Genomic DNA, 72,089 nt, shown 5'->3' on the forward strand with positions numbered 1-72,089 from the left:
TGGTGGGAAAAAAAGGTGTAAAGGTACGGAGCCACTAAAGTCCCAAAAGTTGGTATTTTTTTTATCTTGTGCGCACAAGATAATAACTTTTTACCACATGATATTAATTATACTATAGGTTACTATATTAACTTTAGGGTCTCCATAAAAAACATAGCAAATTGACTATTCAAATGAAGCAATGAACACTGCCATGTTTCTAACATACTTGAGAAATCAACAAACTATTAAAAGATATAAATGCAACTTACCCCCGTGGTCTTCAAAGCATATAGGCCTATCATGCCTTTACTGCACGGATATTAACCTGTTCCCACAAAATAATTATCTTGTGCACACAAGATAAAAAAAATATCACCTGTTGGGACTTTAGGGGCTCCGTATAAAGGTCAGAGACATTTTCAAACAGAATTTCATATCATATACCGCTCATCTCATTCTCATGTCGGAGCCTCTGGTTGTGCTAACATTCATTACAGCCATTTAAAACTGTCTCTACCTTCTCAGCTAACAAAAGCTCATCACAGATCTAAATTGAATCTTTGAGTTGAAGTGATTTACAAATGAAAAGCTTAACCTAATGAGATTCAGTGAGGGATTTGAAAGGATTCAGATTTGATAAGTGGATTTGATATTGAATTCGGGTATAATAAAATGCTTAATCATCTGTGATGGTAAATGTTATTTTATACTGTGATACAGGTATGTTGATATTCAAAAGATGAGCATTTTTTTTATAGATTAAATCATATATGTCATATTAGTATTGGGTTGCATAGCATAATCTATCCATCCACTTTCAGCAGCTCGTCTGGGATGTTTCCACTGTAGCCTCAGTCCTTGGTAGCAGAACTGAACTGGGTCAACTGGTGTCCGCCTCAAACCAAAGCCATGAATGTGTTGGTAAATAGAGAGCATGCTCTGTTTTCAGCAATCAGTATTTCTATAGTTTGTAACTACAACTTATTACTGTGGTTTGAAATTTAGCTTCACACCACACGCTCCTGTTCATTTATTCAGATTTCCACCTTGTTTTGCTGTTTACTTGAAAGCTTTAAGCTGAACTGGAGCTGTGTTAGGTTACTGCTATTTTCTTCTGCTTCACATTAAAAGTTTTCCACTCGCAAAGTACACTTTTATTGTGAAGCAGCGATAGGAAATGCAATGAGATTGTCACCGAGTTGGTTCATCTTTGTTGTCAGTGCTATTCTTTAAAAAAAGAAATCAGCCTACATAACAAGTTATAGACATATTCGGCGCTGTCGGGTCGGTGCAGGTGTTTTTAATATTGCAAGGAGGAATGGAACATGCAGAAACAGTGGCAGTAGCTGTTAGATGAAGAGCTAAAGATGACAGGCTTTGCTGTCGTTTATGAGAACCAGGCTCACCTGGAACATGTCATGAATCCTTTTTAACTTGCTTTGCTCACAGCTCAGCTCGGCACACACATATCCCCAGTCCTATCACACAACCGACAAGTCCTCCATATTAAACAACCAAATACATCGTTTGATCATGTGACTCCAGAATGACACATGGGAGCTTTTTCTAATCTGGCGCCCTCTATCGGCAGTAATTGGCAAGACAATATCATTTGTCTGTGTTTTTCAAAAAATGTAATGTTTAAAAATAATGATGTGACAATGCAATTACAACCTTTTGTGTAATTTTTCCTTGGAAGGACAGTCTCTACAAAACATCATTTCAAGTCCCTCATAAGTACAGTAAAGCCAACATATTTGAGTGATGGTAACATGTTAGAACAAAAACAATAATAACCTTTGTCTCGGTGTATTCTCTTACTCCGTGGAATGATTTCTCCTTATCTGTGGTTGGGAATGTCAGACTCTACCCTCTCTGACGCGTCTTCCCCGACTCTCCCGATGAGTTGATTGTTCCCCCTACACCGGTGAGCGGAATCTACCTATGTGGTGGAGAGAGTCCCTGTCATCTGTGCACGCTACCCCAGGGGTGCGCCCCGGGATTCCCGTGTTGATAGCTGGGTCTCTACATCTCTCAGAATGGCGCTGCTAAATGCTCGCTCCATTGCAAACAAATCGTTTTGTCTAAGAAATTAGACTTTCTGTTCCTGACTGACACCTGGCAGAGAAACTGGTCCTCTTATCGAGCTCTGTCCGAAGGATTACACTTTTATCAGCTTGCCCAGGATTTCCGGCCGCAGTGGAGGACTTGCTGCAGCGTTCAGGAGCCACTTCGTATGTCACTTGGTGAGCACTGGGTTGTCTCTTCTTTCGAACTTCAAATGATTAAAGTTGGACGTATTAATCCTTTTTTACTGTATTTTAATCTACGGTCCACCTGGCCCAAGCGGATCGTTTTTAACTGAATTTACTGACTTTTTGTCCTCTGTCCTTCTTGTGAGTGAGTCTTTTAGTCTCACTCAGCATGTATCAGGCCCTAGAGGGCATACTCTGGACCTTGTTTTTGATCTTGGTTTGAATATTTATTCTTTATTTTCAGAACAGATCTTTTTATTACTGATCACAACTGTATTTTATTTGATTTCTCATTTAATCTTGATTCCTTACCTTGCCACTGTATCATTAGCTCTCACATCCTTTTCTGATGCAAAGTTTTCTGCCATTTTCCATTTAAACCCTGTTATGCACAGTGATGTTAACTACTCGGTGTAATCTTTTAATGAACACCGCCTTTCAGCAGTGGATAAAGTGGCTCCTATTAAAACTCGATCGGTTCCTTTGATCAAGTCCTTCCTTTGGATAAATGACAATATTCACTCTCTGAAGAGAGACGGTAGGAGAGTCACACACCTTACCAACATCTCTGTTTAAAAAATGTCATTGGCTCTATTTGTCCTGCTGTGCTCTCCATAATCAACAACTCTCTGTTATCTGGTTGTGTCCCTGCTCAATTCAAACAAGTTATTCAACCACCTCCAAAAAACTCAAACTTTGATCTTTCTCTACCCCAAAATTACAGGCCTATCTCCAAGTTGTAGCCAAAATTTTAGAAAAAGAGGTTGCTAAGCAGCTCACAACTGCAATAGATGAGCATACTATCTTTCATAAGTTTCAGTCTGGCTTCTGCCCAAACAGCTCTTCTGAGGGTCTCAAATAATATCTTTGCAGGTGAATATTCAGTGTTGGTGCACTCAGATCTCAGTGCAGCTTTTGATACTGTGGACCAGCGTATCTTGGTTGAGAGACTTGGGCAGTGGGTGGATATCTCTGCGTCAGCTCTGCAGCTGTTCTCCTCCTACCTATCTGATAGGATTTTGCAGTTTCTGTCAGCAACTGTGCCTCCTCATCTGAAACTCTGTATCGCCATGTGCCCCGAGGTTCAGTCCTTGGTCCTGTTCTGTTTGTCTTGTATATGCTTCCCCTTTGACAGATAATAAGAGACTTTAAAGGTATCTCCTATCACTGCTATGCAGATGATATTCAATTATATGTCTCATTTAAACCTCAAAATATAGCTAAATTCTCAGTTTTAAATAGCTGGCTTAACAATATAAAAACTGGATGGTAGATAATTTCTTAAAGCTAAATGCAGACAAAACAGAAATCTTTATTTCTGCCCCTCCTAGTCTCATCTCTAAGATAAGGGATGGTCTTGGGTCTCTTACCTCATCAGTTAAATCCTCCATAAGAAATCTAGGTGTCACTATGGACCAGGCTCTGATTCTGGACCAACATGTCAAGTGTCTGATTCGCTCTTGTTTTTTTCCAGCTGAGAAACATTGCAAAGCTCAAGCCCATCGTGTCTCAATCAGAGATGGAAATGTTAATTCATGCTTTTATATCGTCCTGTGTTGACTACTGTAACTCCCTTTTCACCTGCCTCAGCAAAACATCCTTGGATCATTTACAAGTGGTCCAAAATTCTGCTGCTAAACTCTTGACCAGGTCCTCCAAAAAGGTCTCATGTGACACAGATTCTGATTGCTCTTCACTGGCTTCCCTTCAAATTCAGAATCTGATTCAAAGATCTTGTGATCACCTATAGAGCTCTACATGGTCAGCCACCACGTTACATTACAGATCTACTGCAGCTCTATGGCACCAGCAGGTCGCTGAGGTCCTCTGATCAGGGTTTGATGGTTGTTCCTCGATCTAGGCTTAAAACTAAAGGATACATTTGAGGTTGTGGCTCCTAAACTTTGGAACTCTCTCCCTTTGGACTTGTGGACACCTTTTAAAAAGTATTTATTTCTGTTTTTTATTGTGTTTTACATCTGTATGTATGTTTATGCTTTATTTCCTCTGTGAAGCACTTTGTGACGTCTCTGCTCTTGAAAGGTGCTATAAAAATGAAGTTACTTACTCACTTGCTTTGATTTTTACTTCATGAAGCTGCTAGGCATACACATTCTGCACATCTTGTACAATTTTGTACACACATCAGTTTAATTGTGTGTATGTCTGTGTAGTTAAAGAGGCTGATATTCAGGCTTACCAAAGCTGCAGTGACACAGAGAGGAGAGGAAGAGGAAGGGGAGGAGGGGGAGGGGGAGGGGGAGGATGAGGAGAGTTAGTCCTTCTCAGCTTATCTCACCACTGAGCGCCGCACCTGCTGCGGTTGCCAGGTTGCAGGGAGGTTTACAAGCAGGGCAGAGTTGCGGTGTTGGAGTGATTTTAAGCAGAGGAGGTGAGTGGATTTGGACAGAGCACAGTGGAAAGAATGACGTTGCCATGTCAAGCTCTTCGGATATAAAGTGGTTCAGTTTGATGCAGGGTACAAGTTGCCAGGTTGGAGTGAGTTTTAAGCCGCTGGAGGGGAGGCATGTGGAGGCAGATGTTGTCAGGATGTTTAACAGGTGCAAAGGTTAATGGAGAACGGGGATGGTTGCTACATTGGTCTCACGTTTTTAAAGGTGTGAAGTGGACAGGGTAATTTTGGAGACACAGAGGCTCAGTTGTTGTGCTGCTTGTTTGAAGCACACTGTGCTCTAACAGGGTTGTTGTTAATCCAGTGGAAAGGTTATGGTTTGAGGATTTCATACCAGCATAAACAGGTGAGGGCGTTTTGTGGAGGTAGATATGAATTGCCAGGTTTTTAAAGCAGTGGTGCCAGTGTTTTTTAGTCTATGGTGTCTTATTTGTTTGAAGGTAGTCAGATTTTTTCAGGGCTGATTTTTAGGAGACATTTTGTCACAGCCGATGGAATGTATTGGCGAGTTGAAGGCTGTGTGTTGCTTTTATGACTTGAAGAGCAGGACTGGACAAGACTCAGCTGTCAGTTTCGGAGTGATTTCAATCCAGAAACTGAGCAAGTGTCACTTATATTTTCCTCAAACTAGGGAGGAAACCAGGTCACCTTGGTCTACCTACCTACTTTGGTCTATACGACACTTTGGGGGTTCACCACCTGGTAGTTGGGACATGGTACTACAACGTAAATGGTTCAAAATGGCTCCCAAAAATCTGTCCACTGTAGTGGACACCATGCATGAAAGGGCTAGTATTTGTACTGTAACATTATGGATGGTTTCTCTACCATGGAAGGATACAAATTGGCCCAGAAGAATGATGGTGGGGAGAGGTTTTGCTCTTTTGTTTTATATTCAGAAAGGACAGGGCATGTTGTACAGAAACTTTGGTAAAATATAGCAGAAGAAGAAAGAAGAAAAGGAGCAAAATGGACTTGTATGTTATCACCAATTTTATGATCCAGTATGTCATCTGTCTTTCTGTCAGAAGTAGATTGGATGATGTTAACCATTTATCCATATCTCTACCCATTTCTTTGGTCTGTCTGTCATATTTATCTGCTCTCTTGCTTTTTTCCTGAAAATACAGTAGCTTGTATGTCCATTTCAGGCTCTGTATTCAAGTACAGTTATTTATTCAAGGACCAGGGTAGAGACGGGCTCTTGCTGACAGACTGAATTGATGGGTTTTACAGAGAAAAATGAGCAGCCTTTGAGCCTTTGGGATGATGTTTGATTACATAGACGGTAATGTTTTGTGGTGTTAGTCTCAGGTCAGGGATGGACACAAGCTGAAAACAGCTAAATGTCCCTTTGTTGGCATAGGAGAGCAGCAGTCACAAGTCTTGCCAACAAAATATGGAGACAGAAGCAATATCAAAGATGGTTAGATGGAATAAGAGGGGGGGGGGCTTTGGTTGCCAGATGGTCGAAGACATCTGCGCTTTTAATAGTCTCAAGACAGACAAGAGATGTAGGTTTCACCAGTGCAAAGTTTCCAGTTTGGATTGATGGAAGCTTTTTCAACTCAGAGTGTGATGCGGAGAATTGGTGGTTGTATCAGACATACAGGAGGGTTATTTGTCTTGGGAAGGTGTTTGGACATGTTTTCTCTCTTCCACATAAAGCAGTTCATCAGAGTTTCAGTGTGGTGGCATCAGACAGGGAGGACAGAAGTTGGTGCCACTGATTTGAAGTTAAACAAAAATCTGATTTCTCCAATTGTGTCTTATTTCAAACTAAGTTAGAGTTTTGAAAATTAGTATCATATTGGACATTGTGTGATTTAGGATTGTTTCATTGCTTTCAGTGGGATTTGCATGTCAGAAACAGTAAGTCTGTGTTTCACTCAAATTTACTGACCAAATCTCCTGAATCTCTACCCCAGACTATATTAAAACTCTTAATTAATAATTTCCACTACAGCTTCGACAAGTCTCGGACCACAAGAGATAGACAAAAACTGCAGAATAGCCAACCAAAGAAACATAACAACCCCAGATTATTAGATGATCTGCGTGTTAGGTGAAATATGAAGGGACATTAGTGGTGAGATACACAGACAACCTTTGCAGTTATTACACATTTGGAAAGATATCCAATTTTGTTGTTCAGGGGTTGCATTGTACAAGCATCAGTGATGGAGGGAGCATTTATACAGAAATAGAGGGTAGCAATTACAGCAGCTGGGCACTGAGAGACTGAGGTATATGTTGTTAAACCACTCAACAGCCAGATAATTTCTTCACATTGTTTAGTTTGCAACACAATGTGTCGTTAATTGGTTTGGGAATACAGTTAATTATGTATGACAGCTGTTCCAGTATTGACTGTTGGAGGTTAATTCAATTTAAGCAGAAAGAAAGACAAATAGAGTAACTGATGTGTGTGACTGCTCGAATAAAAGGTTTTACTGATTTAGTTCCATGAACACTGGATCCTACTGTATACTTCAATAATCTAACTCGATAGCATCTTTCATCACACCCGCCCTGCATATCAGTGCCCAACATCTTTCAAACTCCACAACTATTTGTAATGGAGACTTTCTGTTCATTACTTGTCCACAAATATAAAACGGGATTACACTCATGACGTATACAACTGTTTTACAGGGCTGGGTAGTACTCCTCTTGAGTTGCCCTTCAAGATACACTGAATGCAAAGCAAAACTTTCCCTACACTTTTTTGTCTGAACTTTGCTGCTTCAGCGTGCAATTTGCATTTCATGTTTGTTCACCACAAACAGCAACTATAGTGGTTGTATAGAGGTTGTGAGCTTGCAAAAAAAACATACACAGAGACAACAAGTCCTCCAAATTAAATGACAAAATACATCACAGGCCCACGCACTCCAAAAAGACACATGCAGGGTCATGCCTGTGCCTTCCAAAACTGTTACAAATTGCTGTAGAAAAATAAATATGTGTCATGATGTGACAGTGCTGTGGTTAACCTCTTAACATCCACCGGGTCACCGACGACCTGCTTAAGCCAATTGTAAGCGGCTTATCGTCATGTAGTGATGAATAATAGCAACTGGCACATTTTGGCCACTTGGAGACGTTTTGGAGAGGTTCAGGGACATCAGTGACACGACAAAGTAAAAACTTGCTCCACTAAGGTTAGACCTAGAGGTCTGGAATTTTATACAGATGTGGTTGACAAGATGTGAAAGGTATGTGGTCATTTGCATAGTTCTGGCATAAAGCATGTCCTAGTTCTTGTTATTCAAGTTTGACTCATTGTAGACGAAGACCAAAAACACTTTTTTGAGCCATATTTGATCTGATGTAACTTTGGTTGTATTTTAGCCACATGCTAAAAAAAGCACATTTCAGAAACTGGAAGATCTTACTTTTCAAATAAAGCCTGATACATGCATTTTGGCCTTACAGTTCTTCTGTTATCAGCTTTTCCATTTGGGTATGCCAAATGGGCGAAAATTCCAAAATCAAGGGTGGATGTTAAGAGGCTACAGATTAGTTAGTCTTAGAAAAAGATCATGGTTTTGGTTAAAATAAGTTATCAACTTTGTTAAGGTTTGGGAAACATTGTGGTTTGGGTTAAAATGACTACTTCCTTAAGGTTAGGAGACCTTTGTTGTCATGGTCAGGGTTAAGATTAGGGTTAGGGTGGTTAGGGTTAGGGTTAGGGGTTAGGGTTAGGGTTACAATAACAACCATGGGGATTAGGTAAGGGAATGATCGTGGTCATAGTTTTCAAAAAACTGTGTTGACTCACAGCTGGAATCCGGACACAAACATTAACCTCCGGTGTTAAAGTTCGATGCTCTGTTGACCCACTCCGACCTCTACCCTATGTGGACTTTGTCGCTCTATAACAATGTCACCTGATTTGCTCATTTGCCTACCATCATAATTACTCCAACTGCTAGAAGGCCTCTGCCACTTAAACGTAAATGTAGTTTCAGGTATTTGCATAAATAACTGAAGTGTATTTCAGACTAAAACCACCAGAAACCCTAGTTCTTCCACTTATTTCAGCCCTACTGTCAGACAAGTATGAAAAAACTCTTGATTACATTTGATAACAAAGATTTTTTTTAATGTTTAATGTGAACATTTTAAAATCTATCTATCTTCAGCTCACACAGACATTTTATTGCTGGCACAGATAGAAGCATTACGGTACAAGCTGTTGATGTGATGCTTCAGAGGTGACAGATAGAGGTTGTTGTCTGTGTTTCCTCTTCAAATACAAACCACAGGAGGACTAATTTTGGTTTTCAATACAGTGTCGAGTTGCCAGGTTTGATAACTGTAACTCTTGACCCTGAAAATGTTTTTGATCCACTTGAGAAAGCAGCGACATTAGACAAATTTGAGGGTTATTTGGCTTGAGACAGGGGAAACAAGAAAGACTTTTGTTGCCAGATTGAGGGAGGGCTGCCAGGTTGGAGCAATACATAGTACATACAATACGATTTGGGTATTGATGATAGCTCTACAAGGAGGTTGTTAGATGCACGATGGCAGGGTTTGGAGAAACAGATGGAGTCATCGGGTAGAGAGGGAGGGAGGAACAGGGAGGCAGAGAAGGTTATGATCACCATGTTGGAGTAAGGTTTGCAAGTTAAAGTTAAAACTGCTTTCTGTGTTGCCCACTTCAAATACTATCAGCTGCAGAAGGAGGTTATTTCCTTCAGGAGCCTGATGAAAGGAATTATTTACACAGTGTTGAGTTGCCAGGTTGGATTGTTGTAAGTTTAACCTCTGAGATATTTGGAGCCATTTGAGAAAAAAAGGGGAGGTTGTTAACTGGACAGAGAAAAGAGGGGTTATTTGGAGCAGGAGAAATAGGTAGATATGAAAGTAACAACACAATCTAGATTTGCTTCTTTATAGGTTGCCAGGTTGGACTGAAGATTTTTGTTTTTTAAGAAAGTTGGGCTCCTTCAGCAGGCCTAGAGAGAGAGAAATTTTCACTTGCCATTATTTTCAGAAATGCACAATTCAAAAGACAAAATGTGCTCAAGAACACATCATTTATTTAATTGGTTACATGGTCACTGCTGTAGATAGTAGGGGTGTGCCCGAATACAAATTTGGCAAAGCACAAATAGTGGGTTTTTTTATGAATATTTGTTTCATACAAATATTTTTAAAATTATTTGTTTTTGGGAAGAAAAAAACAAAACATGTCAAATACCAGCGAGCAGGTCAGTTACATCTCAGTGTCTCTCCTCCTCCTGCTCCACTGTTACGTCTATCAGCAGCTCTCAATGAGGGGAGTCACATCCACCTGCTACATGACGCATATTTCTTAATCTGGACATCACTTTAATTTTCATCTTTAATATTCTAAAATTAAAAGCATAATTAAAACAAAAACAGGATTTTTAAGCCTCTTTCCACTTTTATTCGAATACAAATACAAATAATTTTGCTGCCTCAACAAATACAGATACAAATACAAATACTGGGCCCTCTGCACATCCCAAGTAGAGCATAATCAATCCCAATGTGTGTCTGAGGTCAGTATTGATATTTAAGTTTTTAAGGATTGCTTAAATTTGGTTATTAAAGAATTTTGACCCTGATATGTACTTCACAGGAAGTTTTATAGTGGAAAAATAAACCTGTAATGGAAACACTGTTTCTAAATTACCTTAAATATATCTTTGATATTTTTTTAACTGCAATTTCATGTTACTTATCAACTGAATTACAATCTCTGGCCAGGTACAATATATCTGTGACCATCTGTTTATCTGTATCACATTGGTTTTCTCATCACATTTCTGGTTTTGTATAAAATTTGTGAAAATGTATGAGCAGGATGGGTAGAATGAAACATGTCCACTATGTATTTTTAGGTATCTAAGCTTACATTTTAAACCACATCGGTATTTTCAGTATGATTATTACAAAGTCTCTTGTGTATATTTTTCCATTTTCATTCGATTTAACAGTTCAGGCATAAAGTAATTCTTGTATCCAAAAGTGTGTTGAACAGTAAGTTAACATTCATTTTTTTGCTACTGCCAAAATTTGAAGCAGCCACTAGAAGTGAGTGTGGTGATCAGAGCTCCTCCGGCCTGACACTTCATTGTGAGAAGAGTTTTCAAAATGGAAATGAAACTCAGCACCGGCAGAAAGCAATTTCTTTTTCATTGTAGCTCTGAAGATGGCTGCCTGAGCCGAACGCTGTGTGCAAAACACCTCACACATTTAACACTTTGAAGCAGAAAAGAGGTGCTTCACACAAAACACTTACCATCCTCAAGATCTGGTAATGCGTGGCATCCTACCGGGATGAGAAACACTGGCTGACAACCAAAAATTATCTCTGATCAGGAGGTGTTTTCTCAGAAACTCCACATTCAGGCTGACAAATAAGAGACATGTATTTTGTAAGTATGTGTGTTATTTTGTCATTCAGTTATGGAAAAGCCTTAGAGCAATGTTGAGATAAACAATAAAGAGGAAGATAAAACTTACAATAAAATAATAAACAAGTGCAGTTTGAGTTACAGCGTGACAATGAAATAATTAATACATTTGACATGATGGATATGTGATTAGTACTGAATTACTGTTGTAATCTACTTTTTTTATAATACTGCTACTACTACTAAAGTGATTCACAAAAGGGCAGGCATAAGGAAATAAAATAAAAGTGAAAACAGTGAAAAAGAATACAGGACAAAATAAAATACCAAATACACTTAAACAATATATATATATTAGAGGTGTGCCCGAATACAAATACATTATTCGGCAAAGTACCAATAGTGGATTTTATACAAATATTTGTTTCATACAAATATTTTAAACATTATTTGTTGGGGGTGTTCCCCAGAGATAAAGCTGAGCTACTGACACAAGGGAAGTGCTCCCAAGGGACTCTCCATAACCTGTTGTTCCCCTTCTCCTTTCCACAAAGTTAGGTTGTAAAAAATAGGCAATAAATGAAAAGTGCAAAGCAATAATCGCCTTTGAAGTTCCTCCCTACACGTTATACGCTGTGCTGTCTCTGTGCTATGGGTGTATAAATAGATAGGTCTGGCTGCAATGAGGCGATGAGTAAAGTTTTAGCTCAGTAATCAGAATAATTTCCTAAAATTAAAAGTGTAATAAAAACAAAAATAGGATTTTTAAGCCTCTTCCCACTTTTATTCGAATACAAATACAGATACAAATAATTCTGCTGCCTCAACAAATACAGATACAAATACAAATACTGGGATTTCTGCACATCCCTAATATATACACATATTCCCATATATGTATATAACATATACAGTAGATACATGTGTAGACACATAAAACACAACCTCACATGCATAAATATGTTTGCCAAATGAAAAAACAATTTTGTTCTTCCCACCTTTCCTCAACCTCAATTCAATTCAGTTTATTTCCAACGATTAAACAATCGATGGAAAGAAAAGAGGGCAAGAGTTTTTTCTCTCATTTAATTGTATTGTTTTCTGTTGAAAAACTCTCTGGACTTCCCTTTTCTGTCTGAGTGTTGAAGATCAGCCAGGAACTGACACCAAAATCTAACACTTAGTGCTGAAGTTTTTGATAGAAACTATTTTTTCTTGCTTTCACACTGAGTTGTCGCTTCAGGAAATATCTTTTGGATGTGACAGGATGTTTTCTTCCTCTGGCACATAGCCACAAGAAACAGAAAAAAATGAGTAAATAAAAAAACCTCCTAACAGTATAAGCATACTTGTAAAAATGCAAATTAAAATACCAATGTCTGTGTCTTTTCATCAGAGTTTTAGAGCAGATTTTTCCTTTAATGACCACAGAATCCTGAGGGATTAGCAGAAAGGAGGACAGTAGACAAAGCAAAGTGTGGAGACCAGTGTAGAGTTGCCCAGTTGGGCTCATTATAGTTGGAGCAGGAGGAGGACTGCCAGCATTATTTCACAGAAGTTCTAACAGTTTCCAACCAGAAAATGTGCTTAGAAAACCCAGACAATTTCCTGCAGTCACCTATTTAGTCTTTCCCTCTTCAGTCTCAATGGATCTTTTTATAACTGTGGCAACACAGTTTAGGAAGTGGGCCAAACTCATCTCCCAATATGTCTCTGTGGGAGACTGTATGTGGAGTTTCTCTGTGTGCGGATGAAGAAAGACTGGAAACTTACTGACAGAGAGAGAGAGAAAGGGATGGGTATTTAGTGAAGAAATGAAACACAGGAGAGCTGTAAATAATAAAAAGAGAGGAGAGAGAGAGATGAGATAAGATGAACAAGAAAGGGCCTCACACCTTCCTTATGTGATGTCATTCCTCCCAAAGGTTTCCAGCTTGGCCCTGTTTGTTGTTTTTTTTTATCATCACAGCTATCGGTCGTGTAGAACCTCGTCAAGCATCAGACAAGGTCAACTTTTTACCTGCAGATTGTGTGCTGTCAGCAGGGGATTATTGAAGGTGCGAGCAGATTGCGGACTAGCGAGGCTGTCTGCATCAATCTGCCGCTTGAGGGTGTGTCAGATGTCCTGCAGATTCAAGCACAGTTTTTACCTCTTGCTTTCACGGTTAATGCGGTTTGACACAGATTACTGCAAAAGTAATGCTTGATAAGATATGCATTTTAACATTTAATGGAGATTGCACTTTCACAGATGTGCAAGAGACTGATTCATAAATCAAACTAACAGACTTTTAGCTCCAAAAGCACTTGATCCTTTTTCCATAATGCAACTGCAAACTAGTTATTTGTAACACAGACTTTCTGATAAATTTGCAAGCTCAAGGTGAAATCTACAGAAATTATGCTTACATACAACTAATTTGCAACAGCACATACATTTGATAGGAAACATAGTGCAACCTGGTTTAATAGTTAACTGTAAATTATGATTATAGAGGCAACATTAGATGTTTGAACTCCTGTCTGGTCTTACTGCTGTGTTCTGTCAGGCCCCCACTCAGTCACATTTCCTCTGAGGCTTTTGTTTTTCAGTAGAACATCAGTTGTCTGTAGCTGAAGTTGTAATGGCTGCAGCTTGACACCGATTGATTAATATGTTGCGATTCTGCTGCTGTATCTCAACTATAGTCTCATTAAACTCTGAGCTCTGTCACTCCGTCACTGATGATGAGCCACAGGGAGTAATGCTGCCTCTTTTTACCTGAATCCCACTACTCCATCTCTTCTTTCTGTGTTCTCTTCTCTCTCCTCACTGATGGATGTTTTTCACTGATTAAAGAAACTTGAATCATTTTACCAGTTGATATTTTGTGCCGTTCAGCTGCTTTATTGTCCTCTCACTGCATCTGTCCTTACATCCTCCTCCTTTTGTGTCTCTCTCTGCAGGCAATCTTGGCAAACCGGCTGAGCTGATGATAAACTTTTGAGGACTTTTAACGTACATCTGCAGGGTCCTCCGGTCAAACCTACATGGGCGTGGGGGCCACGAGGACGTGCATGTGAACCCGGATGAGCACCAGCGTCGCTTCGTGCCCTGCGAGAAGAGGACGGCCCCCTTCCCTGATAAAGAGGTAGGCTGCTGTCCAATCTAACGCTGCCAACGACTCTGGTCGTAAAGTTGCTTTTAATTTGGTTCAGATAATGAGATCTGAATCTGTTCTCTCAGAGGAATAATCTAATCATCTAAACCTTGGTTCAGAGACATTAGGCTGTATACCATGGTCTTCATCTCCAGCCCTTTGGAGATGAAGACTGCCATGATTCGGCTTGCTTGTTTTTTGGTAAATCTGTAAATAAATGCAGTTCTGTTCATCATGTCCACTGGAAATATCCTGGAAGAATTACGTAAAGTGTGTGTTTTAACACTGATGCGTATAAACCAGTTACACAGTGGTTTCAACGTCCAACAGCCACAGGCGATTGTATCTGCCATGCCACATCTTTGTCTTTACACGTCTGACCAGCATGTATAATTGAAGCATGCACTACATTTTTGCAATCAACAGAAGAAAATCCAAAGCTCTTCCTCCACATTCAGTGTGACTGCTTCCCCCACAGGACAAGATGATGTAAGTGGCATACTTAAGAAATTACAAATTCAAAATAAAAAAAGAGTTATAAAACAGTTCCAGAGAGTAGAGAGACTGCAGAGTTACAGTACATCCAATGTTTTATCCAAATTTGACTTTATTTCCTCGGTTTCTTTGCCTTTCCCATGCAAATTACATCATAAATTAGCAAGAGAAAGAGTTTTTGATTGACATACATTTCATTTCTGTTTGGTACAGTCAAGAATTTGTGTACTTTCAGGATTTAGGATTTAGGAGGTTGCCAAGTGACATCAGTGTTATTGCGGTTTACTTGTCATCCAGTGTTCTGTCCTTCGTATTTACTCATCAGTCATTTGGTGTCTGCTCCTTTCTGACTGTAAACACCAGACAGTCTGTGTATGTTGATTGACATCTTAGTAAGTTGAGTCAGTTGCGGAGGACAAATCCGCCCGCAGAGAATAATAAAGAGTGACTTCACTCGTTGGTTTATATGTACATAGTTCATCATGTTGTGTTTTAAAAGTTATGGCCGTGAGTTCAGTGTTTTCCCAAACTTCCAGAGCTTCGGCCATTAATGTTCACAACCATTTTTCTCTTTTATTTCTCTCCTGTAGGGATTCATTATAACTATGAAATGAATGGACTTAAACTTACATCATATAGAAAGTCGTGAAGCATTTATAGGTGCTCTGTCAGTATTTTGGCATCATTTGTTAACATTAAGGGACACTGAGGCAGGATTGCACTTCTTACTGTTTATTTAACTGTAAAGATCTGTGAGCTGCTGCTGAATAATACAAAATTCTACCGGCAAGATTTTATGAAAATTGATGAAACGCTGCAGAAATGCTTTTTTTTTCTCGCTCTGGCATTCAGCTTTTGGTTTTATGAGTTTTTAAAAAAAAGCCCCTGAAACACATATATTATTCTCAGTTTGACTCTCATTCTGTTGTGTAAGATAAGTCATATCATTTGAATGGTTTAAATGGTTGCATCTGGGGTTTATTCTGTGTTTACATCAAAAGCAAAAAAAAAAAAAGGAGATTTAAAAAGAACGTATTGGAAGGTTAACATGCATAAATGTTTAATCTGCAGCAGGTTGTGAGCTTTAGCAGCCCGACCTCACTAACAGCTTTTACACAAACTCATACAAGAGTAGAAACAACTAGCAAATTAGAGTGTGTGTGTGTGTGTGTGTGTGTGTGTGTGTGTGTGTGTGTGTGTGTGTGTGAGGCAGTGACTTAAGCTAATGCAACCTCAATAGCCACATTAATTTCTTTGCTCCAACTGAATCATTTGAAGCAACTCCAACAAGAAAAAAGGTCCATTAGGTAGCTATAGATCTCATAAGACACACACACACACACACACACACCAAAATGCGTTCTTGGGCGCACAACCAACCTGCATACGCCTGCACACTCCATTTTCTCTCAAAGCAACACGCACAAACACAAATGTGTACTCTCAATTTTATCTTTCTGCTGTTCTCCTTTTACACACACACACACACACACACACTGAGTCATATCTTTTTCCTGTTGCCACTCCGCGTCTCATTGAAGATTTTTCTATCTGAACTAATTTGTTCATGCCGCATTCGCCGCGGCGATGACAGGAGTTTCCTAATGAGACGAAGTGCTCGCAGTAACGGCAGGTGTGGGTCCTCGAATCAGAATTACAATAATGAGATGAACAAGCCTAATGGTCACAAGCAGAATAATAAAAAGTACAGATGCCGAATAGCACCGATAATGAGAGTGAAGTCAGATGTGCAACAGAACAGGAAGTGGTTGATGCTGCACCTGTGTGGGGTTTATTCTAATGAATGAACAGAGGATGAATATTCAGCTCTGTTTGGCTGCTTTAGTCACATTTCAAGCTTTTGTAGTTAAAGTTTTTTGAGCAATAATTGCTGCCTGAATACTGACGAGGTTTCCTTCACCACCTCCCTGTTGTTTGTGTTGTTGACTAGAAAAAATGGTCTCATAAACAGTCGTCATTATTAGTGAAACTTCCTTGTTTGAATGTCTTCCTGCAGTGCTGTGGCACAGAAAGTTCTCCCTCAGTCATCATGTGTATGTGACGCTTTGTCAGTGCTATGATAAAAAATTTTTTTATAATGACAACCTTTTTTAAAAAACATTATTATGTAGACGTTTTCCACCAGGATGCGAGTTCACCTCAGTGCTGCAGAATCCCTCGTTATCTTCATGTGATGTGACCGCGGAGCCTGTGACGGCGGTTATGGAGCCCGCAGGTTTTAGGGATAAAACAGTTTTGCGGTCTTGTTCAAAATCTACAAAGTAACAGGAGATAGTAGTAAAAATAGCATGTTTGACATACAGTACTGTGCAAGTAGTGTGAGGATGCTTTCAAAAATCATGGCATGAACAGTCAGTTAACTTCATACAAAGTTGAGTAAACAGCAGAAACTTAAAGTAAATCAGTATCTGCTGTGAGCAGCTTTGCCTTTCAAACAGCAGCAGTTCTCTTCAGTGTTTCAGGTACTCGGTAGATCGGTTGTTCCTGCATCTCGGAGAAGTTGCTGCAGTTCTCTGGATTTCGGCGTCTCAGCTGCTTCTGTCTCTTCATGTATCAGGGTTTTTGCGGGGGCCAAACCGTCTGTTGCAGGTTGCAGACTTTGTTGCAGGACTCCTTGTTCTTCTCATCGCTGAAGATAGTTCTTTATGACTCTGGCTGGGTGTTTGGGCTTCGTTGTCATGCTGCAGAATACATTTGGGATGGATCAGACGCCTCCTTGATGGTGTTGCATTATGGATAAGAATCTAAATTTCTAAAGTGCCCTAAAACTTTTGCACAGTGCTGTATATTTATGGGATACCAAAGATGACAGACAGTTGTCTTTAATAGTAAGAAGTAGGCTACACAGTGATATATGTCCATCCATATCTGTCGTCTAATGATCTGGTGGGGTAGTCAAATAGTTAAATAGTCACTTTCCATTGCAGGAAATTAACATACTGTAGTACTAAATGTAGTTCCTGTCCCTGCTCAGGAGATGGTTCTTTCTAATGGTTTGCAGTGATGAACATTGCTAACTGCTAACTAACTCAAGCATCAAGGCTACTTCAACCTGTGATTAGCTTCTGAACTTGAACTGTAAAAACGCTGGTTGAAGGGATGGACGTCAAGTTTATTTTTTATTTGATTTCATGATTCATTTATTGGCATGGTTAGTCTTTATTAACAATGACAGTGTGGAGCTTGACATCAGAAACAAAGAAATGTAAGTTAGCTTCACAATTAGTCTAAAAAGCAGTTTAAAAATTGAACAAGCGAGTGAACAAGAAAGCTACTTTTTTACTACACTTTTAATATAATTACGTACCAATGCACAAAAACAACCAGAAAATAATTTTCTAGCATTTTCAGTTGTCCCTTTCACCTCCATCAACATCCATTCACACATAACAGTAAATTACAAAGAAAAAAGTACTTTAATCATTGTGTGCAAAAATCCTCAATCCATCATTGGTCTAATTTACCTCTTCAGATGAACTGGAACCACAAACGGGAAAACTTGGATCAGGGAAAAGGGATTTTTAGCTCCTGGAACTACTTGGTGGTCAAAATTCATTAATACTGAGCATCAGTGTGAGTTTCTCTGGATAACAGTGTCTTCAGAATGCCATAAAGCATAATGTTGTTGCTGTTAGATTTTGGAAACACTTTTGGAAATAGACTAGCTTGGTGTGTGTGTGTGTGTGTGTGTTGGACTCTGTTCCTCTCAGTGTAAACTCAAGGTCAGGAGACATATTACCAGCTGACAGCAGCAGTGGACTCAGCCAAAGGACCGAGTACACGGCCGGCTGCTGGCAGGCTACTCAGCCTCTCTCTCCCTCTCTCTCTCTCTCTCCCTGTGTCGCTTTATAGCTTTATTGATCTGGACAGAGCAGTGAAGCAGACAGGCCTATTACGGTACACGGTGTCGGCCACTGTGTTTCTTCTGTGGTCGTTCACCAGCAGAACCACCTAGGCTGTAAAATATATAATGTGAGACAGAAGGAGCCAGAGAGCTTTTCATTCTATTTGCATTTACCTCCAAAGTCGACTTACTATAGTTAACATATACATAGTGAGGCTAAAGGTCTCTACTAGTTGTGATGCTAATAAATTTGTTCTTTTTTTCTACAAAGTCTGATCACTAGAGGAAAAACTGAACTACAAACTGTCCAGGTGGGTCTCAAAACTCCAAAAATTGCCCGTCCATATCATCATCTTTGACCTGGAAACAGATTTTGGAGCGTTTCCATCTTGAGGACAAAATCCTTGATTGATTTCTTGTTTTAACAGAAAATTTACTGGTTTTACTGATTTTATTTTGATTATACCTGAAATATAGCATCATTAATGCTGGAAGAAAGTATTTAACTTATACATACTGTACATTTGAGAACAGTAAAACCTTTCCTAATGTGACCCAAAATATACAAAAACTGAAATATTACAACTTTTTTTTATTTCATTTTTTGCAGCTGATACATATTTTTGTACATAGAGTATTCCAGGTTAAGTTTCAGCTGTGTAATTATTCAAAAATTAGAAATCACAGTTCAAAAATGTTGTTGCATTTAGTAAAATTAATTGAAATCATTCTGGCTGTTATGTTCTCCTGTTTTTTGGTAACATAGGACCATAATATAATGTGATTTAGAATGTTTTTTTTCCATAAACAAATAGCATAAAACCTAAAAACATACTCTCTCTGCTCTCTGAAAGAAGGGGTATGAAGTAGCCTAAAACAGTACAAATACCTACAAATTGTTTCCATCTCTGGATCTATGAAACAATAATCATACATCTATAAACCTATAAACCACAGTTAATATTATGCTTCCTGCTCCTTTCCAACTTGTCATGTTATTATTTAATATCAGCAACTTCAGTGTACTTGCTGTTTATTTTCTGCTGGCTGTGCATAAAAAAAAAACTTTGGCTATGAGTTGTATTATAGAATAAAGATACAGCGTGTCAACTATAATACTGCTTCTTCAGCAATAACATACATCCAGTTTTGATGATGGAGTAGCAAATAAAGTGTCCCAAATGGCCTCTCCCTCTCACTCTCACTCTACTCCTCCCTTTATCTCCTCCTGAGGAGGCTTCCTGAGGAGAGGGAGGGGAGGAAAGTTTTCGTTCTGACCTCATTGAAGATGGAGGCAGTGTTTTTTTTTTTTTAGTTGCCTTGTGCAGCTGTAACTCTACTAGGTGTTGGATGGGGTTTAGATCAGGCCAGCAAACTGGGGAAACCATTTCTTTATAGAGCTGGCTCTGTGCATGGGGTGTAGCGTTAAGATTTCCTTTAATTTAAACTAAGCAGCCAAGCCCAGACCATGAAAAACAGCCCCAGACTGCTGTAGTATAATTGTAATTCATTCTCCACTTTCCTTTTTGGCATCATAAGTCTGGACAATTTATGTAGCGAGTACTTTAGGTGTGATTTTTGCGTGTGTGTGTTTGTGTTGAAGGAGAATAATTATACCCGCGTCACGTTCTGTAGACGCAAGGCTATTAGCATAACCGAAAAAAGTAGGAACACCTGCACACTTACTCTAAACCATAAAGTGTATTCAGTGAGGGCGATGTTATGACCCTGCTTGGATCTTTATCAGGTCAAACTGTTTGTAAAAATGGATAATACACCCATATTTATACACTTTAAACTTTGGTTTCAGTTTATCTGTATCTTCCTTTTGTTTTGTTTTTTTATCCATTCTACTGTATCATATTCATTAAGCCAGTGGGTAGTTATATATTTTCCAACAATAGTCAGAAGAATATTAAAGGTACCTTGTGGAGTGTCAGCCTGGACGGCAGAATAAAACATTGGCATTGTATGTTTCTGCAAACCACAGATACATTGAATATCTGCATTTCAACACCTGTAATACATAACATATTAACATTTCAACAATACATATCATATCAACATTTCCAAAGTGACGTAGTTCACATGAGATCTATATGAGCTGACTTTCTTATTACGAGGAGGAGTGGTCGGTGGATGGTTAGCAAGTTTGTTGGAAGGGTTAGGGTTGGTTACCCAAACCATGACCATTTCTTAACCTTAACCAAGTGGTTTTGTGCCTAAACCTAACCAGACCTTAACCATGGCATTGTCACATCATAAAACATCATTATTCAACTGATAATGACCAACATTGAAGCGTAAACATTTAACGTATCCATGATTTGTAGAAACGCACAATACCAACGTTTACTTCTGGCGATTGGGTTGAGAGTGTTTGACCTTTAATAGTGCTATGGAGCACTTTTTTTATTAGTGTGTCGGTGTCTTTTGTTTTGTTTGTCTCATGCATGTAGCAGGTGACACAGTCCCGCCAATGGTTTCACACTATTCCAATGATATACAGGTAGCAGTAATGCGCCAAGAAACACAGCAATGCGCCAGCAAATACATGGAAGAAGAGGACTGCAAGCTAAACATGAATGCAATCAATGCAGGATTTAGAGTAACTTAACAACTCCTTTAAAATCTGGTCTTTGTCGATCTCAGTCATTTAATTTGTCACCTCACTGCAGCGATGTACAGTTGTACTCCAGGACCCTCTGATATCACTGTTGGGTGTGGTTACAGGTGCAGTAAACCCAGAAATTATTTGTGGTCAGAGGTGAAACAGGCTTCAAACTTTCAACCAGCAAGGACAGTGAAACTCTGCTGTTCAGTCTGCTGTTTAAAGTTACTCTTTAAACAAATATGAGTATCTACAGACCTTGGATCTCACTCCTAGTATACCTTTGGATTCATTCATGTCTTTTAAAAAGTGAGCTCGGCAGGCAGTTTACTGCATCATGCATTGATTGATTCTATCGATTCTTATTTTTAGTAATCTGTCTGAGATGGTCGCCCACCTACAGCCTGGTTCTGCTTGAGGTTTCTACCCATTAAAGCTCGCTCATGGGGGGAATGTTGGGTCTCTGTAAATTAAATCGTACAGTCTAGACCTGCTCTATGTGAAAAGTACCCTGAAATAACTTCTGTTGTGATTTGGCACTAAATAAATAAAACTGACTTGACTTGAATTGTCTGGGGTTAGGACCTTTTTATTAATATTCTTTCAGTGTTCACATGCATTATAGTATGAACATTTTCTCAATATTTTCTCTGAGCTCAAATCCCCATCTTCAACTGTCTGTCTAATTGGTTCAGAACTTCTGGTTCAGACAGCTGGTTGCCTGCCAAAGTGCCAAAGCTGCTAAAAAACAGTAGATGAGCTTTGTTTGGCTGCTGTTTGGTGTCCCTTTGCATCACTGTTGTTCAGTTTGTTGAAGGTAAAGATGAGTGTTTTGGGGGTTTTGCACAGAGCTGTGGCAGCCACATTTTTATTCAGAGTGAAGTTTCTAAATGTGCCTATGTTTTTTTCTTTATCTCTCATTAAAGAAAGTAATTTTCAAATATGCTTTAGTGCCAGTAGTGATTATACTTCTGAAGGCAGATTTATGTTTGTGTGTTTGTGCTATTACATGTCTGCGTTTTAGCGATAGAAGAAACACATTCTGTTGCCAAAACTAATTTTCTTGGAATTTCTTTATCATTTAATTGGTAGAAGTGCACAGACTCCTGCGAACACATACAACAACTTATACTATATTTACCCGTTTAAAGCACTCTGAATGACAGTGTGTATGTATCATATAGTGTATTTTCACACCTATGGTTGTGTTGGTCCGAATCACTTGATGAGTTGGTAAACTTGTTGTGTTTTCCTTGGCTCGGTTTCTTTTCATACAGAGAAAAATCCAAGTGAGACAAAATGCAGCACTACAAGTCACTTGAGAACATTCACTTTACTCATTGGTCAGATGTTTCTGGGGCGGGATTAAGAATGTAAACACAGGAAGAAGGTCCTGGAGGAAGGGATAAGGGTCTATCTGCAGTCTTGCAAACATACATGACACACCCACCTTACTACTCAACACACCCCCCTGACCCCTAACCCTAACCCTAACCCTAACCCTGACCACTAACCCTAACCCTAACCCTAACCATCTCATGGCTCATGCCTAAAGCCTGACAAAGTCTTTGTAATAACTGACAAACTAAACATCATATACATTCACTGAATGAAGATTATGAAAATAAAATGCACATTTCTCACTAGAAATGTTATCAAAACGCATCTTAATGCCAAAACTATCTTAAAATATTACATTTTCCACTGAGAATAAAATGAATGTTTGTTTGTTTTCGCCGACAGAAACTTGACAGTCCTGTGATTTGGATGCAAGCCAATAGAAAAGAATAGGCCAAAAAAAAAAAACCCCAAAAAACATAGGCATCTCACAATTTTAGAGCTGTTATTGTGTATCTATTACACATTTTGATGTGAGACTGGGTCGCAGACAGACAACCAATCAAATCAAGAGCTCTTCAGATTATATTATTCATCAACTAAGTGACCACTTGAACCTCCCTGAATGAGCAACATGATAGAGTGAAATGTCAAACACCATGTAAAATGAAGAGACACAGATACAGGCACACATAATTCACACGATGAATATTTCTGAAGCTTAATTATCCATGATTGGAGGAGATACAGGGCTTGACCTGCATGTTTTGCCAGAGATTTATTAATGTAAAATAAATGAAGAGACATTTTAAGAAAATACTACAAGTTCAGTGTCAACAGGTTCAGCTGTTGTCAGCTACACAGTTGAATCAAATGTGTTTGGGTGTCCCCATTAAATAAATGATACAATTACATATGAGAAAACCTGCTACTTCCTTACCTGGTGGGTAAATGTTTCCTTTTAATTAGATTTCCTTTTGTGAATAATTAAAGCAATTTTAAGCGCTTTTATTTTTTTAAAGATACTCTGTAATGAAGTAATTAAGCCTCTAAAGGTTCCAGTTTAAGTGCATGTGTGTCTATTTTGGCTAGATATACAATACTGTGCAAGTTTTAGGCACTAAAAGTAAAGTGAGGATGCTTTCAAAAATAATAATGATTAGTTTTTATTATCACTTAACTTCATACAAAGTTGAGTAAACAGAAGAAACCTAAATGAAATCAATATTTGCTGTGAGCAGCTTCGCCTGTCAAACAGCAGCAGTTCTCCTTGGTGCACTTTAACACAGTTTTTCAAGGTATCATTGCTCCTGCATCTTAGAGAAGACTGACTCCATGATGTTGAGATGCAGGACTCCTTCTTCTTCTTGTTGCTGAAGATATTTCTTTGAGAGTCTGACTGTATGTTTGGGGTTGTGCTGCAGAATAAATTTGGGATCGATCAGACCCCTCCCTGATGTTATTGCATAATGGATCAGAATCTAAACATCTAAAGTGCCTAAAACTTTTGCACAGTACTTATATATACGTACTTATACTGTACACTAGGTTGGCAACTACCAATTATGAGTGTGAAATCAAAGTCAGATTGATGTGGCGTCAACAGTGATGCGTATGGTGAAGAGGAAGCTGAAGCTGAAGTTCTCAATTTACCAGTTTATCTACTTCTGAACCCTCACCCAAGCAGCCAAAATGAGAGTCTGGACTCACCTTTGGAGAGAAGGTAAAGAGCTCAGACAGCGGGAGGGAGCTTGGAGTAGAGCCACTGTCCCTTTTTCATGGGTACATCCAAGTAGGAGGATATGCCAGGCAGATCCCGAAAAATGCCTGAGAGATTATGTATCTCAAGGTCTTCAAATCCCAAAAACCCAAAGATATTACATCTACTATCACATGAGACAAATATGCTTATTGTGGATCTAATAAATGGCTCAAACGATTAATCAATTATCAGAATGGTCGCCAATTATTTCTTATCTAATAGTTTAATCCTGGTGGGGCCCAAGATTCAGTGGCTGAGGTGATCTACCCATCTATCTGTTTACCACTATAACACCGACTGGGATCCGGTCTGGATAAACATGAGAGGGTTTATAGCCGCCTCCTCTGCTAATTCTCTCATCAAGAACAAAGTTGCAGTCTGACTCAGTATCACTGGATCTGTATGCTGCGAGCCAACCTCTGAGAAATGAGCCCTAATGTGGGATTTCAGCCTTAATCTTCTAAATTAGCGGGGATAACTTAATAATGGCAAAAATCTCAGCACAGTCTTGTAGCCCATCTCTCCCGCTGTTTGTCGACTCTGCCGTGGCAGGACACGTGCTGTAAATGTCAGGGCAATTTTTCATTCTTCATCTATGCTGAAATGAATTCCAGAGGCCCAACTGTGTGGCAATAACAGCAGCCCTTTGTGTGCTAATGCTCCCCTGAGGAGGCCCAGTAGGTCTGTGTGAGGCAGCTCAGTGGATGTGAATGTCATGGTGATGTTACACTCACACTCCTGAAATGATGGGGTGACATGCTTTACTTGTATCTAAATCTGATGAGATCTCAGCTGATACTGCCTGGTGATCTTCAAGTGTCTCTTGCACATTTCTCAGACATGTCCTGGACGTGAGGAGGCGGCGGCAGCCTGTTTTTCTAAGTCTCATGTAACTGAAGAAATCTTCTTTTTGTGTTCTCAAATTGACTTTTCCAGTGACCGTTTCTTACTAGCTGGATCTTACAACAAACCTTTCATTTATTGACATAAAATTAATCTCAATGAAAATAAAATAACATAACCTACAAACCAGACGTCCTGTTTTCTGATCTTCTAACCATGAACATGATCTTTCCATAACCTTATCCATTAAGTTGTACCTAAACTTTAACCATCAGAAAATGGTCATATGAACAGTTTTTTGTAATAGTCACATACATTACAGTGACAGGCAATACAGATGGAGCCCCAGATGAGAAAATGCTCATATGGGTTGTTTTTAAATGACAAACATGGCATTGGCAGTGGTTTGTTGTTTATATTGGAGGACTTGCTGCCCTGATTCTGGTTAATATTTTTATGTTGCTCAATGCTGTAAAATTACAATTTTTCTGATCAGAACTCATCTGTTCCTTAAGTCAACCATTAAACACCTTCAATGTTGCACAACATACTATTTGTTAACCTCCTCCATGACTCTCTGTCATGGTTTTATCTTTTAGAGGCACTCCACACTTTCAGAGGGTACATGGAACATATAATGATAGTTATCAGGGTAGCTAATACCAAAAGATGTAATACCAAAAGAGGGAGAATAAAAAATGTCCATAAGTGACTTATTACCCTAGCATCTGCCAAGTTACAGTAAGGAGAACCAACATTAGCTTTGCACCTGTCCTCACTTGGACCTCAATGGCCTCAACACCTAGTTACAGCCTCAAGTCCAGGAAATGCAGACATGGCCAGTGGTTCAAACTGGGGAGAGAGACCTCCATGATCTTCCAACTCATTATCATTATAGAGTGGTTGTGGAGGACTCTGATGGAGACCTTTATGACCCTTTTGTGGCTAAAGTGCCTTGAGGGTTGTCGCTATCCATGTTAGCTATAGGTGTCTGTGGATGATGGTCAGTGTCTGTCTCTTGTCTCCCCATTTCTGTATCAAAAGTCACACAAACACACACATTGTTAGATATTTTGAAATCTAAATAAAGGTATTTTGCTTTCACGGGCTGTTGACTCTTTCCACTTGTATTTTCACAGGCGAGTTATGAGGTTTCAGCATGTTGAATCCAGACCCTTGTTAAGATATACAGTCTGCTATTATGCACTGAACAAAACCTCTATTTCACTTCCCTTTCTTCATTCTTCTGATGTTTCTTAATGAATGAGTTGAGTTTTCTAACTACTGCAGACAGCCAGACTGTGCTCATGTATTGCTGAACACTTGTAACTCAGCGGATATGAGCCCATGATGGTATTACGCTTCAGTGGCCACACAATGAATGACAGGAATAATTTGACATGCTGGGATTTGATTTCTGCAGTGATCATGGAAAATATTGTTGGACAGCTTAATTAGTTTCATTCAGCTTCGTGCTGTGGACTGTGGCTCCGACACTTTACTGATAACACTGCAGAAGGCTGCACATTCAGATGAGTTCACTGTCTGATTTTCACAGTTTTCATTTGTGTTGTTTCTTTTATCAGACCAGCAAGAAGATGTAGTGGGGGGGGGGATGAATCATATCTCAGATTAGAATCATCTAATATTTGATCCAAATAAAGAAAACAAAGCACAGTGAAGGAACAAGATACCTAACACAACACGGAAATTAAACACTGTAAATCACCTTGATAGAGAAAAGATGTTAATATTATGTCACCTCGGACAGGTTAATACTCCACTGAGCAGTAAACCTACAGGATGTATGACATTGTTATACTTGCAGGTACTCTTCATGCCTGTGGGCAGAGCAAAATTATCTTTGCTTAGTATTTTACTCTCTGTAGAGAATAGAGACAGGAAATAGCTTTATTACATTCTACAAGGGATGGCGTGATGGAAGCAGGAACAGGAATACACCTGCAGGAAAAAAGTATGGAGAAAAATCAGACACAGGTGCACAAGATCGGTAGTGTTTTGTTCTGTTTTGTCAGTTTTATAATCAATATTTCAGGAGTGTTTTTAGATCAAATAAGTTGTCGTATTATGGTTATTTCTGTTGTCTCTTGTTTCTTGATTCTTCTTTTATAGTCTAGGGGAGCTCACTTTTTCTTTTTATTCACTAACAAAGACCACGCCATTTGAATGGTATAAAAGTAGTTTTATTTGGATTGTCGAGAGGATTAGATAAGGATAGAGGGGGGTCGATGGGGGTCGAGGAGAGGGACGAAGGGGGTCGATTGCCGGAGGATGAATGGGAGCCGAAGGTTGGTCCGGGTCGTGTACGGTGGGCTTGATGGGGGTCGAGGAGAGGGACGAAGGGGTCGATGGCATGGGGATGATGTTAAACACTGAGCCACCGTGACGTCAATTGAGAGGGGAGAGAGGAGAAAAAGGGGTTTGGAGGGGAGGGACCGTGAGAACTGAGACGAACGGGAGAGAAAGGGTTAGTCAGTCATGCCTATATAGGTATGATTTAATCAGTGAGGCGCAGGTGATTGAATTTAGTGAGAGAGCGGGCGTGGTCTTGTTCCTGAACCTTTGTTAATAATAACTCAATTTATTGTTGTATTACAGCAAGCTAATCTGGCTGTTGTTATAGTGTCTTCTTTCATGTATATGTGTGAGACAATGTTTCTTGTGGAGCAAAACAAATCTCTGAAAAATCTGTCTAATAGTAATCAAATATGATTTGGTTTTGTCTGTTTTTTTTGGTTTGATCACAAGTGTCAGACATGTTTCCTGTATTTGTGTCTTGTATCTGTGGCTCAAGCTGTTAAGTAAGACTGCTGCCCATTTGACTTTGACACCAACTCAAATAAAAACCTTTAGTGTGATTTGAATTCTACTCTTATAGACTAGTGTGGACAGTTTAATTAGACCTGGACCTCCTCCTGATGCTGACTTTGAAACACTGAGCTCATGGTGAACGTTACTTAAGTGTTTTCAGGCACAGCTGAGGATGCACATTCAGCTCTGTGTTATCTCAGTGGATATACTGGGGGGTATAGGAATATTATTATGCTTTAGTAGACACAAAATCAGGGAGTAATTTGTTAAAGTTGGAGTTCCAGCCTCATCTACCCATTGGCAACATGCTTAATCGTAACTGCTGAATAATGTTTTTACTACCAGATAATTTCTGTGTGACTAGAGCAATCTGGCCTCATGAAACGTAATGCCCGATGAAGGTATATGACCAAAACACTGTTTATTCACTGACAAAGTTCACTGACAAATTTGAATAAAATAGGTATCCTGTGTTCAAATTGTTGTAAAATTTCAATCATACTGCAGGTTTGGCTGCAGGGATGCATCAATCCAATGTCTTCTCTCCTTGTACGGATTGTGATGACAAAATAAATGCAGGGTAAAATGCCAGGACCAGGCTTCAGGCAAAACAGCTGGAGTACCGAGGTGTATCTCAGGACTGTAGTTCCCTCTACAGGAAGAGGACCCTCAACGTGTCCCCTTCTCCCCCCCCCCCCCCCCCCCCCCCCCCCCCGTCTCATTGTGAGCTCATCCATGGTCCGGCACGTCCACTGTCCTGACACAGAAACCTTTTGCTATCCAGGAGCTCAGTACTCCACATTAATTCAGTGCTCTGTGAACTGCTGCGGGATAATCCTTCTGCGTCCTCAGTGGTCACACATGTTGGATCTAATGATATTAATCTTCAACAATCCGAAAAGTTGAAGGATGACTTTAAAACCGATTGACACTGTCCTGCATTCTGGCACACACACAGTGTGTTATTTCCGGACCTCTGCCTTCTCTACGGTTCCAAGATGAGAAATTTAGCTGCATATTTGGCTTAAAGGAGTGTGCTGCGAAATGGGAATTCTTTTTGTGGATGACTTCCCTGTTTTCTGGAAGCAACCCAGCCTCTGTAGGGTTGGAGGAATCAGTGAGGCTCAATCTCGAGCTGTTAAATTTATTTTTTCAGTGAAAAATTTGTTATTTTTTGAATATTAGATCCCCTCTCTAGCAAGATGTTTTATATCAATGGTTTTATTTCTGAACATGTTTTCAAGCTTTTTTTATTTTTAACTGAAGCCTCGCTTACTTCAACAGCTTCTTCTCCTCCTAATTTCACCTTCAGTAGACAAAATAGACTATTTTCTGTAGTCATTTTACCTGCACTCCATGTTCTTTTGGCAGTTTTCTAACATTGGAATACTTAGCAATGATTATCAAAGCACACCAGCCTTTACTCACTGTCATGGTCTACTGACACCAGTCTTCTAAACCCGTCACCAGCTCTCAGTCTTCATAATAACTCAACTCAACTATTAGAACCAGCATTGTAAATACAGACACTCAAACTTCTGAGGATCTCCCTGCCCATGTGGCCTCCATTTATGATGTCATCCTTTGATATGATGTCATCTTGCCATTGACTGTCTTACTGACATTAATGTATGAATGGGTAAAAACTTATGAGGAAAAAAATGAAATTCTTTTGATATGAGCCAAAGCTGCAAGAAAAAAAACTGCAATTAATGCTTTGTGGTCTTAGTCACGCACTTGGGAGTGATTTTAGACTCAGATTTAATATCGCCATTTAACAGAAATATTGCCAGTCAGACCTTTTTTTTACTCAGAGAGATGCTGAAATGCTCATTCACACTTTTATTACTAGTCATTTAGACTATTGTAATCCCCTTTTTACTGGATTACCTAAAAAGTCTATAAGAAAACAGCTAGTCTGGACTAAAATAAAGAAAATGGATCCCATCAACCCCTATCCCACTGCTTAAGACACTGCACTGGCTGCTTGTATCTTTTACAACTGATTTTAAAGTTAGTTTTACTTATTTATAAAGCTTTAAATAACCTCGCTCCTCCCTACACCAGAGATTTTCTTTCATTTTATGTTCCAGCCAGATCACTAAGGTCTTCCACCGCTTCTCTTTTAAATGTTCCTTATGTGTCCTATAAATGTCACGGTGAAGCTTCCTTCTGTTTTTATGTCCCTAAACTGTGGATCTGCCTCTGGATATTAGAATGGCTCTGTCTGTGTTTTTAAAAGGGAAATTAAAAACCAATCTTTTTAATCTGGCTTTCAATTTTAATTTGGAGTAATGTTATAGCTTTAGCTTTCATTTGTAAGTTTTAATCATGGCTTATTATATCATTTATTTCCTGGTGTTTATTTTATTGACTTTTATTCTGTTTTATTCTATTTTCTAAACCTTCTTGTTTTAAGTCTTGCAAAATTTTATTTATTGTTGTCTCTTTGGCTTTTATTTATTTATTTTGTGTGTCTGTGTTGTTTTAATCCTGCTATGTGAAGCACTTTGGGCTGCATGTTTGTATGAAAGCTGCTATATAGATAAAGTAGAGTTGAGTTGAGTACCGATCCAGTACCACTGTTCTCTTTTCCCCCAGGTTAATGCTTCATCTCTGCATTGAACTTTTCAAGATCATTGCTCTGCAAGTTAACATGAGGCTGTAAAACATAATTAACTGTAAGTGGAGATACACCAACGGTCTTTTTAGGCTTGTGCATATAATCAGGACAGTTTATGAAGTTTGCAAAGACAAACCAAAACGTTCAACCTGTCATGTGAAACAAACAGCTTTAGGATTATTGGTGTTGTGTGCAGATACAGTCTCTGAGTGCGCTGCAAGGAAGAGTGATCAGTTGATGCTGCACTGTGTGTACTTCTTTGTGTCCACAGTATTTATCCAGCTTCATGACAGTTCTTCGTTTTTTGTTCTCACAAACCAAGAGCGACCTGCTAAAGTAACATAAAATATCCCTGTTGGGGTATTTTTATTCTAGTTGTGAAAAGTTTGTCGTTAGTAAGTTGTAACAATGAGTCTTCATTTTCTGAGATGCTCTCCTCTATCAAGCTTAACATTTCTTAGTCCATGCAATGTTTTTGTAGTGACTACCCAACTAGAAGTGCAGAAAAGGGTGCTTTTAGGAAAACTTAACTCATCGTAATTAACTCACCACAGCAAATTAATAGAGCAGGACAGAAAATATGTAAGTATTTAATGTGGATCAGTCGCATCTAGCCGATAACTGATTTACTTCATAAGGTCAGTAGTGGTGCAGATAGCAGTCCAGTGAACAGATTGGTTCAGTGCATCCCTAGTTGGCTGTAATGAAAAGTAGTCATGATTTATAACAAAAGCAAAACATCTGTCCTTTAAAACCAGCAGCACACTGGCTCAGACACACACCAACACTCAGAGCTATGGATGAATTTCCAGAGTTCTGGCGCCGAGGCAGACGTTGAGATATAGTGGATGGTGAGCTCACTGGGAGGCTGTCTGGATTTCACACTGCATTGACTGGATAGCCTGTTACACGTCTGACTGACTGATGGACTGTCTGCTGCACAAATTACCAGTCTACTGAAAGCCTGGATCAGTCAATATGAAAGTAAAATTTGCATGGAGGATCCAAACCCAGAGGTTGCTCATTTTCAAACATATTTTCTCCCACATCCTGACTACAACCTGAAGAGACCTCATTAAAGAGAGGATGTCAACAGCCCACCTTTCCACAGGGGAGGTTTTTTTTCTACACCTTACAAACTGGACTTAATGAAGAACGGATATACTGTGCATCATTTTTCTCAGGGCTGCAGACTTCTTATGCAAATATGTAAATAATAAAACAATAATATGTAGTGACATGGAAAACTCCCTGTTTTGCTGTAATTGCACATCTGAATGTTAAAGAAAGCTGTTTTATAGTAATATAACGTGGATACCACTTTTTTATCCCAACTAAACAACTAAATAGTGAGTGTCAGAGTCCTTTAAATCTGTTCCAAAACTGTTCCAAAAATGATACACATTTAGGGTTTCTGTTCTGCCATGTTTATGGTTAAGATTTAGTTAAGATTAGCAACTAAAGCTACTTGTTTAAGGTTAGAGAAAGCTTCTTGTTGTGGTTAAAAGAAACTAGTGTTGACTGGAGAAAGGATACAAATGACTATGTCTATGTCTATGGCATCAAAGTCACACATCGATGATGACGATGATGGCCTTTTCTATACCAAAGTCTGTAATATTTTTTGTCAAAGTTACATTATCATTAAGTGGCCATGCAGTTAAAGTGCAAGTTTGATTTTAAAGGTCATTGTCATTGACTTCTATATCCTATTGATATGCATGGAGGCCAACATAGCAGCATGGTTTGCAAAACCGTATATAACCATATCACCAGACAAGAACATTGATGGACGATTCAGCAAAGCCCTCGATTATAATACTCCTGGCAGCTACAGTAGGAAAGACCGTGGTTATGGTGAGTAAAAATGCAATGTTGATGTAGGTTTGTGAGTAGATATAATCTTTGGTCTCCTGCATTGACATCAGAGTCATTACACTCCCATCTGCCACCTTGACCTCCACACTCTTACTTACCACCTCACATGAAGGGACACTACGTCTTCCATTGGCATTGAACATAAATTTTGAGGTAATTAATCATCCAATATGGGCATAATTCCCTGTTTTTTTCTTGAATTGAGGAAGAGAAGAATAATGCTATGATGTGTACAGGTTGGTTTGATTCAGCACTGTGGAAATCACTTTAATTAATGGAGATATTAAGACTTAAAGATGGCCGCCACACAGCACAGGAGCACAGCCAATCATGGTCTCCTGTTTTTAAGTTTGTTTTTTCTTTTCTGTGTACGTCTCTTTTCCTTCTTTCATTGTCTTCCCTTCCTCCTCCTCCTCCTCCTCTTCCTCGTAGAGCTTAAATAGAAGCAGCAGGGAGGGAGCAGATAAGGCTGAGGCCTTGTACGTTCATATATCTCCGCAGACAGGCAGGATTTCCTCCATCTGGTTAGGGAGTCGCTCGTGTTGAGGGAGAAACCAGTAAAGCTCCACCAGTAGCTCCCAGTATACTTTCTAAAGCTTCCTCACACAGCCAGGTTTATTATGGGCTCTTGTTGCCGGGGAAGAAATATAATACTTCAGTAAGTAAATGCACACATACACACACACACAGTCTCCGATGGAACAGCAGTTCAATTTTCTCAGCTCTTCATTATACGTGTTTTTACTCCATCTGAGCTAATGGCCTGCTCCTATTGGTTAAAACCTTTGCAGTCTGTAATCCACAGGGACCTATCAGAGCTCAGCACTGTCTGGGGAGTGCTGGGCTGATGCACTCTGGGTAGTCCGCTGGGAACTTCCTTTTTTCTGTGGTGGGAAGTCAAGAGGAGCTTGTGTGTGTGTGTGTGTGTGCAGGTGTGTTACATGTACAGTAAGCAGACATTCTTTGTGTTCGTCTCTGTCTGATCCAGCTGCAGCTACAATTCATTACCGTGTAGGGAAGCAAAAAGATATAGTGCCCTTAAACACTCTCCTCTCCAGAAAAACATCAGCAGAACTGGTCATTAGCTGAAAGTTGAGCTTGTTTTATTCTATGTCAGTATATTGGAGGCATATAATTATTTTCTTGTTGTCAAGTCCATTGTTTGTAAAAAAAAAAAAAAAAAAAAAAAGTGCTTTAATGATGGAGCTAAAAACACTTCCTTTGTGGATGCTGGCAGAGATTTAAGCAGCACAGGTTAAATCCAAGGCCTCCTGCTACTTTGGACTGTTCAGTTTCAATCAACCAAGTTTATTTGTCACATATAATCATATAAGGTACAATCACAGTGAAATGTAATCCCAGCAGTTCCTTCAATTTGTGCATTAAAAAGAGTTTAAATAGTAATAAATATATGTGTATTATTGGAGAAGGGTGGAGGGTCAGGGGGTTGAGCCTCTCAGTGCTGGCCTGGTGTATCCGGTACCTTCTTCCCGACCGCAGCAGGGAGAAAATGCCATTATCCGGTTGGTTGGGATCCTTAATGATTCTTATTCTTGCAGCGCCTGGTGTAAATATCCTTCAGGCAGGGTAAAGCACTGCCTATTGTATGTTCAGCTGAACAAACCACTCTTTGCAGAGCCTTGCTTGATGCTGTTTCCGTACCAGGTCCTTGGTGATGTGGACACCAAGGTACTTGAAGCTTTCCGACCTCTTCACCAAGGATTATTGATATTAAAGGGGGCGTAGTTCGTTCACTGCTTCCTCCTAAAGTCCACTATCGGTTCCTAAGTTTTGCCGATGTTCAGGAGCAGGTTGTTGTCCTGACACTAGTGGGTCAGGTCCTCTGCTTCCTTCAGGTTCGCCTTTTCATTGTTATCTGTGATCAAACCCATCACAGCTGTGTTGTCAGCAAACTTGAAGATGGTGGTGTTGGGGGTCAAAAGTGGCTACACACAGTCTTATGTGTACAAGGAATACAGCAGGGGGCTCAAAACACAGCCTTGAGGTGCTAGGGTAGAAGAGGTGTGTCCACCTACCCTCGCCACCTGTGGTCTACCCATCAAGAAGTCAAAGGTCCACATGCACAGCGAGGTATTTAATCCCAGGTCCTTGAGCTCCGTGACGAGGGAACTATGGTGTTAAACACTGAGCTGTAGTCAATGAACAGTCTTTCTTGTCCAGTTGAGATAGGGTGGTGTGGAGGATGTGTGTTATGGCATCCTCCATTGATCGATTGGGACGGAAGGCAAACTGTAGTGGGTCCAGTGTGTGCAAAACCGTATATAACCATATCACCAGACAAGAACAGTGACGGACGATTCAGCGAATCCCTTGATTATAATACTCCTGGCAGCTACAGTAGGAAAGATCGTGGTTATGGTAAATAAAAATGCAATGTTAACGTAGGTTTGTGAGTGGATATAATCTTTGGTCTCCTGCATTGACATCAGATTCACTACACTCCCATCTGCCACCTTGACCTCCACACTCTTACTTTCCACCTCTCTACATGAAGGGACACTATGTCTTCCATTGGCATTGAACATTGGCATCGGACATAAATATTGAGGTGCATAATCATCCAGTATAGGCATAATTCCTTGATTTTTTTCTCCATGACGAGACTGGAGGGAACTATGGTGTTAAACACTGAACTGTAGTCAATGACCAGTCTTTCTTGTCCAGGTGAGATAGGGTAGTGTGGTGTATGTGTGTTATAGCATCTTCCGTTGATCGACTAGGATGGTAGGCAAACTGTAGTGGGTCCAGTGTGCTGGGTAGTGAGGAGCAGATGTAATCCTTGACCAGCTGTTCAAAGCACTTCATCACTACAGAGGTGAGTGCCACTAGGCAGTAGTCATTCAGGCAGGCTTGTCTTGTTTTCTTGGTCAAATGAATGATGGTGGACTTCTTGGAGCACATGACAGACTGATCCAGGGACTGGCTGAATATCACTGTAAACACCAGCACTAGTTGGTCAGCACATAATCTGACGACCCGTCCACTGATTGTCTGGTCCTGCTGCTTTCTTGGTGTGCACACGCTTGAAAGCCCTCCTGACGTCATGCTCAGAAAGGGTGTTAGGTGTGAAGGGTGCACCAACCCATCCATTAACCTCTGCTTCAATGGTTTTTGCTTAAAAAAAAAGACAAAGCGAAGCTTGATGGGTAAAGGTGTTTGTGAACTCTCAAGTACTAAGGTTAATGCACATCTCACTTAACATCATTCAGAGTTAAACACTGAGGAAATGAGACAACCTGTTGCGTTAAGCTGCCAACAGACTCTGGAAATATGTCTGCAAGGTCCGTTCTGATTATTCAAAAACATATCTAACACAAAAATGTGAATATGGCTTTTATTGAACATCTTATTCATAAACTATAAACACAAACACAAGCCAGTATTAAAAAGTAGCCAGAAATTACCTAAAAATTCACACCTAAGTAATCTGTATGTTAAGGATTTACCTATTACTTCTTGTCTTTAATGACTTTGTTGAAAGCAAAACAAAGAGAAGGCACCAAGGTTGATTATGTGAACACAAATTATTCAAAAAAAGCTCGACAATCTGCTGTACAGAGTCATCTGAAACAGCTGGGATTAACAAACAGCTGTGGATCACCCTCATCTCACACAACACTGAGCACAGTGAGTTTTTCATTTTACTCAAAGGCCCTCTTCACTGACTATGTATTTATCTCAGACTGATGTGAATATTGCCAATACTCTGAGGTCACTGTGCTGGGCAGAGCTAAAGCTAGAAAGCAACATTTTGTCTACAAAATACAGTTATAAATTACAAATTTGTTATCCTGGTTTTAGCGTCTAACTTGAGATGTGCAGCTTTCATAGCCAAAAGTTCCTGCTTTTTCAATCTCATGTATCTCGTGAGGACTTTGATGTCTTGGGGCAAAGAGAAGCCTTTGTTGCTCCTGCTTTCATCAGAATGTTTCATTTCGTAGAACGTAGGATCACAGATCATCGAGGTTTGTATGAGAATGTCATCCTTAGAGAAATACATCCAGAAAAGTTTGTGAAAGAAGTTTGGAAAGTGCTCCTTCGAGTACATGTCTTTACACTAGCCATTACACGAGACATCATCATACTGTATATACTGTATGTTTGATACATCTTTTAACTGTCTTATGTAATTTCAGCCGCTATGGGACGGATGACCTTGTGAAGTAGTGTTGCATCATTGGAGTTCTTGTCTTCAATGTTAAACAACCAGCTTTTTCGGGTTAGGATTTCTCCAGTGTTCCTCATTCAGGATGTTTTACCAGGAGCTGAATTATCTGCAGAGGTCTCGTCCTCTCCAACACAAATGGACCCAGTGATTAAAACAGGTGAAAACATTGAATAAAACAGTTTCACATAAAAAAAATAAGTGTTTCTCTGACGCTGTTCAGTGGGCACCGGACGTCCTGTAGGGGCTGCTAGCTGAGCTGCTGCTAACATTTGCTCAGCTTGTTTCTCTGATAACTTAAGATCCAGAAGTCCGATGACTAAAATCCTTCATCTGGTTAAAAGATATGGTTAAGAACAACCAAGATTTAAAAAGTTTATCATGAAAATGTGTCTTAAAACTGAATAAAAGTCAGTTTCTGTCGACATTACGCCAATAAATTATCTTGTAGATGTATACTCTTTGGTAGACGCCATTGTGGCAAAGAGCCTCAACAACGATGTCAGTGATATGTTATCATGTATTACATTATGTGATTATTATCACTGATGCATTGATGTGGAAACATTTGTGCATTTTGCAGCTAGTTGACTGGGAAGCTAAGTTTGAAGGGGAACTCCAGTGATGTGTTATTGCGTTTCCATTATGCCTCTGTGTGTCTTTACTTCCAATACACAATAATACATCTTTTATTAGACACTAAGTGTAAGTCACACTAAATATAACAGTGTGTGTATAAAGTATGTGTGCTCAGATTATGACTCTGAGAAGAGGAAGTATGATTTTTGATGCTAATTGCGCCAATCAGTTGCTCAGGATTAACAGTTATACACAATTATAAAATATTACAAACAAATCAGGGTGAGACTAATGTGTGATATCGAATTTAAATAAAATAAACTAAAAAAAAAAAGAAAAGAAAAGAAAAAAAAATCAGCCATAAAAATGTCTAAGTCATTATATTTAGTATTTGAAAATCCTTTACTTTGGTGCCTCCTGCTGGTCATATGAGGAATGACACCGTGGCAGACACACTGAATGAAAGATGCTATGAATTACATTCAAATTGTTGCTTTAATTTAAAAGAAAAAGGGGCTAATTTGTCCCTTCACACCAACAAATAACAGAAACTGGCAGCCAAATTGGTATGACATCCTGTCTAACATACAACATCATGACATCTAAACATCTCTGATATATGTTGTTTGCATATCACTGCTGTTTCAGCAGAAGTGAAATTCACAGGCTGAATATGTAAACGACAGGAGAGGAGGAGGACTAACAGCGATCCTGTGTGGGATTTGATGTGTTGTGATGTTGTTTACAGTGTCCCACCACTTCCATCTCTCCAAATTTATTACTGCTTGATGATACAACATCCACCGCACCTCCTCCCCCCCCCCCCCCCCCCATCCCACTTCATCTATCTCTCTATCTCCCATCTGCCCCCTCTCCATCTTATTTACTTCAGGTGAAGATGCAACATGAAGCGGTGTTGTCGATGCGATCTCTGATTGCAGCATCCCACCACTTCTGTCAGTCTCAATTCATCATTTTATCCATTTCTCTCTCTCTCTCTCTCTCTCTCTCCATCCACCGCTATTTCTCTCTCCATATGTATTTGTTCTTTTAGCCAAGAGGAAGATGATATATGAGGAAGAGATGGAGCTGACGCCGGTTTGATGTCGATTGCAACATCCCACCGTTTCTGTCAGTCATAATTTATCATTTTATACGTTTCGCCCCCTTCACTCGTTCGTACTCCGTGTGTGTGTTTCTCTCTCGTGTGTTGATTTAGTGAGAGGATGATATGATATCAGAGTTAACTTTTCCTGATGTGATCTTGTGATGTTGATTGCAACATCCCACCACTGCTGTACAGCAGAATTTAGTATTAGCTGATGATACGTCAGCCTACTCCTCGCTCCTTCTCTTTCTGTTTCCCTCTTGCTCTCGAGTATTTTTTTTTATTTATAAAATTAAAATTTCCTCTAAAGCATTACTATAACTGAACACGGTTTTACCACAGCAAGTTATTTGAAGCCTAAGAATTCTTACAAGGCTGAAATAAATACAACACAGTGGTATGAATAACATTACTACATAGTATATGATAAAAGAAAAATAAATCACAAAGCAAAACATAAAAAATATATATATATACTGTCTATATGATAATTAAATCTTATTTGAAACACATATAAGAGAAGAAGGCAGGCAGGATTTGAAGAGGTCAATATAAGTTTAATGGTTTATTCTGCTGTTTTCCCTTCAGGTTTTGAGTTATTTTCTTCCAAAAAGACAGATATGATTTGTTAGCTCTTATCAGGACACCACTGTTTCCAAAATTGTCACAACTAGCTGTTACAAAAAGGATTTATAGACTGTTTTCTGATGTGCTAACAGTATGATTAAACCTTTTTGGCCACTTTGAACAAGCTGGAAACACAACATTAATGTACTGGGAAGAAGGAAGTGGACAGTAGGTTCATCAGAGCTGCTGCTGAAGATGATGCTGATGAGAGAGGATAGAGCGACACCATCTGCAATTTAGTTTAGTCATTTGTCGTTTGACCTGTTGTGAATATAAAACATTGATTAGGGCAGATTTAAAGTTTAGGTTAGGGAACTAAAGTGCTTAAAGTTTGGGAAGTACGATGTGAATTGCGTTCTACAGAGTCAGAGTCACTTTGTACACCCTGACCTCCTCCCAATGTGTGAGTTTGTGGAGCTATGACATCAGTCTGCTTCAACCTTTACTTCTGAAAGAGGACAATCATTATTCACACCGCAAGCGGGTGGACAGTCTCATATTTCCATGCAGTAATATCCCCTTTAACCGGTTTCACCTCTACTTTTTGTCCATTTATTGCTTTTATTCTTTCTGTCCATCTCCCCTCTTCCTTCCTCTCTCATTATTTCTGTCTTTCTCTCTGACCTTACTGCAATAAGGCCTTTGTGAAGTCTGTTTTACAAACTTTTTTTTTTTTTTTTTTTTTTTTAAAACTTGTTGATATGATGTGTTGCTGCAAAACTCTCAGCACTCTCAGCCGAATGAAAGGAAATTACCACCTACTGTGAGTGCTCTTAACAGGGAGTTCATCCTCTCACTGATGGTCTGTTTCACATTGATCCCGTCATTAAAGCTGCACAAACATAAAAATGCATCATCTCAACAAGCCGAAAGTGTGTTTTCACAGCGAGACAATCGAAAGAAACCATTTAAAAGTGACCAGTATTTGAGTTCACACTGCGTGTGTTTGTACCACTTAATGAAAAATACTTTCACAGTATCTTTCATTAAGTCGAATCAACAGTTTGTGAAACATAAATGAAGCCTTGACTGTGGCTTAAAACTATTGAACTTTAATCAGGAGTTAATGTAACAGCAACATTATTAAAAAGTCTATAATCTATTGTGAGTTGTTCTCACAGATAATAGTGTGTGTGTGTGTGTGTGTGTATGTGTGTGAACATTATGTATGCATCCAGTGTATATGGGTCAGTCTGACTGTATGTGTGTGTGTGTTTATTTTTATTGGTTTTCTACTTGTGCTTTCGTCTTTGGCCAACCAACCGGCAATCCTCGGCAGAAAAAAAAAGATCCATGATTCCCTCGTGGTTCATTAGAGCGCTCTCTCTCTCTCTCTCTCTGTGTATGTGTGTGTGTGTGTCTCTATCAACTGAAATTGGAGGTTTCCCACTCTTGTTAACATATTATCTGATAAGAGACAAATGGACTTTACTGGCTCGGTGTGAATGAGAGACAAAGACAAAGAAGGCGCTCCTTCCCTTTAATTTATGCTTTTGTAGAAAACAAACCTGCCTGAACCTCCTTCCACTGAGTTAGTTTCAAGTATGGTGAGTAAGCTTGACAACTGGGTTGTTTACTGTAATGTATAGGTTTGTTTTTTATTTATTTATTATCTTTCATCTTTATATAACCCTCATATACCTTATATATCCACACTGGCTGTTAGATGATCTCATACTGCGTCTACAATGTAAGAGATGAGTCTGAGTTAGCTAAATCAAGTGGGTACTTTCAAGATATTTTGGTCTTTTCAGTACAAAATCATGACTTCCACTGCAGCTCAGCAAGGAAACACAGTCAAGGTACAAACCCTGTGTCCTAAAAATGAAGTTCATATACCATTAGATTGTCAATTATGTTTTATAGGGGAATGTAATAGCTGCCAGGAGTTTGTTTTGTAGCAAAAAATAGTGAAAGAAAAGCTGATTTTTTTTAGGAAACAGAAATGGGAGGAGGAGCTCAGGGGTGAATGGTGGATGTACAAAGATCAGGACTGTGTGTGGTTATATTTAGGCAGCAAAAGCACTTTAGTGAAAGGCTTTGATTTCCATTAAATGTAATTAAATAAGCAAGTTACGCCCCAATGCTTCAATCAGTGTTGAATTTTTTAATAATTAACAAACATCAAAATGTTTCCCAAACTTGCTAAAAGTGTTGTGAGTGATTGAGCATAACCATTAAAAAGTTTGCTCATTCTTTGGTTGCTATGAGTGAATGTTGTGGGAAAATAAATGAAATACGTTGTCAGGGAACGATCCAGTTTTAAGTTGTTTAGGATATTCCTCTCATGTCACACCAGTTCATAAAAAAATAGGGGTTAGGGTTAAGGTTAGGGTTAGGGTTAGGGTTAGGGTTAGGGTTACTCCCTCCTCATATTTATATCCTGCAAAACACCTTACATACAGAATGTAGACAAATAAAATAACTGAGAGCCCCAACTTACAGTATCATCATTCACTGATGGACATTTTAAAATAAAAGGAAACTGGGATGAGTGTCCCCTGTGTGCTCACGATGGTCAGAAAGCTTTTAGTTTTAAAATCCATCAGTGATGCAGCCTCTTCTACTTCATTCTGCTGCAGGTTTATCTATAAAAGTCCTCTCGTGTGTGCATAATGCCATTATGGAACATTTGGGGAACAGAAACATGTCTGAATAACAAAAAAAAACTATTTAATAGCCGATGACGCCATACGAATACCATGTCTAATACGTATCTCATGCATCGAGAACAAAACGTCATCACTTCACCTCCAGGCAGGAGGAAGACAGCAGGATTAACAACACTTGGCTTTCTCATGGTGGGAATTATTGTATCTTTAAATGATGTTAAATGAAGACAATAAAACATCCACACAGACAGATTTTACCTGCTGAGACTCACTCATCAGCTGATGGTGAATTATCGGGACAATTAGCAGCGATAACTATTACGCTGATGTAGAATAAAGTAGAGTCATCGCACGTAATGGTTATTAATGGTGTTCTGCGCTGAACGTGTGTAGTTTCCTTTTGTTCTCCTTCATATTTCTGTCATCTCGCTGGAGATCATTAGATTCTGATGAAGGAAAAATTAGGCTTTTTTTTTAATAACTCTAAATAATAGAAATTAATGGCACCATTTTTTATCCCTATTCTATTTTTTTTTTTTTTTTTTAATAATCAGTAGTCATACTGATGGAGCTTCTGATGGAGCAAATAAGTGGTGTCAAATATATAACTGTTATTAATGGCATTGTTGTTGGAGTGTGCAGCAGACAAACCATTATATCAGAACATCGGAGGAGGTTGATTTTAGCTTTTGGCAAAACATTTCTGTGAGGAAACTGTTGATAGAATCTGATATTATAAACAGAAAGATACATATTTCTGTTGACTCTCTCTCTCTCTCTCTTCTAATATTTCCTCACTGAGTCAATACACATACATATCCACTGAGGCGCACACAGAAATACTCACACTCACGCACATGCACACAAAAATAACAAGTATGCATGTGCACTTACAGGGGTACAGGCAACATGGTGTCTCTCACACATACTGCTGGAGCCATCTGTTGATCTACAGTAGATAAGCCTGTTGGTGGGAGCAGCCTCACACACACACACACACACACACACACACACACACACACACACACACACACACACACACACACACATACACACACACGCAGACTGGAGCTGTGTTGTGCCAGTGTCTCAGGGCCGAGCATGACGAGGTGTCAATGTGTTTCCCTCCGCCTGCCAAGTATCTCTTTCTCTCTCTCTGTTTGTGCTCACCCCCCCCAACTCTCTCCTGTCTTCCCCCCACCCCCCCCCCCACCCCCCCCACCCCCCACCCCTTCATCTCCTACATCCCTCCTTTTTAACATCTCACTCAGCTTGTTCTCCTCCCTTGCAAATAATTGACAAAATCATCAGTTCTGAACAAACACATTTTTGTAATAGTTAAATTGGAATTAATTAACTAAAAAGGTGTGACTATATTAACTGTGTTTAATGATGGTTAAGGTGACCTGATATTCTACTTTGCTCCTGTAATTTTTGACTGAACATAAACTGTCACATCAGCATGTAATACTGGGTCAATCAAATCAAAACCAAATACAATAATCAGTGCAAAAAAATCAAGATAGATTAACATATGTGCAGCTATAGACATTCCCTTTAATGTGCTGCTTTACACTGTGCGAAACCACTGAATATTTACCAAAACAGTTATATTCAGGAATGTGTAGCTCAAAGTTAAAACTCACAAATTTGACACAATGTCCCCTATGTTTATCCTCATTATATGACATAACTATTACGCCAATATGGTCACCTGACGTTATGATTTGCCAGTGGTTGGCTGAGCTCCAGAGCGCAGTGTAACTTCAGTCAGTGCCTCATTCAAGAAAATAATCCTCTTCAAAGAAGAGAAAAAAATATATTTCTGAGGCATTTTCCTCTGAATAGAAGACCAGAGGTGGTTTCTCCGATCAGTCCCTCTGCAGGTCTGTGCAGCAGTGCAGCAATAGTTCAGAGAGCATTTCAAAGTGTGACTGTGGGTTCACAGAGAGTCGAGGTCAGCTGACATGAAGTCAGAACAGACTGTCGTGTCCACTGGGAACTGCATGTTGTGTGGATGTTTACTATATATATTGTCATATCTAATCAGCCGTGTTCAATGTATGTCGGCCAGCTGACATCCCACATGACCACACATGCAAACATGTAAATACACTTTGCAGCCAGTCTGTCATTCTTGGTGGTGTTTGGCTTCTCTGGTCATGACTGAATTATGAACTATGGATGTATTAATTTAACTGGATAACACACGGTCACTACTGTCTCTTTCCCTGCAGGCCTATCATGTAGGTTTTAAACCCTCATGGGTTAAACATTCATGATAGAAAGAGTAATAATAACCTTGTTTACCATTGGAGGTGTCCTGTAAACAGTTTCACACACTGGGTCTATGGACCACTTATTCAAAACTGCAATAGCAAAAATGTAAGACTTGTTTTATACATTTCTGATATCTCAAATTGTCTAAATGCAGCAAATGTATCAATAACAATAACAATAATAATATATTTGCTGTTCTTTTCCTCACTTTGTAATTGACAGTAAAAAGGAGAAAAAGCAAAAGTAATAAAACACAACAAAAAAGTTATCCTATACACACATACATACACATGTTTGCACCTACCCATACACGTGCACATGCAAACTGACTCAAAAACACCCAGAGACACACACACACACACACACACACACACACACACACACACACACAAATAAACCCAGACACACACTCTCCTACTGTCCATCTTGTCCTGAACTGCAGCCCAGTTTTCCAGCCAGTCTGTGTGTGTGTTTTCTTATTTTGGTGACCACAGCATGAGTGTATGCACATGCATGTGTGAGACACAGAAAGAAGTGTGTGTGAGAGATTGTGTGTGTGTATGTGTGTGTTTGGTCTAGGTTTTCCTCATGTTGTGGGGACTCACCTCCCTTATAGGTACAAAAAGCAAGTCCCATTAACGTAAAATCAATAATTTCAGGGTGAAGACTTGGTTTAAAGTTAAGATTAGTTTAGGCTTATGTTAAGGTTAGGGTAAGGGTTAGGGTTATGGTTAAGGTTAGGGTAAATCTCCAGGAAATGAATGTAAGTCAATGTAATGTCCTCTGAAGTGATGGAAACACGACTGTGTGTGTGTGTGTGTGTGTGTGTGTGTGTGTGTGTGTGTGTGTGTGTGTGTGTGTGTGTGTGTGTGTGTGTGTGTGTGTGCGTGCGTGAGGGTGCCATCTGTTAAAATGTTGAGTGGAACAGACCAATATTATTCCCACAATCCCTCCCCTGCTGTCCCCTCTCTTTGCCATCCTTTACTCTCTTTCATCATCATCCCCTGTCTTCCATCCATCCATCCATCCATCCATCCATCCCTCACCCTCTACTCTTTTACCCTCTTTTTTCATCCATCTTAACTGTTTTCGACCAAGGCAGTATGAGAGTGGACTCAGAGCTAATGCCTTATCTCGAACCAGTTCTTCGGGTTTTTACAGCCAAAGAACCAACTCTTGGCCCAGAAACCTGGTTCCAGAGTGATACCAACACTTTGCCTGTCTTGAACAAAGTGCTGCTTACATCAGAGACTGGGGACAGGATTATTGTGACCAAACAAAACCAAAATGCATTGCGTCTCTTCAGACTGTGCAGTGGTGGAGATTATGAGCCAGGCTAAAAGCTGTTAATATGTCACATTATCAAGTTTTACTATTTTTTCAGGCGAGAAAGTAACCATTTAGATTCTCAATATGTGGTCTGTTTATCCACATAATCCCAGTTTGGTAATTTGCTGCAACATTTTCAGAATTGTAAGCTGTCTTACAGAATTGTAAGACAGCTGTCTATGCATCACTGTCTTGATTGAATATACTTCTCTGTGATCAGTCTGCTGGTAATGGTATACTAAATCATTCTTTTAGTAGGTAGTATGCAGTACATACTGAGTATATAGTAGTCAGTACGTTAGTATGCAATTTTGAACTGTGAAGCATGGATGTATAAAGAGAAAGTAAAGATGTGATGTAGTCCTCCATTGTTATTGTGCTTGAAGTTCTTCTTCTTTTTTCCATTTTATGGCGGGTGGCAACCAGCATTAAGGCACATTACTGCCATCTACTATGTTGGAGTGTGAAGTGCTTGAAGTTGGTGTTAGAGGAATGTATAGTTACATAATGGCTTGAATCAACTGCAAACGTTTTACCAGTACTAGCCCAGAACTAGCACAATCAAAGTTCCAGTTGGTGGAAAGGGGGTATTTTAGGCCTCAGGTGGTTCTTCCTTTAGCTCCACCAAATGAACCAAAGTTGTATATAAACAACAGTGTCATCAGCGTATCATCGTACAAGACACTTCATTTACATAAATCTGCACAACACGTTACACATCACCCAAATGCTACAGAAAGGAAGTCTTCATTTTCCTTCAAAATACACAGAGGTAAGGTACCAGAGGGCACTGGGGGTACTGGGGGCACGGAACCTTGTTGCTCCTGGTGATGGCGGTGGTGGAGGCACTTGTCCTGAGGATGACTGTGATATAGTCGGCAGGGAAGGAGGGAGTGGCCCTGGCAGCTGTGAATCCTCTCTGTAAAGAAAAAAAAGGACATTCATCACTGCTAAGTTCATTCAAAAGGAAATAGGAAATAACTTGAGTTTACTGTGTATGAGTTGTACTGATTTGAGCCAGTTGTGGTGAAGCAGGGTCTCTTATTTGGTGTGGGATTTGAGAGATTGATTTGAAAGAGATTAGAACATGTTGTTGTATAATGTTAACCAGAAATGTAAAATTGTTATATTACTATATTTCAGCATTGAGGTACTTACATTCATGACTTTGCATAGGCATACTGACCCAACCTATCACTGGGAATCACAAGCGACACAGAACATCCCCATAATCATAGTAACTCACTCTCACTCCTGTCTGTGTGCACACAGCACAAGAGGAGAAGGAGAGACTGTGCTGCTGTCAGAAGAGCCGCTGACTGAGCTGAGTCTGTGCAGCATGCATGGGAATACATTACAATATAGATTTGTGTGTATTTCTCACTTTCTTTCTGCTGGTCTGAATAACTCGCTGCTGCACGGTGCTGCCATTGCACTGTGCTGCTCTGTCTTGTCTGTCTGTGTGCTGTCAGTGTCCTTTTTTTCACGTCGCAACATTATCAGTTATGAATTTGTTTTTCACTGCGTGAGAAAATGGACATGTGTGGTGTAAGGGTGTGTGAAAAGTGTCAATTGCTTGTTGGCATGCATGATGAACAATTAAGAGATAAAAGTCTCATCTAATTTCTTCCTAAAACATTTTTTCTTTAAGAGTTACTCATTTTATAGTTTATTTATTCACCTATTTACATTTTTTTAATTTTCTTTCTTATTGGCCATTTTCATTTAATAATAAAGAAAAGAGTGCTCCTGGCATTTAAAAATTAAGTTAGGAGAAAACATTGCAACTGACAGCAAAAATGTCCCTATACAGTCCAGTTTCTGTTCTGTAAACATATTCTCTCAAAAAATAAAATTAATTGTTATTTCTGACAATTTAATCTTTTCTGTTTGGAGCATAACAGCTTTTGTCTTGCATGCATGTAACTCTCAGAGCATTTTGGCTTCTTTATATCATCCCTCATAGGAATATTGGCAGCATCTTACTCTTGTATTCATTACTGTTAGTCACTTATAATACTGGTGCTTAAGGAATTTATGTAACTCATATACAATTCTATATCTATAGCCATAAAAGGTACACATTTTGAATCTATTAACAGCCAGCCCTCTGAAAGACTTATGGTGACACTGTTGATGCCTTTGTAGTTTCAGTCGTAGCTGTTACAAATCTCCAACATGGATTGTTGTGTTGACAGCTCATGACAGCAGGGGTGATGCAGTGGAGAGCCTCCTTCTGCAGGATGATTTAGAGCAATCCACCCTGCTGAATCATCCTTGACTCTGAGGTTTTATTCTCTAGGTGATCCTGACCTCTGACCTCACCATGGAATGAGGAAAGTAAAGACAGAATTATACTCAGAGTATCCATAAAGTGTCACATTATCATTTCAGTTTTGAAAAGTGAAGGATTCTAACAGTGTAAGGAACAGATAAAATATACATTCTTCGTTTGAATCTTAGAAACATTTATTTGCATCGTCTATTCGGCACATTTGTGTTTAACAGAACTTTGTCCTGGTCTCTCATCACATCTCTAATTTGTTGCATTACACACACCCGCTGCATTTAACTGTAAAAGTGGAAGTGCATAAAAGATTTTCTACTGAGAATATTCCCCAGTCACCAGTCTGAAAGTCTTCACATAAGTAATATGCTGTGCATGGAGGAGAAAGAAATAATGGAGTAAAACTTTAATAAGACTGTATCTATTTGAACTGATATGCTGCCCACAGAAGCACAATTGGGTACTGTTGGGATTGATTTTGACCAATAAATTATTTAATATTTTGTTGAAATCACTGGTTGTATGAGGATGTTTTTTTTTCTGAATCCAAAAAAAAAGTTTATATTATGGATACTGAGCATGTCTCCTATATGCGATGACATAGCAGCTTCAGACAGGGGTTTTTTATGTTAACCTGTGATTAGTCTCGACTCAATCAATATCTCATCAAAATTCCTGCAGATGGATTATGTCTTAATTAATTAATTAATTACCAGCTGTGGTCAATGGGCAATAAGTCTCTTGACCTCAGACACAGCAGATGCATGTCAACCAGCACATAACTCACAGTTAATATTTGAAACTTCAAACTGGTTTTTAAGAGTCTGCATATGCTGAGGCCATGAGGGTAATTACTCTTTTTCTTTTGCCTTTCATCAGAAAACTATTATTGTGTGATTTTGAATGTTCTTTTCAGAATTGAAAGATTAACACTGAGATCGTCTTTTCATTCAATCGTTACATAAAAAATCTGATATCATCTCATAATAAGCAGATCTATGCAACTGTGTCAGTCAAGTTACAAGTCATGTTAGAGATCAGCAGATAAATTATGCATTGATGAGTTGACGGTGGTTAAAATTTTTCCACTTGCTGCTGCGGATTGCCGTGTGACCATGGCAACCACAGAAACCACAGCAAGGGAAACAATAGAGGACTTTATTTTACTGGTGCCTGAGTTTCCTCAATGATGAACCTCTTCACCAGCAGAGAACAGACAGATCAATGACAAGAAAAGGTACTGGTGTCAGCTTCAAAGTCTTACTATCCAGTCTGAGACAATAAACGTTTATGAAAGGCTACTATATTAATTGTGTTATATAGCTAACAATGTCCTCTCTTTCCCCAGTCTATTCAGTTGTGTGATGTGATTATAGTAGTTGGACAGCAGCAGCCTGTGGTGTACAGGCTGGTTGAATAGCCCTGAACACTGTCTGAAAGCACCTCTCAGACAGCACTGTTGGTGTACCGGATTACATAGTAAACAGCTGGTGCAGGTGTTTTGATGTGCGTCACATTATGCCGGTATGTGTTCTCCTTAAGAGTTTGCATCCAAGGGAGCATCTCTCTGAAGCTGTAATGTTCATTACAAAGAAAAACAAACTGTAAGATGGATAAAAGTCGAGGGCCAAACTTTATTACTTCACCACAGCCCCTGAGGATTGTAATAAAGTGTAAAATCTGGCCAGAGAGTTGTGTCAGAGTAACTATTTTCTGTGTGTGGGGATGTTGCAAGCATAAAAGACAATACAGTGTGTGAAGCCAGACATCACCAGTTATTACAATCCATTCTGTGGGCATGTCTCTTCTAGGGGTATGCCTGAATACAAATACATTATTCAGCAAAGCACAAATAGTGTTTTTTTTTTATGAATATTTGTTTCATACAAATATTTCAAAAATTATTTGTTTTCAGGAAGAAAAATAAACCATGTCAAATACCAGAGTGCAGGTCGGTTACATCTCTATCTCAGTGTCTCTCCTCTGCTCCGCTGTGACGTCTATCAGCAGGTCTCAATGAGGGGAGTCACATCCACCTGCTACATGACACATATTTCCTAATTTGGACATCACTCCCAGAGTTGGGAGTGTTCCCCAGAGATAAAGCTGAGCTACTGACACAAGCTTCATGAACACTTATTGTAACACTTTAATTTTCTAAAATTAAAAGTGTAATAAAAACAAAAACAGGATTTTTAAGCCTCTGTCCACAAATACAAATACAAATAATTTTGCTGCCTCAACAAATACAGATACAAATACAAATACTGGGCTCTCTGCACATCCATAGTCTCTACTAATGACTGTGAAAATCCATCTAATTCATGACTAGATATTTCATTGGATAAGGGGGAACTTTCAAGTCAAGTCAATTTATTGATAAAGCACATTTAAAAAAAACAAAAGTTGACCAAAGTTCTCTACAGAGGCTGAGAAAAACAATCAGATGAATACACAGACATAGTTATGAGGATCCAGGGTAAATTAAGTGTAGAGTAAAATGATAAAAATGGATTTAAATCCTAAAAAAAACACAACAACATTGCACAATGAACAAATAATTAACTACTTTCTTTGAGTTACATGGAAAGTTAGGGGATCTCCAAAGTCAGTAATCTCAGTGAAAGAATGGTGTCTGTTGAAAATATAATAGCATTCATCCAATAACATTAAAAATACAGTATAACCAATGGATCAGACAACTGACCAGTATCATTGGCCCTTACCCTCTGTTCAAATACCTTAAGCCTTCTGTCAGAAACCCCAGTATGATGCTCCACTCCAGCCTCAACTTTGAAATACATATCCACAAAGTAATCCAGTTTCTACCATACTGGGAACATTCGATAGGGGAGGATTCGATATTTTAAGTTTTAAAGATACTGAATGAATCATACAGTCTTTCTTTTCCTCACGACTAGATGTGATGGCTTCTGTAACGTAATGGCTTCTTAACTAACAGACTCCAAATTGCACAAAATGCTACAGCGAGACTTCTAAGAAAAGTGGTCATATTACACCTCTTTTAATGTCCATATCCTGGCCGCCAGTTGGTTTTAGGAAGGATTTTAAGATCCCACTCATTATGTTTAAAGCACTTCATTTGCCCCGGATTACATCTCTGAATTACTCTCTCCGGTTTGAGGTCCTCAGGCAGGAAGTGGCACCACTGTCACCTTCTGAAAACTCACTTTTATCAGAATTCATTGATGTAATTGTTCATGCTTTTTAATATTATATATGTGAGAACGTTTGTGCGCTTGGTTCTGTTTTGTTCCTTATATATTTGCCCTTGTAAAGCACTTTTTTTGATAGGTGCCATATAAATAAACTTCCTTATAGAATAGACTTTATTATTGCCATAGTGACACAACTCTCGCATGGCTAAACAGCATCTCTGCTAATGAGTTTTTAATACATTTCAGTCCTATGATTGCACAAAGACATTTCAGGTTGTATATAGATTTTGTGATTCCGTCTTGAGGAAACATAACATTAAAATAATTACACCCGTGACCTTTAAGGGTTGCTGTAAGTCTCAAAACAACAACACTAAAGCTGAGGTGATTATTCGGCTCTGTCCTGTGGAGCTAACAGAACATACAGTAGCAGAGAGGAGGTGGTGGATTAGAATGGATGAAGATAAAGGTGTCTATTTCAGAAAGAAAATAATAACCAAACAAGAAAAAAAAAACAACATTTCTCTGTCCTTGTATCTCTCCGTCATCATCTCTCTTTTTCTCTGCCCTCCTCCTCCTCCTTTCTTTATCTCCTCCCATTATTCCCTCCCATCATACCGTCCTTGTCAGCATGTCGTTTTCTATTTCTGAAATGAATGCCTTCAGTTTTCATCCTCTCCTCCTCTTCACTGTCTAATACATGAATACCGAAGTAAATGAATGTTTGCTTTTGCCTCTCTTTCTCTGTCCTTCCTTTTCATTCTACCACCCACCCTTTTCATTGAGTATTTTTTTTTTTTGTATTTCTCCTTCTCTATATCTGGATTTATTGCTCTGTATCTATTTTTTGCTTCTCATTTTCTTTTGTGTCTCTTGTCTTCAGATCATCTCTTATATGTTTGTGTTTAAGTGTATTTTGTAACTGTGTGGACTGCCAGCATTGCAGATATTTGGTATTTTTGGTTGTTGCTTATGTTTGTGTGTGTGTTGGGAGGATTTTAACATTTTTCCCAGCTACCTTTTTCTTTATATGAGATTAACTTTTATGAGATGTTTTATTAAAGAACATCTCCCCCCTGTGTAATATTTTGTCGGCCATTGTTATCACCTTCAGTAGGTGAACAGATTTATTTTCCCGGTGACTGCCAATGAGAAGGCTGTATTATTGACACAGCTACATCTAATCTAACACTGCCAGACCTCTTCTCCTTGCCCAGGGGATTGTGGGTATTTGATTTGGGGCTCTGTCTCCATCTGGGCTCCAGCAGGAAAGAGAATTGCAAAGAAGCAGTGCCATGCTGCTTCCAATACCCTTGCCATGCTGAGGAGTTCAGGCTTCACCCTGGCTTTTGAGAGATTCGAGTGGTTAGGGGACCAGCGAGGTGGGTTTCGGTTTGTCGATATCAGCTTCAAGACTCACCAGGATAACAGAAACTGTTAAATATACTATCTATGTTGGGGAAAGATAGTGTAATAGAAATAAAAATAGAAAAGTGAAATATCTGATAAGATGGGGGGTCAGCTGTTTCATGTTTAGTAATAGTTTCTAATCTGAAAGTCTTTGAGTGAAACTTTACAAGACTCAATAACATCAGTAAACTGTGTTTGACAGGAAGGAGACTGAGTTTTTTATGAATATTTGTTTCACACAAATATTTTAAAAATTATTTGCATTTGGGAAGAAAAAAACAAACATGTTAAATACCAGCGCACAGGTCGGTTACATCAAAAATTATTTGTTTTCAGGAAGAAAAATAAACCATGTCAAATACCAGAGTGCAGGTCGGTTACATCGCTGTCTCAGTGTCTCTCCTCTGCTCCACTGTTACGTCTATCAGCAAGTCTCAACGAGGGGAGTCACATCCAACTGCTACATGACGCACATTTCCTAATTTGGACATCAATCCCAGAGTTGGGAGTGTTCCCCAGAGATAAAGCTGAGCTACTGACACACGCTTCATGAACACTTATTGTAACACTTTAATTTTCTAAAATTAAAAGCGTAATAAAAACAAAAACAGGATTTTTAAACCTCTCTCCACTTTTAATCAAATACAAATACAAATAATTTTGCTGCCTCAACAAATACAAATACAAATACAAATACTGGACTCTCTGCACAAAGTTGACATTGAATGTTTGGTCAGTTCATAATCTTGTTTTGCTTACCTTTGATGATAATTGTTGGCTTTATCTTATTATGGTAAAACATAATGAATATAATACTGTCATTTTGTGGCTCCTGTGTGTTAAGAAAAAGGAAACACTGAACATTTTAAGTTTGGCTAGAAATGTAAACCGTTTTTGTGTTGTCTTAATAACAAGAATGTAAACCATTTGCAGGCACATGACATATAGTCCAGTCAAAGACACTTATGTCAAGGAATGACCATTCATAGCAAATGGTTATACAGTTAGATTTGGCGGGAAAAGGCTCTGCTGTTTGAGGGATTCAAAGAATCCGAGCAGTGACGAGGATTCTGCTTAGAGAACTAATCCCCCTAATAAACATAAATGAACATTAAATCTAAGCCAAAATCTTAGTAGTGAGTCTAGTTAAAATATGAAATACCACACGAGGAGGAGGTTGGGGCAGTGGACGGGACCTGTAGTAGCAAACTGCATTAGCAAGAGTACAATCGGCTGAGTGAACTGTGACAGTTTCAGGTGAAAATGTCGTGCGCTGTACACCTGCATGAATGTGATTCGGATTTTACCAGCCACAGCTGTGGATGTGTCGGTGATTTTGAAGCATATTGAAAACAGCTGAGGCTGAATCAGCTGAAACGAGCATGACTTCAGTGCTCTGCTTGAACTAACGCTATGCTCCACTGGTGAGGGCTGCTTGAAAGAAGTTGGTCTGTTTGGGGTACTATGTAGTTTTTGGGTCATGTTTGTGGGCAGATAGTAAGTAAAGTTGCAAGGGACTATCAGAGTGAATTAAAGTTTAACGGCCAATTCACATAGAAAGTGTTTTTAGAAGTGTTTTTGATGTCTGGAGACCCTCTGCTTTTTTTTTACACTCCAAGTCTATTTGTGTTGCATTTAGTGAAGAGTAATCTGCACAGACAGCTGTTTAAATCACACAAATACCCCACTGTATGTATTTTGAACCTATTAACCGTATCTACATTGATTGATCAAGGCTCCCAGTCTGCCTGTGAGCTGCCTGTTTCACTGCAGGCAGATTCCCCTCACCTGCTACGGTGGGAAATAAAATGAATCAATAAATACAAACACTGTCAAGTTCTCCCCACGGAGCCGACATCCAAACTATTTTGGTTCAGTACGTTTCTGCTGTCAGTCACTCTGGTGAGGGCAGTGTGGCCAGCTGCTGTCCTCTCAGCTCCCCAAGAGCTGCTGCTGACAAGACGGCAGGTTCTGTGGACAGAGACGCTGAGAGCAAGTCGGAGTCGGTGTGGATTGATTCCTATGTGGATTCCCATTAAGAAGAACTTAACAGCAGGTGAGAATGGTGTTGCAAATCTTCAGTGGTTGAAATTCTCACATTCCATCTCGTACTACGAAATCATAAAGGCCAAATATATAAAACAGCTGGCATTTATTTGATGATTTCCAACTCAAAATATGTCAACATGTCTAGATTAAAACTGGGTTTAATTTAGTTGAAAAGTGAGGTGTTTAGACCAACAAGTCCTCCAAATTAAACAGCCAAATACACGATTTGATCATGTGACTCGGGCGCCCCTATCAGCCGTAATCAGCAGGACAACATCATGTGTCTGTGCTTTCCAAAACTGTTAAAAATCACAGTTAAAAAGTAGTGATGTTTTATGATGTGACAACGCTGTGGTTCAGGTCTGGTTAGGTTTAGGGAAAGATCCTGGTTTGGGTTAAAATGAACACTTTGTTAAGGAGAGAAACAATGATGTGGGTTAAAGTTACTACTTCATTTCGTTGTTATGGCTACAATAATAACCACAGGGTTAAGGTTAGGGGACGATCATCGTTGCTTTTTTTACAAAACTGTCCCAACTCTCGATTGAAAATGTGACACTCACAGGTCCAAACAGGAAACAAACAGCAGTCCTCAAATGGTCCAAACCTTTACTTATCCTCAGTATTTAACTTAGATGTTAGAAACATATTTGGTTCCTATTCAACCAAAACAGTTTTGCCATACATGCCCAGATGTCTTCAGTCCTACAATTCACCCAATCAGTGCTTACTGGACACTGAAAGATGCATATTTAACTAATAGTGAGAGCAGTAATGTACAGGTGAACAAAACTGGGCAGTTCAGTTGCTTTTTTATTGGTTCATTTCAAGCATTGCAAAAACAGACATCAGGTAATGGTTAGAATAATGTCACCCAGAATATATATATTTAACACTTAGTATATGTTATACTATGGTTGCTTTTATATAAGAGTATAATGTCATGAGGCCATTAGTTCATGAAAACATGAAGTATTCTTCTGAGGTTCATATTTTCTTTCAGAGGGGCAGAAGAGAAACACTTCACTGGAGCTCTTGGAGATCTGAAGTCAATACATCCTCCGTTAGAATACAAATGTTCTCCAATTTAGGAGAAAATCCATTAGGATTATTTTTGACTCAAAGCACTCCTTGTTCAGAGAGCTAAAAGAAATATGTTCAGTACTCAGCACTGGTGGGGGCACACAGCAATTGAAAGTAATGAGAAAAATAAATGATCCCTGTGAGGAGGTTCTGGGTGTACTCACACCCTCATCAATATTTATACAACATGGTCCAGTTCTTAATTCACTAGACCTACATGGTTCAATTGTTATTGAAGAGGAGCCTTGGGATTTTGAATTTAGGAGGTTTTCCGTGTGTGTTTGTGATCCACCTTGCAAAAGGAAGCAACATCACCTCTCAAAGGGACATTGAGTGATCAGAGAAGCGTCAACAGTTTCTCTTGTTGATGTAATTTGGTTTTATCAGTAGCTCTGGCTGGCATGATGGTTCCCAACTCTCTCCAAGTTGTATTCAAAAGTCCAGAGGAATAGATCTCTCAAAGATGATGTTTGTAAATCTCTTTGTTGGATTAAAAGGTGATCTCTGGAGTCATGTTAATATGTTCAGCTCTCATGATGGCCAGAGCTAATTGTGTTTCCTGATCCTGATTGGGATCTTCTGGAGCCAACATGGTTGCATCCCCCCTAATCACCCTCTGCCACAGTACAGACTCCACAGATCTCTGAGGTTGCTGAGGTCTTCTGGACTTATGGACCTCCCTCTTCACCACAGAACAATATGAGGGGGACACACAAAAGCTGTCATTATAAATCTATTAGTTGTACCTTTCTAATCCGCTTCAAAGTACTCTCCTTGAGTGCTTCTCCCATTCCTGGAAATTCCTGTAGTCGTTTTTTGTCACCGTGTCCAGAACCTCCTGCGGTTATTCCTGGATTTCTTCCACGGTAACAAATCTTCTTCCTTTCAGTCCCAATATGTTGTAGGTATACGCTACCTGATAACTACTTCGAAGGACAATTTTATTTCATTTCTACTAAACTTTTATCTCTTATCTCATTTTACTTTACTCTGTATTTCTTTTCCTACCCAATCCTACCCAACTCTATCTATCTATCTATCTATCTATCTATCTATCTATCTATCTATCTATCCATCTTTTGTCACTGTGTCCAGAACCTCCTGCATTTCTTCCTGGATTTCTTCTGTAGTGGAGAATCTTCTCCCTTTCATTCCTGATTTTAGTGTCACCAAGCTGTAGGCATATGCTACCTAGCAGCAAATTCAATAACTAGAATAAAATAGAGTAGAATAGAATTCCTTCGTCATTGAGTACAGTGAAACTGAGTAGCAATCCTGATGGTGTATTCACACATAACAAAAAGCAATTAATAATAGTCAAGAGTTCAAACTAAACTAATTTAAGGTGCTAAATAAATAAATAAATAAAATATATGTATATTTGCTGTAACATTTGAAACAATAAGACATACAACAATACAATAAATAAAGAAATATTATTAGCAGCTGAGATATTGGACTTCAGGATATTGCACATGTGCTGAATTGCAGTGCCTCTATATATATATATATATATATATAGTGGTGCAGTTAGGAATATATACATACAAATGTGCGGTGGGAATGTCGACATCTGTGTGTTAATGTATCTGCTCTGTTAATGTAACCGTAGTATTGTGATGCTGATAGTCACACAGGTCTCAGACAGTCAGTGTTTGACAGCGTTCAGTTCGGCTCGTATGGCTCTGGGGTAAAAGCTGTTCTGAAGTCTGTGCCTGAAGCGTCCGTCTAGCAAGAGGGCAGCAGGTCAAACGGATGATGTCCAGGGTGGGACGGGTCTTTCAGTATGTTGGCTGCTCTACTGAGGCAGAAAGAGCTGAATAAGTCCTCCTACACCTCAACCACACCTTACTCCCATGTTATTAATGGCGTCTGGGAATTTTTGGGCCCACGCTCATATCTTTGCACTACCCACAGTAATCAAGAACTCTATTCTATCCAATCTATTTACTTTTTTATTTACAACACAAGATAAAATAACAATTCAGAAGAGAAAGTGAAGGTAAACTCACAGGGACAACCTCCGCAACATCTAATTAATATTTACAACAGACAGTTTGGGTTAAGATTTTAATATTCACCTCTGGTTTCACTTCCAAATAAGTAGTTTAGATAATATGGTAACAAGTTCTCTGAACACTGGCGTTGCCGCCCTGCTGGACTCTCTCCTAATGATGAGTCCCTACATCTCTGCAATTAAGCTATTGAGTAAATGTCAGTGTAATCAATAGGGGTGCTCGCCAAAAGTACAACAATAAGATCGAGGTTTTATCAGACTCTCCAGCTTTGCTTCTTCCTCCTCCGGGCAGGGAGTGAGTGTTTGGGATTTTTCCTGGCAGGATGTAGCAGGTGGAGAAACAAGTGCTCCTTGTGGAGAAGGGGGGTGGATAATCAGGATCAGACTCCTCTGTGCTGACGAGAGGCGAAAACATGGAGGCTTGTTAGGAAATCACTGTGTGTTTGTGTATTTGTGTGTGTGTGTGTGTGCATATGTGAGAGCGGGAGATTATTCAGATTTATACCTGCCTCTGGGCCTTCGTGTGTAAGTGAGAATACACCTATTTATTTGAGAGTGTGTTGTTGTCCTCCTCCCACGCTCCACAGATCACTGGAGGAGTTTCCAATATCAGACTCTCTCAGATTATCGATCGGTCCTCTCTCTCTCTCTCTCTCTCTCTCTCTCTCTCTCTCTCTTCTGTCTTCCTCTTCTCTCACCTTTACATTCGTCCTCTCCTCCACCTCTCCGGCTCTCATGCAAATTCTCTTTCCTTTTTTTTTTTTAATCCACCCAGTCATCCCTCTTTCATCTCTGCTCTTTCACTGACTTTGGCATTTTCTCCTCTCCTTTCTTTTCATCCATCCTTTTTTTCACCCCTCCTTATGCATGATCTCCTCGCTCTCATCATCCTCACCTCTGTTCTCTCTACTACTTTTCCTTTCAGCACACCATCATGCTTTCAGGTAGCACACATGCTCCTGAGGGCTTGAGTGACTCAGAAAGATCTGACCACCAATGAGGAAACAAGTTTTCACTGCACTTCTCTTAATTTAATCACTATTAAAATGCTACAGCATGACATAATACTCATTTTACATTTGTGTTTTATAGTTCTACAACCACCAGTCACCCCAATCTGTCTGAAATGATTAACTAGTGGAAAGTAAGCAAAGACAGTAGACACTAAAGACTACCTCAGTCAGTCAGCATCATTTCTCAGGTCGAACCAGGACGGTTGATTGTAGTGTTGTTCAACCTTTAAATGCATTACATCTCCCTGCTGTTCCTTAAACTGTTTGATTTTAACAGTTTTCTAGTGTTAAAATGTCAAAATTGTTGAAAGTAAAAACTTTATAGGGTTGCGAGAGACCCAAGGTGTGTAATAGTGTCACATTTTTTTTATTAACAGTTAGCAAGTAGCTATTTATAGCATATAATATTGTGTTTTCTAGCTGTTACTGTGAATAAATTCAGGTTGTTTTATGTTAGTTTACTGTCACAGTGTGGCACAGCATCGCAGTGTCAGGTACACCGCAGAGAAAGGCTTTGATGATAGTAACTCTGAAAAATGAAATGAAACTGAAGGAACCGATGGTGAAGATTATGTTTTTGAGCAAAGTGATGAAACAAATAATTCAGAAGCAGAAGAAGAGCGGCTCAGATGACATTATCTCCTATGACATTAGCTCATGACGAGGGCCACGATGCTATTTGAGTAGTCGTGCCAAAGAGAAGCAGTCTACCAGCAAAAAGTGACTTGACTCCAAGCAAAGTCCTATAGGGGTTTCAAATCAGGCTATATTACTTATGACTTTTGGCACTTTCGTGAGTCAATGATCACTTGGATCTTGACCAAAGGGAGTAGGACATTTCTTAATTTTGTCTTTGCACGCTATGGGTTAGGGTTAGGGTTAGGGTTAGGGTTATGGTTAGGGTTAGGGTTATGGGTTAGGGTTAGGGTTAGGGTTATGGAGGGTTAGGGCCAGGGTTAGGGTTAGGGTTATGGAGGGTTAGGGTTGGGGTTAGGGCCAGGGTTAGGGTTAGGGTTATGGGTTAGGGTTAGGGTTATGGAGGGTTAGGGTTAGGGTTAGGGTTATGGAGGGTTAGGGTTGGGGTTAGGGGTTAGGGTTAGGGTTAGGGTTATGGAGGGTTAGGGTTAGGGACTATTCCCAGATGTCTCCTGTTTGTCTGGTGGCCTGACATTTTTTGGGTGTGTCAATGATCGGCATAGGTCACAGCGACCTAGCAACAAGAGTATTTGCTTCTCCAGAGATTGTAACTGGACCTTTCAAAAACAACTCCTTATGTAACTTTTCTGGTTATGCAGCTGTTTATTTAACCTGAAGTGCTTTGTGTATTGTTTGGTACAATTCCACATGCTATCACGTTTCTTCACTTCTACAGTCCCATGTGGGCTTTTTCACTTTATAAAAACGTCACTTGATTTCGTCCTTTGCTCCTGTCATAATCGCTACGGCCGCTGTCACTGGAACGTAAATATGTTGTTTTTGTGAACTTGCTTAAACAACTAATTACGTCGTTTTTCTTGGGAGGACAGTCCAAATCTAAAAGTGTGAAAGTATCTGTGGTGTATTTTATCTTTGGCCAGGGTATTTATGGCATTTTATTTTCTAATAATCCGAAAAAACAAGAAATAAAAAAATACAAATTCAAATGTTTACCAGGATATTTGATATTTTCTATATACACAAGGTTTCCACATTAGTCTGAATGTTACATTGTCCTTCTTTGATCTGTTGTAGTTTAACATGTCCAACAGGATACTAACCTAGACCCTCACCCACATCACTTTTACTAGTTTTTATAAGGTGATACTATGTCAGTGCGTCTGTCAGCTTGTTGTGGAGTTCTTCTGCCTCCAAGCAGCCAAATAATCACTTGCTGAAGAATTAAGGTGTAATCAATCAATCAGAAGAATAAACGGAAAGTGCAAAGACAATCCCCGGTCAGGTTTTCTGACAGAGTTTCTGAATCTGCAGTCGATGTGTAACCTCCATCACCTGGGCCACTCTGACCGGCTGATATTAATAAAACTCTATTGTCGCTTTGATATATTGGCCTAACCCGGCTCTCATTATCTACAGAGTGTAAATTTGACACTCTTGTGCTCTCATCATATCCTGTCTGCCATATCATCCACCTCTGTGTCCGCTAATATACTCTTATCTTCAATTGTTAAAAGACAATTATTTCGACCTCTTTGTCTCCGAAGCTCTGTCACAGCACTTCAGTTTTCTAATATTAGTACAGTGATATTTTACAAGAAGAAGTTGTGCCTCTGATTCTTTCTCTGCTACTAGTATCGGCTACCTGAGATACAATGTGGTGATCTGAGAGCTGAATGTCATTTCATTTTATTTGACTTTATTGAGTTTGTTGCCCTAACTGGAAAGTTTCTTCAGATTAAATGTCAAGATAAATGTCAGTTGTATCTTCAGAGGAATGTTGTGTAGTTTCATTTGGTTGGATAACGTTTCTGTCCCTCTTGGTTTGTGCAGACACAGTTATATCTGATAACCTTCTACTTTGATCAAGAGAACCAAAGCTTAAAGACAAAACTTAAAGAGTATGTGAGCTTGTTGTAGAAAGAAAACAAGCAGTACAATCCAGCCATGCATATGTTTTAACTAGCAATGATTCGTCCTGGTGTGCGTGCCAGGACTGTTGTTCTTTTATTCATTTTATTTCTCATTGTTCTGTCTTTTTTTGTTCTGGTTTGTCCCCGTTTCTTTACTGAATATATTTTCAGTGCTTCATTCTGTAATTTCCCTGCTGATGTTTTCCTTTTTTCTGCTGCTGCAAGAACTTTTACCTTGAAGGTTTGTTTTATACAGTATAGAACAAAACAGAGTACACCCCCAGTGCAATATCACTAAAATGTTAAATGATTCAAAATTGTATCATCTTAAAATAATTGTAGTATTTTTAGGGTGAAGTGTGGACTATTTGATCTCATTTGTAATTAAAAACAAACAGGTTAGATTGACTTCATTGAAAATACAAGCCTCAAAGTACAAACTCAATGCAACAAAAGTAAGTACACCTGTGATCACTGAAACAAAAATGATTACATCTGTGACTTCCAATTAAGACGAACTGCCTGAATAAACCACAGTTGCAGCAGTGGTTAGGAGGTGCAGGAGGATCCATACTACCAATAACAGAAGGCACAGTGGCCGTCCTCGAAAAGTGACGGCACGCACAATTCACTATTTACACAACCTTGCATTGAAACACAAACGAGAAAGTGCTTCTGACTTGGCACAAGGATTATTGGAAATTGGTGTTTCAGTGACTGCTTAGACATTGAGAAGGACGCTGCACTAAGTCAGTCCAAGAGGAAAATCATTTTTCACAAAATTGTAAGATTAAACTTTGCCAAAGAACATAAAAAGAAGCCTGATGAATACTGGCGGCACATTCTTTAGTCAGATGAAACTAAAATAAATTTGTTTGGATGAGATGTTGTCCAGCATGCCGGCCGTGAAACATGGAGGTGAGAGTGTGCTGATGCAGGGCTGCATGAGTGCAAAAGGTATAGAGATGACATTTATAGACGGCACCATGAATGCAAGTTTATATACTCAAATACTGAATGAAAAGATGACTCCAGTCTCAAGATTGATTGGCAGGAGACAAATAACATTGTATTAAATGGAAAGGATTTGTAATTACTTCTGTTTTAGGGAATCATCATAACATTTTTAAATGTATTTTAGTGAGTTTTTACATTCTCTGCGACTGTGTATCATGTTTTTTATCTATTGAACTCATTGAACACAGGCATGACTACAATGATAGCAGGTATAATGACTGTCATTATCTGTCATCTATTTTAAAGCTGAGAATAAAGCTGTGATAATGTTGCTTCATCTACAGACATCCCAGAATTTACCTGCTACTAAAATCTGCATCACCCTGACCTTAAAACGACGCTCCTAAAGCCTTTTATTACCGATTCGGTGAGAGTTTTAGTGTCCCATGATGCTTTTAATGCAGATCCATTCTGACAAGACTAAACTCCTGAGCCGAACACTGAATATCTCAACTAAAAAAGCCTTGAAAATGGTGAGATTCAAAATGTTTCATTAATGGGACCAAATGCTGGTGATCGGCAGCTTCACTCCAAAAGAATATCACAGTTGATGTTCATGGGACTGTACTGGTGAAGGGAAGAAATCATCAATGATCCTCTGCATGCAATCCTTCATAGGGTTCAGTTTTCTGGAGTAGCACTGACAACCCATTGCCAATCAATTAGTGTTAAAGATTATCCGTTCAACCTCTTGTTGTATTGATCAGGATCAACACTAATACATCGTCTCTCTGCTAATCTACTGCTCTGACCCTTAGAGGCTTCTAATGTACATGACTAATTGATTTATGGGGCAGTATATCCCAATCTTTTTTTTTTTTTTTTACAAATCAGGTGACACATTGATTAGTCCAAAATAGATCTGAAACAGCTCCATTGATTACTGACTTTTGACCTCAGAGAGGTCTTTACTTACTATATTTGTGCATATTTTAGTATGAAGTCTCCTTGTTTTCTGATCTGCTTCCGTTTGCTTTGTTATATTTTTGTTACTGCATCACTGGTAATCCACTTACTCCGACTGCAGAACAATGATTCTGGTTCCACCTGGAACATTTTGGCAGTGCAGCACTTAGCTGTAGTATGCGGGTAGAACGCTCATGGATGTATGCTCGCCAGCTTAGCCAAGTTACCCTGGTTACCCCGGTTACCCATGCTCATGTAGTGTCGCTGCTGTCATTATTATTAAAATATGCGCCATTATCCTTGTATTTAAATGATATTGCGTCTCCGCCGACCCCCTCCCCTCTCTGTGAGGGTCGGCTGGGCTATGCACAGAACTGGAGTTACATCCAGGTAATTACTATTTATGCTAAACTGGTATGCAAATTATATAACTGGCACCAGGAGTTTATCCACCCTTGTTTTTTCCCCGGCCTGTTTTTGGGGCCCCTATTTGTCCGTGTCGAGCACACCCCCGGTCATTATCGGAGAGCTGGCTATTAATTGACTATTGTCTTATATTATATATATAATATGTATAATATGGTATACAGTCACTCTGTATATGTACCACATCTGTTAGTATGCAGCAGTGTTATCTACAGGTTTAGTCTAACAGCATATGTATATATGTATATATATATATATATATATATATATATACTAAATCCAGTAATTCAAGCTGTTTATTATGCTCAGTGTTTTTCAAAATCCAGCTCCAGGCAGATAAAGTCCTCAAGTCCTTGGCCGTTTTTTTTTCTAATGAAATGTTATTATGCAGCAACTAAATTTAATGCTACTGTCACCTTTGCTAAAAACAGCTTGGAGACATTAACTGGCGAGAATGCTCAGCTGTATCTCCACTTATGAGGAGACAGAAGGAAATATGGGGATGCCCACAACAAAATGACAGCCAGTCATTTCAGTTTGGCATTTGAAAAGGAAATAAAATATATATATATGGACATATGAATGTAAGAAATATTTAGCTGCAGTGCAAAATTATTTGATTGACAACTTGGATAAATTAAGTAGGAAACACAGATTTACTGCTACTGTTCTACTTCTTTGGGTCCTTTTTTCTAATATCTTAATGTCAGATATTATACACTTGCCTCCGTCTTAATGTGGACTGTGTAAACACCAGGGACAATGATGGAAATAAATAAAGTTTAACTAAAAAAATGAAGCTATCGATGCATACAGCAATGCTTTTTCATCATAAAACTCTGATCACACTGAGGCGTCTTCTTTGCACATGACTGACAATCAATTGTGTGCCAACAAGCTGCACATGATAGTAATCAACAGCAGCTACATCCAGGCATGAAACACACAAACGCATCTAAAATGCACCTCAAACTCCAAGCACCCTAAAGCACTAATGTACCTTCAAGCTATTAAGAGATCAAACAGCAGAGAGAATAACCAGGCTTTCCTCCAGGTTTATTGTTGTTTGCTCAGTCTGGAAGGTCTGCCCTCTCTCCAGACTGAACAAGTTTAACTTCTGAGTTGAACTTTCTTCAACTCCAGACGAGAAACATCATGGAGTTAAAACTTCAGGTGCCCAGACTGCAAAACAAAAGCATAAAACACATCAATCATATGATCAGTTTGAAAAAGCCCATGATTTACAATAACTGTAGAGCAGAGTGGACCAATAGTAAAACACTACGGTCATGTCTGAAAAGTATGTTTTCTCTATGTTGTGAATTGTTTTTATTTGAGTGATGAAAATAGGCAATTCATGTTTAGTTTGAGTTGTACGTTACAAATACAGAATGCAATATTTACATTTATTTACAGTTATAGCATTTACAGTAAAATGTACACATCAGGATAAACCTGGAAATGGTAATTATTCAGTGTTTATATGGAGAATACACTATAAATGCCCAATTTCCAGTTAAGCGGAAATGCTTTTATTTTGAAGGTTTCCAAGGAAATTATCTGGCCTGTTGTTGTCGCTAGTTTTTTAGAGAAAAGGCTCAAGATGTCGGGTGCGACCTCCGTTGTTTTCCCCGTTTTGTAAGCTGCAGCATGTTAGAGGATAATAAAATTATGCTCGGTTTAAAAGACACCTGTTCTGGTTATTGAAAAGAAGCTTCTCTACAGGCTACTTTCTCTTTTAAAAAAGCAATTAGCTTGTAAAATCATCAAAGCGGATTTTGAATTTGGAAGGTCAACAGTCTCTTTAACAAAATAATTTTGAAATTAAGTTTGCTGTCCGGCAGCAGAAAACCTTTCAGACTGCACTAACAGACAGACTGACAGGAACCCGGCATGTTTGTATCAAATAGGAAATGATAAAAAAAAAAAAATTCTGACATTAAATTGAAGAGCGGTGTTTAATTGGAGCACATTGCAGCTGAATTAGAACAGAATATTGTTATAGACAGCTAGTCAAACTCACATTTATATTCATCATATTCTCTCTGGATAAGACGTATTCTGTCTTTGGTGATTCACAGCAGGACAGGGAACAGCCAAATGCAAAATAACTGTGGTTATTGTCATTATTAGTATTAGCAGTGTTTTTATTATTATTGATGGTTGTGTCTCCTGTCGATAAAAATGTCTCATTTCCATGATAATGGCTGTTTTTTCCTGCTGTTTCTCTGGCCTCTCTGTTTATTACTGCAGCCTTCAGTCTTTAGAGGAATCACAATCCAACACATTCATCATGACTGGCTTTTCTATGTTTCAACAAAGGAATCATATTCATTTCATTTCAACAAAGAAGACTTTAATTGCATTGATTTATCGAATTATTTCATAGAATTCTGAGGTTTTGATCCAAACAGAATAAAGCACTGAGACAAAGTTGTTGTTTTTTTGTTTTTTTTCTTAAGAAGAGAAGGAACTCAAAAGGTTTTCTGATCTGAACTTTATTTTCTGAGTTTAATCAAATAAAATGACAGAAAATGAAAACAGAAGTTTAACCAAATTCTTATACGGCCGCAAAACATGAACAAGCGAGAAACAATTCAAACAAATTGTGCACACATGTTGCACACAGGAAGTGGATTCTGAATAGTTTTTTCTTTAATTATTTTTTAACATTTGAATTAATTGCTGTTGGAGCTGCTGCCAGGTTCAGACTACACAATATTTTTGTCTGATAAGATGTCACTGTGTCAAATAAAGTGATTATAGATTCGCAGAGACATGACAGACTACACATTGGTACCCGACCAATCATAGCTTGCCATCTTTCACCACCTGTGTGATGTCATCAGAGGGAGGTGCCAGGGACTGACTTCCAGGAACAAGAATATAAACAAACAATGGCGTCCGAAGCAGTGTCTGTGACATGGATGTATAAAGAGAACTGGATACAGCGTCGGAGGCGGGGCCCCGTTCATTCCCATGAAAGTTGCTCAGTGGCGCATGAAGCCAAAAAAGTTCGACTTCCGGGTATAAAATTACTCGGATTTTCCAGGATCATTGGGCTCATAGAGCAAGCGCACTAGTCACTGTCATTGGCCGAGTCGGCTACTTCCGGTTTAGCCCTCCGGCTAACTTGAATGGGGATAAAACAATTCAATCGTGCAGCTCTTTTAGACTCTTGAAATGTGATCAAACCAAACGGATCAAATTCTGATAGTGAGACGAGTCATTTCATGAGGGTTGTGATGCTCAAAAAAATGTATCCGCTGATTTACGGACGTCTCTTTCACAATGTAAGTCTATGGGAAAAAGTCTTTTTGGGCCCAATAGCATCACGTAACGTTGTAATTACACGGTTTGGCTGCTATGTCAAATTAGCCTCAATTGCGTTATTCCTGGGGGCTTGGTCTGTGATACTGGCTGTCTGGTTGCCATAGCGACACAGCCCTTTCCTCCACTTCACAACGTCACAGAAGATGCTGTGGAAGTTGTTGTAATCCGCAAGAGAAAGTAAAAAAACTTCTGACACGCTAGTCTGTTGGTTGCTGTCATCCACTACACCGGATAAACTAATTAATTGTTGCGCCTGATGCCCATTTTCAGTCCTGACGTCTGTCGGGTCAGGTTATTATCGGGCTGATATCTTGTAGTCTGAACCTGGTATTAATTTGACTTCATTTTCATTAGCTGTGAGGTCTAACGATGCTCCTCTGCTGCTGAAGCTGCAACCTGTGGATGGTTAAAAGAGTATGGATGCTAAATGGAATCATATTATTATCTCTAACTTGTGACAAACTGTAATGACACTGTAGTTTAACTTCACATAGATCTAATAACAGAGTCGCTCTCCTTTATATCTTTTCTCTCCCTCCCTCTTTGTCTCTCTCATCTATCTCGGGACTATTCCTCTTCTGTCGTGTCAAGAGTTTAACAGTTTGATTTAGAGCCACATATTTCAGAGCAGACCTTCCACTGTGATTCATCACCCCGCTCTCTCTCTCTCTCTCACTTTCTCTGCCCCCCCCCACAACCCCCCCACCCCTTCAAGACTCCACCTCTTACTATTGACCACCCTGTAGAGCTGCAGCGGCTAGGTGATGGATTTCCACGGAGCAGTTACAGAAATGAACACACTCTTGACTACGATGACCTGAGATTTATTGTTTGGTCTCTTCTTCCTCTGTAGTAAAAGAAGGGATAATAGAAAGCAGATTTATGTATGGACATCTTTCTTGTTTGTCTTTTTTTTTTTTTCAGTCTGTGTCCTTGTGATGTTGTGTTCTTTGCTCGGGGCTGTGGATTAATCCATTCATCCGTTCCTTTTTTTTTTATCCAAGGTGTTCATCTCAGGCTTTTCTTGAGTTTTTACTAAGCAGGGAGGAATCTTCCTTACTGGTTGGACAAGGATGATACAACTGCTGCTGCTTTATCCAGAGGGGACCAACACTCTTCTACACATTTATAAAGCACTGAATGAAACTTTAAATGTAATTCTTTTAAATCTTTACATAAAATACTGTTTTTATATCGTCGTAAATCTACATTAATATTGATAACAAACAAATGAGACCATCCCAACAGCCTCAAAGTTGAATCACCCAATGAAATCCCCCCAAATTAAATGAAATATTTAAGTGAAACGAACCCAAACATCAGGCATCCTTCTCACAGTGCACAACGCCTTTTTTTCATATTGAATTCCTAACCACCTACACTACAGTAGATGCAGGTGGGGACCACATAAACTCTACCATGACGTGAGGATTTGGGTGTAGAGGATTGAGCCTTTTATTTGGATCTTTTTTACGCCTGTGTAGCGCTGTTTGTTCATTATTTTTTTAAGATAGGCTACTTAACCTTATCACTGATGTTTTTCCATCAATACACCTTTCCTAGAATAGAGAAATATCATATTTTTCATGGTTTCTGCCCAGTTACGCTATAAGCTCAGTTGCCAGAGGAGCCACCCCACACTAAACTCCTACACATTCCTCATATATATTATAAATCCATTATCATTTTATTATCCTGTTCAATGCTGTATTCTGTGATTTCTGTTCTATTCTGTATGTAACGGGGGACTATATTAGCCTCACAGTTTATAACGCCCCCGTTAAGTTTCCTTTATATGGCTGATAATAGTGACAGCCTACAGTCTCTGTGTTGTGTTGTGATGATGATGATGATGATGGTGGACTCCAACAAAGACACTCAGACAGCTCCGATGTCGATTCAATGATGTCTGTTTATTGCTTAGAAGCCCGGTCTCAATAACCCTATTTAATATAAATAAAATCATAATCGAAGGAAACTTACAAAACTAATAAATGTTTTCTGTGACGAAGCTTAATAACCGTTAAATAACAAATTACAGGTCTAACCTTGACCAGGATCAAAAACTATATTACAGATTATTGATACAGATGAATCAGTTCACATAGATAATCACTCTGAATGTCAATATAATTATAATTAGTAATGAAGTCTATCTCAGGTCAGCTGTACATTATTATTTATTATTATTATTATTTAGGTTTCCATTTATTAGTCACACACTCACCTGGTCTGACTTGTTCCCACGGTGATGGGCTTTATAGCTGCATCGTTACCTTGGATACGGTGTAGCCTAGTATTAAATATTAAATATAAGATAACAGCATAAAATAATGAAAATAACACAAATATGTACACCTTATATTCTATATTAAAAGATTTTGCTATTAGACATAGTGACCGTTTAAAGCACAACTAATGTATTTAATGTAACATGCAAGAAGCAGATGTTACATGTGCACACAACATCTATTGCACATTTGTATGTCCTGAGGTTTCTTCCATTTTTTCACTATTAAAGGGTTTTTAGGGAATTTTTCCTTATTTTAATCAAGGGTCTAAGACTGTAAATCCCCCTGAGGCTAATTTGTGATTTGAGATATTCAGCTATACAAATAAATTTGACTTGACTTGACACCAACAGCCAAGTCTCACATATTACCTGCGAAACCATCATCAACATGAAAACATCAGATTTGCACAATGACAAAGGAAATAAAAGGTTTTTGCGACCTGATCATAGTTCAGTAAGACATTCTCAGCACACTACAGAGCGTCTCTCCTAATTGGCTGCTGACAGCGTTGTCAGCTGAAGTGTTAATCACACCGGATGGCATTTTAGCCGTGACCTTATAGAACTGAAAGCGACACCATCGAGAGGAAGTGTGAAGAAACAAGACACTACACCGCGCCGCTCTGCTCTCCTTTATCATCGGTCTTCTCCGTGTTCGCTGCAGTTAAGTTTGACACACGAGTTTTTGTAGAAGTGTGTAGTCTACCGTGCAGATTTGCTCCAAAGTTCTTGCTCACCAGAAAGTTTAATTGTCTTCCAACAAGGTACATCAGATGAAAGCTCGGTGGGGAAAAACAAGCAGCATCAATCAGCAGCATCCATACTGTACATGTTAAAGACAATGAGCTCTTGCAATTATAAAAAAGAGCTTTATATGGCTTATTTAATTATTATTAGAGGAACTTATTGACTTAATTGTTGCCAGGGAGACGATGCTGGAGCCCTCTGATTGGTTGTTTTTTCCCTTCAGTATAAGGCACTGCTGCTGTTTGTTTGTGAAATTGATCTGATGAAGGTCTGAGGAAACAAAACGCTTTTGATAAAGTGACTGACAGACAACTGACTTTGAATGTGAATCCTGGGAATGTCGATTGATGATTCAAAACATTACTTATTCTACTTTGCTCCGTTGATGCAGCCCACAGTATGTAAATCAAGTACATCTTATAGTTTGTTTTTGTTGTTCAGTTTCATGTATTTAACGTGGACGTCTGTGAAGACAGAAAGAGACGGAGAGAAGAATTAACCCTCCTGTTGTCTTCCCATCGACCGTGCAACTTTTGTCCTCCCGGGTCAATTTTGACTCCAAAAGTCCACAGATGCTATAATTTTAATAAAACAACTAAAATTCAATGAAAGTAGTGATTTACTTGAGTAAAAGTGTGTGATATGGAACCATCCATGTGATTTTCAGGCAATTTGATGAAAGAAATCCATATTTGTGATATAAAAAACATTGGAAAACGGGTCAAATTTGACCCGAGGACAACAGGAGACAGTATAAATAAATATGTAGGAGGAGTAAATAAAAAAACAACAGAATAAAGCGGCAAAGCAAACAGCGAGAGCAGAAAGGTGTCGAGTAGAGGGACAGCACAGGTGACATGGAGTTAAAGGGGAAAGGTGACGAAAGCAGACGGAAAGAGGGAGGGAAATGTGACATGAGGAAGAAAATAAAAAAGGAGGCAGAAAGAGAGAGACAAATGGAGGCAAAAGTGAGAGAGAGAGAGAGAGATAGAGAGAGAGGGCCATTTTGATATTCCGCCTGTAAACCGAGAGAGGGGGGGGGGGGTTGAGTCTATAGCTCAGGGACGCCGACGCACTCGACCAAATCATCCACCTCATCAGTCATTCAAAACACCATCAGTCAGCCAGGAAATCGCCCATCAAACAGACTCGTTCACCCACAGCTCACCTCGGACTCCCAATAAATAGACTCTTTTTGGCTGACTGGCATGTCCCGCTGGCTCTCCTCTGATTGGTGGATAAGAGCAGTCAAGTGGTCAGACGGCTTCATGTCAACACGGGTGAAATTTCTGTCTGTAAATCTCATTCATGAAGGAGCTCACCGAGTGGCGGGAAACGATGCTTTTCATGTTAGATGTGAACAATGTGCTACGTGAGAATAAAAACAGCAGTAATTACAAACAATATACACATTATGTTGTATTAGAACATACATATGGAGCTTTGTTTTCATTCAGTTCATCCTTTTATCAGATACATATTTTTGCAAATGCTTTATTTTTCTGAGTTTCTTCTTCTATGTTGAGCTTCAGAAGACGGTTCGTTGCTTCCGTCTTATTCCAACCTACACTTTGCAACAATTCAGTTATCAGCTGTCAGCTCTGAACTCAAACCCAGCAGTGAAAATGAAAATCTCAGCGATCATATCTTCCAAAAATCTAAAAAAAAAAAAAAACCCCAAAAAAAACACCTTTTGCTTTGAGACTGATGGATATTTGAAAATGTTTGACCGCTGCCGGAGCCGAGAAACATCCCCACTGTTTAATAGATGGTATTAACCTTCAATCCAGCTACCAATGAAATGGAAAAAAATAAAAAATGGAAAAAAAAAAAAATTAAACAGGAAAGATTTTTTTTTATTTTTTTTTTTTTATCCAAGAACGTTCAGCAAGTTCAGCTCCAGGCAGGGAGGAGGTGGTGGAGGTCTGTGCCCAGCTGGGAGAGAGAGAGAGGGGAGGGGAGGGTGGGGAAGAGTGAGAGCTGACGGACCCACAGGGGAGAAAGACTCAGCTCTGACCATCTGCCAGCCTCCAGCATCCTGCCAACACACACGCACACACACACACACACACACACACACACACACACAGAAATCAATGTTGAAAACACTCATGATTGGATGAAAACATTGACATTAACAGACACCTGAGATGCATCACGCCATGCAAATGTGCGTGTGTGTGTGTGTATGAATATATGCATCGGTGTACATGCAAGCTTGTATGTGTACTGTACCCTGTGTGTGTGTGTGTGTGTGTGTGTGTGTGTGTGTGTGTGTGTGTGTGTGTGTGTGTGTGTGTGTGTTGGCAGGATAGAGGCTGGGTCTGGCCCTTCTGTCAGCTCCCTGTTGAATTTCTACTTCTCTCTCAGGATAAAACAACCTTCCATCCATTTACATCTCTCTCTCTCTCTCTCTCTCTCTCTCTCTCTCTCTGTCCATCCTTTCTCTCTTCCTCCTCCTCCTCCTCCTCCTCCCTATATCCCCCCTACCACCACTACAACTACTACCACTACATATAATAAATAAACCTTGCATGCAGATAAACAGTCAAAGTGCTTGAAAAAACACATTAAAAAAAGGAAAGTTAACTGAAGAAAAAAGATAAATA

The sequence above is a fragment of the Thunnus maccoyii genome, chromosome 6, assembly GCF_910596095.1.
Source record: "Thunnus maccoyii chromosome 6, fThuMac1.1, whole genome shotgun sequence".
Lineage (NCBI taxonomy): Eukaryota > Metazoa > Chordata > Actinopteri > Scombriformes > Scombridae > Thunnus > Thunnus maccoyii.